The 72,089-nt window shown below is 44.6% G+C and overlaps 2 protein-coding genes, 2 long non-coding RNA genes and 1 pseudogene across 4 annotated transcripts; 3 read left to right on the top strand and 2 right to left on the bottom strand.

The window, feature by feature from the left end:
* The first annotated feature begins 1,291 nt into the window (after positions 1 to 1,291).
* On the top strand, positions 1,292 to 3,505 carry LOC121293395 (gastrula zinc finger protein XlCGF49.1-like). Its single transcript, XM_041216429.1, has 2 exons — positions 1,292 to 1,371; positions 2,815 to 3,505. The coding sequence occupies exons 1-2, from the start codon at positions 1,292 to 1,294 to the stop codon at positions 3,503 to 3,505; spliced, it is 771 nt and encodes a 256-aa protein (XP_041072363.1).
* Positions 3,506 to 3,517: 12 nt separating this feature from the next.
* On the top strand, positions 3,518 to 25,494 carry LOC121292958. The gene is made up of 5 exons (XR_005946390.1): positions 3,518 to 3,593; positions 7,719 to 7,954; positions 14,297 to 15,689; positions 18,824 to 18,941; positions 24,598 to 25,494. It is a non-coding gene; the product is annotated as an uncharacterized LOC121292958 (long non-coding RNA).
* Positions 25,495 to 25,947: 453 nt separating this feature from the next.
* On the top strand, positions 25,948 to 30,592 carry LOC121292961. The gene is made up of 2 exons (XR_005946395.1): positions 25,948 to 26,237; positions 29,300 to 30,592. It is a non-coding gene; the product is annotated as an uncharacterized LOC121292961 (long non-coding RNA).
* A 3,289-nt stretch (positions 30,593 to 33,881) lies between these two features.
* On the bottom strand, positions 33,882 to 36,530 carry LOC121292947 (gastrula zinc finger protein XlCGF7.1-like). The gene is made up of 2 exons (XM_041215454.1): positions 36,196 to 36,530; positions 33,882 to 35,772 (listed from the first exon to the last, which is right to left on the bottom strand). Exon 2 carries the CDS (start codon positions 35,412 to 35,414, stop codon positions 34,572 to 34,574), a length of 843 nt encoding a protein of 280 aa, XP_041071388.1. The 5' UTR covers positions 35,415 to 35,772; positions 36,196 to 36,530; the 3' UTR covers positions 33,882 to 34,571.
* Positions 36,531 to 68,398: 31,868 nt separating this feature from the next.
* Positions 68,399 to 72,089, bottom strand: part of LOC121292936 — a 9,266-nt pseudogene continuing 5,575 nt past the window's right edge.

Raw genomic sequence — 72,089 nt, forward strand, 5'->3', positions numbered from 1 at the left:
TAGCAAGTCTATTGCCTATTCCCAGTTATCCTTTGAGAAGGTAATGGTGGACCACCTTCTTCTCGACCCACTGTCTAGTGATGGTGCTCCCACAAGGCCATGAGGTAAATTCCTGAGTTCCACCATTTTCACTCAGCAATGAAGAAGCAGTGAGAATATGCCCAAGGCAGGATGGTGTGTGACTGAGATGGAAACTGGGGGATGAGGGTGTTCCTCTGCTGCTTCTCTTCTATGTGGTGTAACCTTTGGTTTAGGAGGTTCTGTCAAAGTTCTGGTTATGTTGCTAATATATAAAATCCTTCGTCTTCACCCTGTCGCATCTCCCTCATGCAGGCACATAGACCAGATGACAGGTTCCCCTCCCGTGCACTTGCTGGCTGCGTCAATTGGTATTAAAATCATACTTTTGGCTCTAATCATGTTTGGAGCACAGAAAATGATTTTGTTTTCAACAACATCATAGTGGAATGCAACGGTTCAAGAAAGCAGCTCACCACCACATTGTTAAGGGCAACGAGGGATGGGCCAGCCAGCGAATCCCACATCCGATGCGTGAATATAAAAGCTATAATGGCGCTTCGGTTACCCAGCATTCACCGAGAGGCAGAATATACTCCATCCTCACTGAGGAAGATCACTGCGCATGCGCGGTTGCGCTGCTGGGAGGAGAGTAGTTGATGTGTCGCATCAGCCAGGAGAGGAGAAGAAGTTGGGTTTGCGGCTGGGTAAGGGCCAATGGGAGCCGACAAATGAACGGTGAGGCTTCATAAACATTTACTGCAGGCCTCAAACCGTAAAGATTAAGTTTCCGATCCCGCGTTTGGACCGAATTGGCGACCGCGGCGTTAATCCCGACAGCAGAACCTGATTCACGGCCACCATCTTGTGAGTGCACAATGCGCTGTAGTGCGCATGTGCGGCCGCCATCATTATAGGGGGCAATGAGCTGTAGTGCGCATGTGCGACCGCCATTTTTATGGGGCAATGTGCTGTGGTGCGCATGTGCGGCTTCCATCTTTATAGGGGCAAAGTGCTGCAGTGTGCATGTGCGACCGCCATTTTTATAGGGGGCAATGAGCAGTGGTTGTGACCAAAGGTGGAGCAATGGAAATTGGAAATTGTCAGGAAAACGGAATTAGAGGAAATGAAGATATCTCCGAGGATTGTGAGACTGGAGGAGATTGCAGAGATAGGGAGGAGTGAGACCATGGAGAGATTTGAAAGGATGAGAAATTTGAAATTTAGTTCCGTCCTTATCCGAAGCCTTTGTAGGTCAGTGAGCACAGGGGTGATGGGTGAACAAGACTTGGTGCGAATAAGCACACGGGCAGCAGAGAATTGGATGACTTCAAGATTACAGGAAGATGGAATGTGGGAGGTCGGCCAGGAGTGTGTTAGGATAGTAAAGTCTAGAGGTAACAAAGGAATGGATGAGAGTTTCAGCAGCAGATGAGCTGAGACTGGGGTGGAGTCGGGCGATGTTACTGAGGTGGAAATAGGCGGTCTTGGTGATGATGTGGATATGTGGTTGGAAGCTCATCTTGGGGTGAAATATTTCACCATGTTTGTGAACAGTCTGGTTCAGTCTCAGACAGTTGCCAGGGAGAGGGATGGAGCTGGTGCCTAGGGAGTGGAGTTTGTAGTGGGGACTGAAGGCAATGGCTTCAATCTTCCCAATATTTAAATGAAGGAAATTTCTGCTCATCCAGTACTGGATGTCAGACAAGTTAGGATGGTTTGTGACTTGGAGGTGAACTTGGAGATGATGGTATTCACAGACTCCTGCTACCCTGGTCCTTCTAGAGGGTGGACGTTTGTAATTTTTGTGGCTCTGCCAAATTTCTGGTTGAGTTGTAAAAATATGAAATATCTCTCCACTTCTCACCACTCACACCTTACTATGTTTCTCTCTCTCCCTCTCTCATCCAGTGGATGCCAGAGTCTAGTCTGGGCCCACATGTCTTCCTTGATGGACATTAGTGAACCAGTTGAGTGTTTATGACAATCCGGCAGTTTTCATGGTCACTTTTTCCTCGTGCCGTCCCCACAAATTCCCAGATTCATTCAGCTCAATTTCACAACCTGCCTTTGTGTTTTTGTGGGTTCTCTCTCACTTCCCTTTTTCTGTTTTAAATCAGTTTCGCAGGAGATTAGAAGGGGAGGATTTACAGTCGGGAATCTCAGACCAAACATCACATCAGGATCTGATGGAGTCACCCAGCTTAAAGTATCCTGAATATCATTGGATTTTGAACATGGAAGGACAAAGCAATGTTCACACTGTGGAGAAACCTTGGAAATGTGGGGATTGTGGGAAAGGATTCAATTACCTGTCTGTGCCGGAAACTCATCGAAGCAGCCACACTGGGGAGAGACCATTCACCTGCTCTGAATGTGGGAAGGAATTCACCAATTCAACCACCCTGCTGACACACCAGCGAGTTCACACTGGCGAGAGGCCATTCACCTGCTCCATATGTGGGAAGGGATTCACTACCTCATCCCATCTGCTGAAACACCAGCGGGTTCACACTGGGGAGAGACCTTTTAAATGTCCAGACTGTGGGAAATGTTATAAATGTTCGGGGAATCTGATGTCCCATCAACATGTTCACACTGACGAGAGACCGTTCAGGTGCTCTCAGTGCGGGACTGGGTTCAGGTGGTCATCTCACCTCACTGACCACCAACGAGTTCACAGTGGGGAGAGGCCATTCACCTGCTCTGAGTGTGGGAAGGGATTCACTCAGTTATCCCATTCACCTGCTCTGAGTGTGGGAAGGGATTCTCTCAGTTATCCCACCTGCTGAGACACCAGCATGTTCACACTGGGGAGAGACCGTTCACCTGCTCCGAGTGTGGGAAGGGATTCACTGATTCATCCAGCCTCCTGAGACACCAGCAAGTTCACACTGAAGAGAGGCCTTTCAAATGCCCAGACTGTGGAAAGTGTTTTAAAAGTTCCAGGAATCTGATGTACCATCAACGTGTTCACACTGACGAGAGACCTTTCAGTTGCTCTCACTGTGGGACTGGATTCAGGCAATCATCTCATCTCACTGGACACTGGCGACTTCACACTGAGGAGAGGCCATTCATCTGTTCTGAGTGTGGGAAGGGCTTCACCACCTCATCCACCCTGCTGATACACCAGCGAGGTCACACAGACAAGAGACCTTTTAAATGCCCAGACTGTGGGAAGTGCTATATAGGTTCGGGGAATCTGATGCTCCATCAACGTGTTCACACTGATGAGAAACCGTTCAGGTGCTCTCAGTGTGGGACTGGGTTCAGGTGGTCATCTCACCTCACTGACCACCAGCGAATTCACACTGGAGAGAGGCCATTCACCTGCTCTGAGTGTGGGAAGCGATTCATTCAGTCATCCAGCCTGCTGAGACACCAGCGAGTTCATACTGGGGAGAGACCGTTCACCTGCTCCGAGTGTGGGAAGGGATTCACTCGGTCATCCCACCTGCTGAGACATCAGCGAGTTCACAAGTAACTACAGTGATTGGGTTTTGCTGTTAATCACATCCAGGACTGAACCATGTTCATTGACGTCTCTTTCTGCTGATGTCAGTAAACTCCAGGTCAGTTAGAGGAGTTTATTTTCTGGATAAAAGTCAAATAAATCAGCTTTGTGTGAAAGACTGTGTGTCAAGTCTTTTTCATGTCTCTAACACAAGTTAGTTCCTTTTGAAGGGCTCTCCCTCTCCCCCATCTCCTCCATCCTCACCTCCAACAACAAGTGTGAGGAGCTCATGGAACTTCTTTGTCACTAAGACTGAGACAATTTGATCAGCTGCTTCCCTCCCTTCCACTAGCCCACCTGGGCAATCTGTCCCTATAGTTGCCCCTTGTCTGAGCCCTGAACTGACATCTTTCTCTAGTTTCTCTCCCATTTTCCCTCACATCCTCTCTGCTCAGCTTGTCCAAAGAAAAAAATACTGATCGCTCACCTTCGCCATGTCAGCCAATATTGTTAACGATTCTCTCTCTGTTCTGATACTGTCCCTTTTCACATTGAGGACACACTCCATCGTGTTGTGTGGCACTACCACCATGCTAAATGGGATAGATTTCCAACAGATGTAGCAACTCAAGACTGGGCAACGATGAGGTGCTGTGGGCCATCAGCTGCAGCAGAATTGTACCCATCTGCAATCTGTAACCTCATCACTCGGCATTCCTCCACTCTGCCATTGCCACCCAGCCAGGAGATCAACCCTGGTTCAACGAAGAGTGCAGGAGGGCATGCCAGGAGCAGCACCAGACACGTCTAAAAATGAGATGTCAACCTGGTGAAACTGCAACACACGATCCCTGCAAGTGTCAAACAAGTTACTAGTTTCTTGCAAACTGTGTGCACAAGAGCAGGGAGGATAAGCAAACTGACCATGGCACCGTGATACAGGGAGCCATTCAATTGGGGAATGTGAAATAGGAAGTTAGTAGTGGTAGGGGACAGTATAATAAGGGGGGTAGATCCTGTTCACTGCAGCCATGAGCAGGAGTGCCGAAGGTTGTGTTGCCTGCCCAGTGCCAGGGTTAAGGACATCTCCACAGGGTTGGAGAGGAACTTGGAGTGGGAGGGGAGGGATCCAGTTGTCGTCATCTACGTTGGTACCAACAACATTGATAGGACTAGAAAGGAGGTCCTGCTGAAAGAATTTGAACAGTTAGGAGCTAAATTAAAAAGCAGAACCTCCAAGGTAATAATTTCGGTAATACTACCTGAGCCACAGGCAAACTCATAGAGTAAATAAAGGCAAGGGGTTTAATGAATGGCTCAAAGATTGGTGTGGGAGGAATGGGTTTCAGTTCATGGCATCAGAACTGGGGTAGAAGGGAGCTCTTCTGGTGGGCAGACTCACTTGAACCATGCTGGGACCAGTGTCCTGGTGAATTTAATAACTAGGGCTGTAGAGAGGGCTTTAAATTAGATGGTGGGCGGTGGGGTGGTGCAGAGTTTTCTGGAGAGGGCATGCATAGGCTAACAAAGCAAAAGGATATGGCAGCATTGCAGGGCAGCTTTTTAGGTATTGATACCAGAGTCTGACAGGAAGGGACAGTGTAAAAACAGAATAAAACAGCAGCAAGTATAGTCATGGGGGGAAAATGGTAAAAATGCAAAATTAATGGCTCTTAAATGCACATAATATTCGGAACAAAATAAATGAATTAACGGCACAAATAGAGGTTAATGGGTATGATCTTATAAGCATTATGGAGATGTGGTTACAAAGAGATAAAAGCTGGGAACTAAATATTCATGGGTATGTGACTTTTCGAAAGGACAGGCAGGAAGGAAAGGATGGTGTGTTAGCTTAATCAGTATGAGGTGGAATAAGTACAATAGCAAGTAAAGATCTTGGATTGGAAGATGTAGACTCCATTAGGATGGAGGTGATAAATAACAAGGGGAAGAAGACACTGGTGGGAATAGTTTATAAGCCCCCTAACAGTAGCTACACTGTAGGACAGAGAATAAATCAGGAGATAATGAGGGCAAAAAAAGAGGCAGTATATTAATCATGGGTGACTTTAATCTTCATGTAGATTGGGACAATCAAATTGGCAGAGGTAGCTACGAGCAAGAATTTATAGCATGAAATCGGGGCAGTTTTCTAGAATGATACGTTGGATCCAACCTGTAGTCTGGCTATTTTGGATCTGGTAATGTGTAATGAGGCAGGCTTAATAAATGATCTCAGAGTAAAAGATCCCCTAGGAAACAGTGACCATAACATGGTAGAATTTGGCATTCAGTTTGAGAGTGAGAAACTTGGGTTGGAAACAACTATGCTAAACTTAAATACAAAGGAATGAGGGCAGAGTTGGCTGGAGTGGACTGGGAAAGGAGCTTAGCAGAAAAGACAGTTCATGAACAACGGCAGGCGTTTAAGAAATAGTTCATGACTCTCAGCTAAGATATATCCCAGTGAGAAAGAAGGATTGTAGGAAGGGGCTAAACCAACCATGGTTAACCAAGGAAGTTAAGGGTAATACCAAACTGAAAACAAATTACAATGTGGCAAAGATTAGTGGTAATCCAGAGGAATGAGAAATTTTTAATCTGTGGAATTCTTTACCACAGAGGGCTGCAGAAGCTGGTTATGAAAAAAGGGTTTGGCTCTATGCACTAACTCATAATCATCAGCTATCTCTACTGCTTGCCTTACAGTTTGAACCCTTTGTTCCTTCACATGGGTTCCTGCTACCAAAGGGATTGAATCATTAAATTCTTCCAAAAGAATCACATCTGGAAGAGCTGCATATGTTGTCTCTATTTTTAATGCCTGTATCCACTGGTCAAAATTACTTTGTTTTACTCTCTCGAACTCAATCAGTTTGCCTGGGCTATTTTCTCATATTACTAAATTTCTGCCTATATGCTTCAGGAACCAACTCAAATGCACTCAAAATAGCCTATTTGACCATATCATAATTCACTGATACTCTTTCAGACATCAAAGCGTATACCTCATGCACTCTACCCACCAACTTAGGCTGTAGTGATAATGTCCAGTACTTCTGTGGCCATTTCATTTGTCTAGCTATCTTCTCAAATGAAATAAGGAATGCTTCAATATCTTTTTCCTCAAACTTTGGGAGAGCTTGTACAAATATAATCATGTCCCCATTGGGTTCTACTCTGGAGATAAGTCCTTCCTCACCTCCTGGCATCTTTTTTTCCAACAATATTATAGATATTAATAGCTTCACGACAACAGTGCCAATTATCCACAGTCACACTCTCCTTCCAGTCTTATGTCCATTGTCCAGCCTTGAAATTGTTCATATTTTCACATTGGATTTCAATTTGAAGAAAGCAGAGCTGTCATAAGCTTATATTCTTCAGTAGATGTAATGTAACCCTTTATTTTGGAAGAATAAAACTGATAGAGAACGATTGACATCTGAAGATTTGGTTCACTGACACGCTAGCAAGGATACCTTGTAAATTAAGTCCGTATCACTCTCTGTAGGCAATTGGTTGGCGTGTTTGCTTGTTCATTGAATGGTTGATGGTTCGTGACCATCTTGGGTTGAAGTGTTTACTGTTTTCTCACCATCAGCATTCGTTGTCACACAGTTCTGGGTTGTCATTGGGGACTTGAGCTGCAAGATAATATCCCCAAAATGGTGCCAGATCTACTGTTACCCTGTGAGTTCCCACACAAGCAGTTTTTTTGAAATTACTTTCTTCTTTCAAATATAATAAGAAATGATTTGGGACTACTATGTACCGATATCTAACCCATTGGAAATCTATGAAATTATTAGATCCAAACAAACACAAATTATCCTCCCTACCTCAGCTTCACAGTGAGTAAGACAGGGAAAAGCAGCAATATTCTGGCCCCGCGCTCTCCAATCACCCGCTGCCAGCAGAAAGCAGTGACTGCAGCTTCAGTCAGTGGGTTACTGCTCATCCCTGGGACACAAGACACTCCAACCCGGACCAAACCTCCCAATACACTGAACACAGGCTCAGGAACACACAGGTAGATTATATCCCCGTCACCAAATCTCCCAGCAGCATTTACAGAATACCCAAGTGACTGAGTCATAAATATAAGTCACACCAACTTTCTCAATATTTTCACTGTAAAATTCCTTCATTTTATTGAAAAGCTGACTTGTGAATCTGAAAATGAGCACCATGGGATTTGTGTTACCAAGTGAATTGTTTTCTATTGTTTGTCCATCAGGTTTGCAATTCGATTTGTGTTGGATATTGAAGCGAATCTGATTTCAAAATGAGGACATTAAATCCAGGAATTAATCCTGAGGAAAATGGATCACACTGTTTGGAAGGATGTGGAGCTGAGAAGCGGAAGCTGTGAATGAAGTTATTGATGATTGAATGGATAGCATTGGGTACTTGTTTAACATCATGGCCGTGTGGTTAAGTAGATGGTTTTAAAATTCATTGGGGTTTCATCAGGTAAGTTCAAGTCTTACCGACTGTGATTTACATTATTGCTGATTTCAACCAGGTATCTGCAGAACTAACTGTTGGGTCAATGGAAGAAAAGACAAACAAAAATCCTTATTTGCTCTGAAGAAAAGTCATATGCACTCGAGATGTTAGCTCCCTTTCTTTCTCCACAGGTGCTACAAGACTTGTTGAGTGTTTCCAGTATTTTCTGTTTCTATTTCAAATTTCCAGAATTCACAGTATTTAGTCTTTATCCAAACATTCTTGTGATTTTTGGACTCTCAGGGAATGAAGGGTCCTTGGAATCGGGTGGGAAATTGGTGTTGAGGCTGGAGATCTGCCATGATCTTATTAAGTGACGGAGGAGGCTTGTGGGGCCTTTTATCTACCTTCTTGCAGTGCACCTGCTGAACAATATAAGCTTATGACAGCTCTGCTTTCTTCACATTGAAACCCAGTGTGAAAATATGAACAATTTCAAAGCTGGACAACGTATACAAGACTGGAAGGAGAGTGTGAGTGTGGATAATCGGCACTGAGCACATTCCTGTAATCAGTATCTGGGAGAATCAGGAAGATGAGATCCTGGTATCTCTTTACCCTGTTGCCTGCAAATCCATCGCCTTGTTTCTTACATTCCCACAAACTGACAGTGTCTGCATCAAGCAGCTAATTGACTTGAGAGCTGGAGGTGAGGCGGGGACAGAGGCAGAAAGAGATGCGACACGAAAGTGCTTTGAATTTGATGTGTGTCAGTGGTGAATGTCTGCCTTGTAAGTTCCACGGAATGAGGGGTTTTTTTTGTTTGAAAGCAGCAAGATTTTAAATGACTACAGCACTGAGCATGGGGTGCAAATCCACGACCCTGAAATTCAGCATTTCATGGTCTATCGACTGAGCTAACTGGGAATGCGAGAATAAAACTCCCATATCCCAACACATATGGAGACAAATATTGTTTTCCACCTGGAGCCTCAGCTTGTTTTGAATTTCATAGTGTCGAAGTAATCGACATACAAAAGCCCAAGGTTGCAATGCATTCCTCTCAATCATCAATAAAATCATTCACATCTTCCACTTCTTAGCTGCACCTCCTTCCAAACATTGCAAACTCTTTCCTGCATCGTTCATCCTGATATTTTTTCTCTGCAACATTTTAATGTGAATCTGCACAATTAATGTGAATAAAGTTTGTGATGGTAAAAATGTGTTCACTCCTCGGGGAACTGAATCACATTTACACACACACAGGAACACACACAGACATGTACACCGAGAGTGACAGAGGACAAGGGTTTGTTTCTAAGGAGAGACAAATACCCAGAAAGCAAACATAACATTAAGTTTTATTCCAGTTCCAACCGCAGGTTTTGTGAATATTTTCGGGAATGAACAGAAATAGGAAAACTGCCGAGTGTTTGGATGGGTTTTATTCAATTTAAATTATATTTAATGCTGTAGACACAGAGTTAAAACCAGGAATAATGAGAAGCGGGAAACCCCAATGGATTTAGGCTCCATCACCTAAGCCAATTGGCCACGGCAACTGGTCCTGTCCATAGGTTAATGTCGATGGCATAAAATCATAAATGTCTGCAGCAGAGGAGGATGATATTCGGCCCATCGTGTCCCTGCTGGCCGATGGCAAAGGAATTCAGCTAATTTGATAAGCCCGCCTTTTCTCCACTGCAGTTTATATTTGTATTGTCTCTCCACATTCTTCCTGTTAAAATGAAGCATGACAGGCATCTATTTTGACAGTGAGCTGGCACTTTTTGCATCATTCGCCTTTGTAGTTGCATGTTCAGTGAATGTAATATCTCTCAGTCACATTACATTTCCTCTTCACCATTTCACAAAATAAACATTCAGCAAAGTGAGAAAATCTTTCAGCTGGCAGCGGGTGATTGGAGAGTGCGGGGCCGGAATATTGTTACTTTTCTGCTTTTCCCTGTCTCACTCACTGTGGAGCTGAGGAAGAGAGAATAATTGATGGGTTTGTTTGAATCCAATAACTTCACAGGTTCATTGTCTTTTATTGTGTTTGAAATGAACATTCATAACAAAAACATTGGTGTGGGTTCTCACTGGGTAAGGGTAAAGTTTGCAACGTTTGTGGGATTTTTTTTGCAGCTCAAGTGGCCAATGACAGCCCGGAATTGAGTAACAATGAAGGCAGATGGGGAGAAAACAGTGAAAGGTTCGCCCCTGGATGGTCTCGAACCACCAACCTTTCAATGAACAGCCGAACACACTGACCAATTGCGCCACAGAGACTCACACAAGCTTCACCTGCAAGGTATCCTAAACCAGGGTATCAGCGAGATAAAGCTTCAGATTGCTGCTGCCAGAATGACCATTGGTCTCTTTCAGTTTTATTCTTCCAAAGTAAAGTGTGGAGCATTCATTGTGGATACATGGAAACAATCTGATCCCACCCACTGCAGACACATCCATGTCACCGGGAACCAGCTCTCCTACAACCGATGCCATCTCCCTTCGAGCCTTTCGCTGTCTTGACTGTTACCAAGTATTCTGATTGTCCCAAAGCCGATATTACTTTGAATTCCTGATGTTCAGTAACGAGAATCCTCTCAATGTCTCAGATCAGTTAATTTCATTGATAACATCAGAGTCAATGTTCCAGTGTCTTAAAGAAGGGAAAGGTGCCTTGACTTTCTCTGGTCAGTCGGACAGTTCACCCTTCATTCTCCCCTGATTCCGGTTCCCAAAGAGTTTCTGAAGATTCGCAAAGCTGGGGACTGAGTTTTCTGTTTTGGTTCCCAGTCCATTTTCCCAGCTGTCAACTGACATTATTTTCCAAATATTGAGAAGAGAACAGCAAAGTGGCCTTGGGACCACAATCAGATCAGCCATGATCTTACTGAATGGCAGGAGCAGGGTCAAAGGGCTGAATGGCCTCCTCCTGATCCTCATTCCTCTCTTCCTGCGACACAGCCCGAACCAACTCCTGACTTTAGCAAACTGCCTTCGGAATTAATTACCAGTTAAATTAAATAAAAACCATCCAACCATGTCCATGTTTCTTGTTCATCTGCAAACATTCACTAAATTTGCAGTCTGAAATGGAACAATAATTGGCCAAGTTGGTGACATCCTTGTTTTCTGTGTGTTTGACACTCCTTCGGCTCTGTCACTCTCGGTGTATATGTCTGTGTGTGTCAATGTGCTTCAGTTCCCCGAGGGGCTGAACACATTTTCACCATCATGAACTTTATTCATAATAGCTGTGCAGTTTCATATTAAAATGCAACAGAGAAAAGTATCAAGATGGAAGATGGAAGAGGAGTTTGCAATGTTTGGAAGGAGGTGTAGCTAAGAAGTGGAAGGTGTGAATGATGTTATTGGTGATTGAGAGGAATGTATTGCAACCTTGGGGCTTTTGTCGTTCGATTACCTTCTACAATTTGAAATTCAGAACAAGCTGAGGCTTGAGGTCGAAAACAGCCGTGATCTCCATGGATGTGGTGATGTGGAATACTTCACTCTTCTTACATGCCTGGCGAGTTCAATCGACTCTTAATGTCCAGGTCTGTTGGGTTTGCGACCTATGCTCGGTGAAATTCCCTTTTTAAACTTAACTACTTTCAAGGGTGAACCCCAGCTCTCCATTCCTCCAGCAGTAACACCACTCAAACTGATTATTTCTCCACCCCGCTTTGCTAATATCACAGCCGCTGGTTTCTGAGTGAAAACTGCTCTCGGCTTCACTGGAAGTCAGAGTATTTAATTCTGAACATTTGGTGCTTTCACCACTGCAGCCTAGGTTTAATTCCCGTACAGGGAAAACCTTTCCCTTCCCACTATGTGAACTGACACAATGAACAGGAATTCCTTATTCAATGAAATCAGGTCTGGCAGCGCCTGTGGATTGAGAAACTGAATTAATCTTCCAGCTGGATGATCTTTCATCAAAGCTGGAAAAGTCAGAGATGTAACATGTGGAAAACAAGTCCAGAGGCGGAGGGAGGGGAGTGAAAGGACAAAAGGGAAGGACTGTGATAGGTTACAAGGCTTGAGAGAGAAACCGACTAAACGGATGATGGTGCAAAATGTGGGTGTATATACAGTACCATAAAAGCAGAGCCAAAAACAACATATAGAGACCATTCAGCCAGGTCAGAGGAACATAGGCCATTCAGCCCTTTGACCCTGCTCCACCATTCAATCAGATCAAGGCTGATCTGGTTGTGGTCTCAACTCCACTTTCCTGCTGTCTGTCCATCCCCCACAACGGCCTCATAGCCCCCCTCCCCCTGCCCCCCCCCCCCACCCCACCCCCACATATCCCTTCATTCCCTTGTCTATCAAAAATCTGTCCAAATCAGCCTTGAATAAATTCAATGAGCCAGCCTCCACTTCTTTCTAGGGAAAATTCCTCAGGCTAACGACCCTCTGAAAAAACAAAAAAATAATCTCCTCATCTCTGTCTGAAAAGGGAGACCTCTTACTCTTCTGGAACTAACTCACCGGGTCCCTCTCCCCCACCTTTTCCCTGGACGAGCTGCTGTTTTTGGTCCAATTCCCTTTTGAGTTCCACGACTGAATCTGCCATCCCCACCCTCTCTATCTAACCCAGCCGCCAGATCCATCCCTCCCAAGTCGCCATGTGGAAATGCATGGTGACCCTGCACTGAAGAACAGGTCCCAGACATACTCAGCTACTTGACAACAGAACAACATGAAGTGATTATTGTGGAAAATTGAATAAGACAACATTTTAAATCATCAAGACATTGACACACACTCCATAGAGAAACTGACTTTCAAACTATCAGGATAGAATTAAACACGCTGGTACCGATCAGGAGTAAAATTAAAGTGAAGAGGGAAATAGAATCTGGATTTAGAAAATATCCATAAGGTGGATGCAGGTGAACAGAGAGCTGGAGAATCTTTAAAGTTCGTGCATGAACTTTTATTTGAACCAGGTGTATTTACGACATGTCAATAATTTAGATTGTGAGAGATGATCGCAGGTGGGGAGGATGAATCTCAGTCGATAGTTATCACATTTAGTGGATAAAGTTTTCACATTTATTCTTGATGACAGCTCAAGGGTTTGTGTTGCTGATTCTGATAATTCTAGTAGCATTAGTATGTTATCCACGGTTTTCCATCAAAAAATTAGGAAAACAAGCTCGTAGCTGAGAAATATTGAGGTTAGTCAGAAATCAGTTGCGAGAAGTCAATAAGGATATTCCCTTCTCAAGGTGGGGAGATCTGTAAGAAATCACTGTCACCTTATAAAATCTTCAGAAATGTATTGAATATTATAGGAATGGCTCTCCTCCCGTCCCCCTCCCCCCTCTCCCTCTCTCTCAGGAACAAAGATTACTGGCTTGAAAAACAAAGGACAACACACCCAGTGTTACCTCAGGGATGGGCTCAGGAGTTGGGGGACGGAATTTGTACTGGTGACTGAAGACAATGGTTTTGATTTTCTCAATTCTTAAAAGGAGCAAATTTCTACTCATCCAGTACTAGATGCAGGATTAGCAGTTTGATAATTTAGTAATAGTGGAGGAATGGAGAGGGATGGTGGTGAGGTAGAGCTGGGTGTTGTCAGTGTCCATGTGAAAACTAACACGGTGCTTTTGGATGATGTTACCTAGTGGTAGCATGTAGATGAAAAATAGGAGGGATCAAGGACAGATCCTCTTTTTAGGATGGATGATGACAGTGGATTTAAAGGTGAGAGGGACAGTACCAGTAGAGAGAAAAAAATATGAACAATGTCAACCAACATGGAGAAGTTGAATGGTCAGCAGTTCAGTGGGAATAGGGTCACTGGAGCAGAAGGCAAGTCTCATGGGCAAGGTGAGCACTGAGAGGCTATGAAGGGAAATAGGAAACTGGAGAAAGATCTGAGTTCAGAGCTCGGACATGGGGGATCTTTAGAGACAGTTGACCTGGTGGGCTAGGGGAAGGGAAGCAGCTGATCGGATTGTCTCAATCTTAGTGACAAAGAAGCTCCATGAGCTCCTTACGCTCGCTGTTGGAGGTGAGAATGGAACAGACAGGGGAGAGGGAGAGCATTTCAAAAGGAACTGACTTCTGTAGAGATATGAAAAAGACTCAACACAGTGTTTTACTCAAAGCTGATTTATTTGACTTTAATCCAGAATTTTAACCCCTATAACTGGGCTGGAGTTTATTATCAGCAGAAACAGACCATTGAACATGGTTCAGTCCCAAATGTGTTTAACAGCTAAATCCAATCACTGTAGTTACTTGTCAACTTAGTTAATGTTTTGAATCCATGTGACTTTTCTGAAGACGAGAATATACGGACTTGAAACTTTAACTTTGTTTCTCTGTTCACAGATGCAGCCAGACCAGCTGAATCTTTCCACACTGTTTTTATTTCGGATTTCCAGCATCTGCAGTATTTTTCCTTTATACTTGTGAACTGGTTGGTGTCTTTGCAGCGTGGATGAACGACCAAATGACTTGCCACACTCAGAATATGAGAACAGCCTCTCCCCTGTGTAAATTCACTAGTGTAGAGTGAGGTCAGATGATTTCCTGAATCCAGACCCACAATGAGAGCACCTTAATGGTCATTTGTGAGTGTGAACACATTGATGCGACAACAGTTCTCTGAAACATTTCTAACACTGGCTGCAATCTGGGCATTTAAAAGGCCACATCAGTGTGAACTTGCTGGTGTGTCTGCAGATGGGACAACTGAGTGAATATCTTTCCACACTTGGAGCAGGTGAATGGTCTCTCCCCAGTGTGACTGCACTTGTCGAATATGGTCCCTTGACTGCCTGCACCCAATCCCACAGTAAACCATCTGAATGGTCTCTGGTCAGTGTGGGCACTTTGGTGGGACATCAATTCCCCACAGCTTTGAAAGCACTTCTCACACTCTGGGCATTACAAACGTCTCTCGTCAGTGTGAATGCGCTGGTATCTCAGCGGGTGGAATGATGTCCTGAACCTCTTACCACACTGTGAGCAGATGAACAGCCTCTCCCCAGTGTGAATTCACTGTTTCAGCAGGTCAGTCCAGGATAGAAATTGAGAAGAAGACAAACATTTCTCTTGGTTTGAGTTTGCTGAATGTAAATCCTCCCCTTCTAACCCCCTGTAAAAGGAGTTTCCAAACACTCGGTGTGAACTCAGCTCCGGGAGTTTCTAATCCGGGTGTGGAGTCCTACACCGGGTGTTTGTGAACCCTCCCAGTCCACCCTCAGCTCCATTCCTCTCCTGCACTCGGCCCTTTCTCACCCGCTGGACTGTCACCCGACAGTTTCCATCCAGGTTAAAAGCAAAAAACTGCGGATGCTGGAAATCCAAAACAAAAACAAAAATCCCCAGAAAAACTCAGCATGACTCTCATGCGGACTCGGAACGTTAACTATGCTCCTCTCCGCAGATGCTGCCAGAGTTTTTCCAGGTGTTTTTGTTTTGAGTTTCCATCCAGGTCCCGCACCATCACTGCGCATGCTCCACACACCCGGCTCCGCCCCTTCATTCATTCCGATTGGCTGGAGGACCAGTCGGTCCCGCACCATCAGTCACCCCCGCCCCCTCTTCCTATTGGCCCAGAGCTGCTGTCAGTCATTATGAGTTGGAGCATGCGCGGTCCGTGGAGGCAGACGGGGAGACAGCTCGAGCGAACGGATTTAAAATGAGGATTTTAGAAAGAACGAGTGCGGACCCAGAGCCGAAAACAAACCCATGAACAGAGAGAAGGCTGGTGGGTGAGGTAGGAAGCTTTGTAAACTCACAGTGTCGGCCCCAAACCCTCAGTAAGGAGCCATCGGTCTCACGTTTTCTCGCTGCTGCGGGAGAAAGGCCCGAATTAACGACTGCCATCTTTATAGGGTCAATGAAGTGATAGCGCATGCGCGACCGCCATCTTTATAGCGACAAGTGCAGCAATGCGCATGCGCCCAACATCCCAAGAAAGGGGCAATGTGCTACAGGGCGTATGTGCATATTGCACAAGGTGACAACTCGGCCTGAGGGAGACATTCATAAAATGTGCGTTCACCGGGACTTTTAGATCAGCAACAATAGAATTGTAAACCCATAGTCACTCAGTAGTACAGAATTTAAGCATTGCTTAAAAAAGAGACATGCTGTTGAAGGTTTTCATGTTGCACTCATCCGACAGATGCAAGAAAGCCAAATGTCAAAATGAAGAACAATTTATGCTGCACGAGGAAAGGGTGATGACTGGTTTGGCCAGTCAGCTCTGATTGGTTAAGGCGTTGCCATGGAGAATACATCAGGGAGCTATCATTCCCCTGTGCTTTTGTTTAATTCAACCAAAGGCCCCAAGCCTGGACATGTTCCTTCTGTCTGCAGAATGTATGAATATATGTAACTTCTAGCAAGGGTAAGTGAGACACATTACGAGGCCGACTGGCTGAAATTTGGTGTTCTTGCGTCTTTCCTGATGTGTACAAGATAAAAAGTTTTGATAGAATGTCTTTTTTTAATCAATGCTCAATTGTCTTAAAGGGGGAAAATGTGGTAGACAGATGGAGAGATGTAGGGAGAGATTTTCAGAGTTTGGGGTCGAGGGAACTGAAGGCACAGACACTAATGGTGGAGCGATTAAAATAGGGAATATACAAGACCAGAATTAGAGCAGTGCACATATCTCAGAGGGTTGTGGGGCTGGAGGAGATTACAGAGATAGGGAGGGGTGAGGCCATGGAGGGATTTGAAAACAAGGATGAGAATTTAAAAGTCAAGTTGTTACTTCACCAGGAGCCAAGGCAGGTCAGGAAGCAGAGGGTGTAAGGGCAATGGGCCTCACTGCCAGTGAAGACACCAACAGCAATGGTGCCAAGTTTACGGAGCATTGAATGTGGGAGACCAGCCAGGAGTGTGTTGGAATAATCAAGTCTGGAGGTAACAACGGCAGTGATGAGGGTTTCAGCAGCAGATTCACTGAGACAGGGTGAGGTCGGGTGATGTTACGGAGGTGGAAACAGGCGATCTTAGTGATGGCACAGATATGAGGTCAGAAACTCATCTCGAGATCAAATGTGACACCGAGGCTGTGAACAGAGTGGTTTAATCTCAGACTGTTCTCAGGGAGAGGGATGGAGTTGGTATCTGGGAAATGGAGATTAGAGCAGGGACCGAAAACAGTGTCTTCAGCCTTCTCAGTGTTTAATTGGAGTTAATTAGTCATCAGGAAGAGAAGCAGGAACCAGAATGGGCCACGAGACTGATCCCAGGTTTAACTTAGTTAGACAGGGAGAGAAGGAAGGAAACCCTGGGAGGTTTGAAGAAACCATCTTCACGATCACTCATTAAATCTCCACGCTGAGTTTTGAACACAAGGTGAATGTCTGCTATTCTGTATGGTCGGTCAGGGGCTTTCAGATTAATGTTTTGTCATGAGTAATGACTGAAATAAATGATCAAACATAGTGTTATCTTCAGTTGTACTAATTTGTTAAAAAGATACTGAAAGAGTTGTCCAAAACTCTCACTGGATTTCAGCACAGGGAGGAGGGAGAGTGTGTGGGACATGGATTAGACTCTTTGGCGGAACAAGAGAGGAAAAATGTTCCATAGGATCTAGAATTGTTTGTTCTGAGTTTCTATCCTGTCCTGACAGTGATGGCTTTTGTAAATCATTTTACAGAGAATTAGAAGGGGAGGATTTACAGACAGGAAACTAAAACCAAACATCACATCAAGATCTGACAGAGTCACTTGATTCTTGAGGAGCTGAATATCATTGGCCTTTGAATGTGGAGGGAGAAATGTTTGTCTATTCTGTCTGTGGGAAAGGATTTCAAGCATCAGTGTGACTGGAAAAGCACCGAGACACACACAGACCCAAGTGAGAGTGTTCCAGTGAACTGACTGTGGCAAGAGCTTTAGCCTGAAAGAACAAATCACAGCATTCACAGTGGGGAGAAACTGTACATGTTCTCTGTGTGGATGAGGCTTCAGCTGGTCATCCAACCTGGAGAGACACAGGCACACATGCATCATGGAGAAACCGTGGAAACGTGAGGACTGTGGGAAAGAATTCAATTACCCATCCCAACTGGAAATTCATCGACGCAGTCACACTGGGGAGAGGCCATTCACCTGTCCTGTATGTGGGAAAGGATTCACTGGGTCCTCTGAGCTGCTGAAGCAGCAGCAAATTCACACTGAGGAGAGGCCATTCAGCTGTACTTCCTGTGGAAAGAGGTTCAGGTATTGCTTCCACCTCAAAGTACACCAGCGAGTTCATACTGTGGAAAGGCCATTTACTTGCACTGAGTGTGGGAAGGGATTCACTCAGTCAGCCTACCTGTTGAGACATCAGCGGGTTCACACTGGGGAGAGGCCGTTCACTTGCCCTGAACGTGGGAAAAGATTCACTGGGTCTTCTGATCTCCTGAAGCACCAGCTAATTCACACCGGAGAGAGGCCATTCACCTGCTCCGAGGGTGGGAAGAAATTCACTCAGTCATCCTACCTACAGGCACATCAGCGAGTTCACAAGTGACTGCAGGGGTTGGATTCTGCTGTGATTGCTGCTGTTAATCACATCCAGGACTGAATCATATTCATTCTGACAATATTAGGCTTGTTTCTGCTGACGTTTACAATCCCTGTAACTGGGCTGGAGTTTAATATTCTGGATCTATAGCTGATTGTGTTCTAGGGGCTGCAGTGTCCCTTTAAGAACCGCTGTCTCTGATCTTTCCCCATAATTCAGGAACTCTCATCAGAAATTACTTTACAACAAAATCCTTCAATTCATTTTAATGAGCGGTTCCACTGATTAACATCTCCAATTAGAAAGTGCTGATTAATCCTTGCTGACAATTCTTACTGACTTGTACATTACTCAGTGACATCTCCATTATCCATCAGAAAGAAGGGGAATGGGAATTGGTGGAGAATCGAGAGTTCCCGAATGTTACCCCTCCCGCCTGGTACAGAAATTCCCTCGGCACGGGAATGGAGACAAGTTCAATCCAAGTAATGGACTGTAAGTAATCACTGTCTAATAACCTCATAAAAGCCTTCAGAACTTTATGGAATATTACAGAATCAGGTCACTCTCTCTCTTACGAAGAAAGCTTCCATAGCAGCTTGCTGGCTGACAAACATAGGGCAGGCCTGTTATCTCTGCCAAGGACATGTCTGTAGCACAGGCCCTGAAACAAGACATTTCTAACCCTGATACGATTGGAATTCATGGCCCATCCATAAACCAACTGCCTGTGTAAAGGTTAAAACAGGCTCTCGAGAGCACAGTGATTTTGACATGATCCACACTGGCTTCAGCCCAATACCCATACTCTGGCTCACACCAGTTAACCATTCAGAGGAGACTGTCACCACCAGCTACAGAGACCAGCAACACTCTGTATCATCCGTCCGTTTGTCCTCCGGTACCGGTAAACCGTTCTCACCTGTCACAGGTCGTGTGTTCTCCTGTCTATTTAGCTTACACATCAGATTTAAACTGTTGCTTCTCAATAAATCACTTTAAAATCACTTCTGAACTCGATCCCTTTTCGGGTCATCTGTGACTCATGGAGGTAAATCTTACAAGTGGTGTTAGGAATGGGATCACAGTGATCGAGATCATAAGTTTGAGAAGCAACAGTCTTAGGAACTTCTTCATTCATGTTTAACTAAGCGAAGCCAGGAGTGTACAATGGCATTGACACATTATAGTGACTGATAGATAGTCTGATAGAGAAAACAGGTGGGCCGGGGGTGAGAAATATCCTGGGGATTGGAGAAGAGTGTGACGGGATTACTAGTATATCCTCGACAGGATTTCTAAAGAGGGTCAGAAAGGACACATTAAGTCGAAAAAGGTCCAGAATCAGTTAGAAAATATCCACAAGGTGGATGCAGGTGAACAGAGAGCTGAGAATCTTTAAAGTCCATGTGTGAACTTTTGTTTGAACCAGATGTATTCACCACATGCTAATAACTTAGATTGTGTGAGATGATGGGTAGGTGGGGAGTATGAATCTCAGTCGATCGTTATCACATTTTAGTGGAAAAGTTTTGACGTTTATTCTTGGTGGCAGCTCAAGGGTTTGTGTTGCTGATTCTGATCATTCTAGTAGCTTTAGTGTGTTCTCTATGGTTTGTCATCAAGAAATTAGGAAAACAAGCTCAGAGCTTAGAAATAGTGAGGCTAGTCAGAAATCAGTTGCGAGAAGTTAATAAGGATATTCCCTTCTCAAGCTGGGGAGATCTGTGAGAAATCACTGTCTAATATCCTCATAAAATCTCTTGAAATGTATTAAATATTATAGGAATGGCTCTCCCTTCTCCACCGCCCCTCTCTGTCTCTGCTACATACTCCACTCCCAAGCCACCGACTCCATTGCTCCCCCTGTCAACTGTCTGAGGCTGAACCAGTCTGTTTACAGGAACAGAGGAGCAGGAGTAGGCCATTCAGCCCATCGAATCTGCTTCACCATTCAATAAGTTGAATGTCTTTTCCCCACATTATCCCCATATCCCTGTATGTAATTGGTCAATCTGCAATTCATTTGTTTGTTACCTCTAGAATTAACTCTCCTTACACACTCCCAGCCGGCCTCCCACATTCAGCCTCCCTGTAATCCAGAACTCTGCTTACTTGCAGCAAGTCTTGTTCATCCATCACTCCTGTACTCACCAACTTACAAAGACTCGGGGTTAAGGAGAATCTCAATTTTAAATTTCTCATCCTTGTTTTCAAATCCCTCCATGGTCTCTCCCTCCCTACCTCTGTAACCTCCTCCAGCCTCACAACCCTCTGAGATACCTATGGTTCTCTAACTTCGGCCTCCTCAGCATTCCTGATTTTAACTGCTCCACCTTTGGTGTCACCCCCTTCAGCTGCCAAGGCCACAAGCTCTGGAATTTCCCCCCTAAACATCTCCACCTCTCTTTCCTCCTTTAAGATATCCCTTAAAACCTAATTCTTTTAGTAAACTCTTGCGCACCTGCCCTGATATCTCTTCATGTGGCTCAGTGTGAAATGTTGCTTTCTAACACTCCTGTGAAACACATTGGAATGTTCTATTACACAATAGAACTAATTAATTAACGTTTCAGGGCAGGCAGTGTGTGATGGTCAATCTAAGCTAAGAAGTGAAAGAGAAATGGAATCTAGCACAGGAAAAACAATTCTTGATTATGAAGATATAGTGGGAAGATAAAGCTGGTAAGCCAGCAGCACACGGTCGGGGGTTGGGCAGCGGTGGATACCTCATTTAGACACAGTCGGAGATTTACCAGAATGGTTCAAGGGATGAGGGATTTTAGTTATAAGGTTAGTTTGGAGAAACAGGAGTTGTTCTCCTTGGAGCAAAGTAGATTGATGGGAGATTTGATAGAGGTGTACATGTTTATGGTTGGTTTAAAAAAATAATGTTCACATTATCTGATCGTAAAAGGATTACAGACAGAAGGAAGAGAAATCCTAAACAGAGCTAAACTCCGATTGTTAGAGACGGAAGGAGTTAGAAAATGGCAGAGTGTTATTCAGGGAGGGCAGAGGTGAAACAGAGAAATAGATGGACATGGATTGAGATCTACAGTAAAGGAGTCACACCAGCCGCAGAGCCATGGAACCTCTCACAGATAACAGAGCATAGCAATAAAAGGTCCAAATTGTAGGTGAATGGTCAGAACTGCTCAGCTCTGAAACAACTTCTGTTTTCAATTTTAAATTCTCCTGCCGGAGCCTGCAGCTGGAAAGATATCAGAGGCACTGGAGTCAGAGAAAAATCTCCCAGTTGAGGAAATACCTGGGGAGCGGGGTGATGTCACCGTGTAATTGTCGATGTGTGATGATGTCACCAGTGTAATTGTCAATGTGTAATGATGTCACACATGGACACAGAACATCTGGGTCTGTGCAAACCAGTGATCACTACACATTATGAAGGATTTAAGGGTCCATGAGAGGCTGCAGAGGAGATTTACCAGAATGGTTCAAGGGATGAGGGATTTTAGCTGTAAGGTTAGTTTGGAGAAACAGGAGTTGTTCTCCTTGGAGCAAAGTAGATTGAGGGAGATTTGATACAGATGTACATGCTTATGATTGGTTTAAAAAATGATATTCATATTATCTGATTGTAAAAGGATTACAGAACACAGATTTAAGATTTGGGGCAAGATCTGCAATGGGGATGTGAGGAATAAATTTTACACAGCGAGTGGTAATGTCCAGGAACTCAATGCTTACACTTACAGGCCAACAATCTCCAAGTTCCGATGAATTGAGTGACTCTGTCAGATCTTGGTTTGAGTTTCCTATCTGCAAATCCTTCTCACTTAATATCCTGTAAAAAGCAGATTATATAAAAAATACATCACTGTCAGCCCAGGACAGAAATTGAGAAGAGACAAACATTTCTCCTGGTTTGAGTTTGCTGTGTGTAACTGCTCCCCTTCTAACCCCCTGTAAAAGGAGTTTCCAAAATCCATCCCTGTCAGTTCAGGGAGAAATGCGCAACCTTCTCTCCTCCTGCCTCCTGGACCAAATCACCGCGCATGCACCCTGCTGCATAATCATTTCCCCCGGCCGAGCAGGGAAGAAACCCAGACGTTGCTGGTCTGTTCGCTGCAAACGCGGGACCGTTAGTTTCTTATTAAGGGTCTGCACCTATAATAATTATTATATTATATATATATAATAATTAATTAGTCCAGCCCAGCCAGAAAAGCGCACATCCCGTGAATGAATTTTAAAAATCCCAGTAATGAACCGAGTGAACCTTCTCTGAATTGTCTCCAACTCTAACCCTCCTCATAAATATCCCATAACTATATTATCACTTGGTGCAAATGGTAGCAGATGATCTTTCGAATTCTCCATCCATTTGCTAACAGAATATCCCCCTCCCTTCCCCAAATAAAGATTAACTGCGACAAAAAACAGAAAATACTGGAAAAACCCAGCAGGTCTGGCAGAATCTGTGGAGAGAGAACCACTTTTTCTGTTTTTGTTTCAGATTTCCAGCATCCACAGTATTTTGCTTTTATCTAAAGATTAACTGAGACTGGGTCCCTAATGGCGGCCGGATTACCCACAGCCCCATGCGCCGCAGAAACCGCCCTATCTGCCGCGGGTTGTCCGGGTGGATTGCGCATGCTCGGAGTCTCCTGCTCTCTTTACTTGAGGTTGGTGCCGTTGAGAAGCCGGAAGCGGCGGACGGTGAGAGTGGAGAATGTTCATTGGTTCAGATTCGGCTCTGGGGCCGCACTTGGGATTTGTAAACCCCGCCCTCCCAACACTGACCTCTCACCTGACAGCTCACAATGCCCGGCTGATAGGATGAGGGGGTGGGACTGGAGGACCGAGCCGGAGCGGCTGGTCCTCCAGCCAATCGGAGTGAATGAGGGGTGGGTTTGGGAGTGAAGCATGCGCAGTGTGAGTAATGGTGATGGGGAGACGCTCCTTTGTCAGGTCCTCAATGGGAAAGGGAGTGACCGGCGGGGCGGAGGGAGCGATGGATCCGGCGGGTGGACCGGGGAGGCTCCGGAAACATGTTGTGTAAGTAAAAAACCTGGAAAAGGACTTCCGGTCCCCGGGGGACCTCCCGCCGTTTGCTCCGAGCGAGGCCGCAGCTTCCTCCCAGTGACAGACCCGGACGCAAATCTGGAGCAATTACAATTTCAAGTCAGGAATCTGGAAATAGAGGAAGTGAAGATATCTGGGAGGGTTGTGAGGCTGGAGCAGATTACAGAGATAGGGAGGGGGAGACCATGGAGGGATCTGAAAGGATCAGAAGCTTAAAATTTAGGTCCTTCAGTGAGCACAGGGGTGATGGGTGAACAAGACTTGGTGCGAGTAAGCACACGGGCAGCACAGTTTTGGATGACCTCAAGATTACAGGGAGGGTGAATGTGGGAGGCCGGCCGGGAGTGCGTTAGGATCGTTAAGTCTACAGGTAACAAAGGAATGGATGAGAGTTTCAGCAGCAGATGAGCTGAGACTGGGCTGGAGTCGGGCGATGTTACTGAGGTGGAAATAGGACGGTCTTGGTGATGATGTGGATATGTGGTTGGAAGCTCATCTTGGGGTGAAATTTTTCACCATGTTTGTGAACAGTCTGGTTCAGTCTCAGACAGTTGTCAGGGAAAGGAATGGAGCTGGTGCCTAGGGAGTGGAGTTTGTAGCGGGGACTGAGGACAATGGCTTCAATCTGCCCAATATTTAAATGGACGAAATTTCTTGCTCATTTAGTACTGGATGTCAGACAAGTCAGGACAGTGTGTGACTTGGAGGTGATGGTGTTCACATACACCTGCTACCCTGGTCCTTCTAGGTGGTGGAGATTGAGGGTTTCGGAAGTTCTGTCAAAGTTCTGGTCAAGTTCCAGATATATAAAATCCCTCTGCTTTACCTGGTACCTCTCCCGCCTCTATCTCTCTCTCTCTTTCTTTCTTCCCATAGAAGCCAGGGTTTTGCTTATACCCAGACTGGGTGGCAGGTTCCCTTCCCTGAAGGACATTAGTGAACGAGTTGGGTTTTTATGACAATCCATCAGCTTTACCAGTCTATTTTTCCTCGTGCCGGCCCCAAAAATTATCTGATTCATTCAGCACAATTTCACAACCTGCCTTTGTGTTTTTGTGGGTTCTCTCTCACTCTTTTTTTCTGTTTTAAATCAATTTCACAGGGTGTTAGAAAGCGAGGATTTGCAGTTGGGAAACTCAATCCAAACATCATATCAGGATCTGATGCAGTCGCCCAATTTATCGTAACCTGAATGTCGTTGGATTTTGAACATGGAAGGAAAAAGCACCGTTCACAGTGGGGAGAAATCGTACACGTGTTCTGTGTGTGGACGAGGCTTCAGCCGATCATCTGGCCCAGTCAGAACATAAATGCAGTTACAATGAGGAGAAACCATGGAAATGTGGAGACTGTGGAAAAGGATTCAATTACCCATCTGACCTGGAAACACATCGGCGCAGTCACACTGGGGAGAGACCGTTCACCTGCCCTGAGTGTGGGAAGGGATTCACTACCTCCTCCCACCTGCTGACACACCAGCGAGTTCACACTGGGGAGAGGCCATTCACCTGCCCTGACTGTGGGAAGGGATTCATTGATTCATCCAACCTGCGGAATCACCTGGAAATTCACACTAGCCAGAGGCTGTTCACCTGCTCCAAGTGTGGAAAGAGATTCATTCAGTCATCCCACTTGCTGAAACATCAGCGAACTCACAGTGGGGAGAGACCTTTTAAATGTCCAGATTGCGGAAGTGCTATAAAAGCTCCAGAGACCTGATGTCCCATCAGCGAGTTCACACTGACGAGAGACCTTTTAAATGTCCAGACTGCGGGAAGTGTTTTAAAAGTTCTGGGGAAGTGATGTTCCATCAACGTGTTCACACTGATGAGAGACCATTCAGGTGTTCTCACTGTGGGGCTGGGTTCAGGCTATCATCTAACCTCACTGTACACCAGCGAGTTCACACTGGGGAGAGGCCGTTCACCTGTTCTGAGTGTGGGAAGAGATTCACTCAGTCATTCCACCTGCTGACACATCAGCGAGTTCACACCGGGGAGAGACCATTCACCTGCTTCGAGTGTGGGAAGGGATTCACTCAGTCATCCTACCTGCTGACACATCAGCGAGTTCACACTGGGGAGAGACCGTTCACCTGCTCCAAATGTGGGAAGAGATTCACTCAGTCATCCCACCTGCTGACACACCAGCGAGTTCACAAGTAACTACAGTGGTTGGATTTTGCTGTTAATCACATCCAGGACTGAATCATGTTCACTGGGGTCTGTTTCTGCTGATAAACTCTAGCCCAGTTATCGTGGTTAATATTGTGAATATAAGTCAAATAACTCAGCTCTGTATCAAACGTGCTGTATTGAACATATTAATTAAGAGCAGGAGTAGGCCAATCAATAAGATCATGGCTGATCTGATTGTGGCTTCAACTCCACAAGGAGCCTACCCCCAATAACCTTTACTCCCATAGCAGTAACTAGAAAGTGCTGTGTAAGCAGGCTAAGTTCTTGTTTTCTTGCAGCTTAGACAGGGTAAATTCACTCTGTTGTGAGAGCTGAGTAGTTAATTCGCTAACTGGTTGAATCTGGTTATTCTAGCCCCTGTTCAGTTGGCTATAAATACAGGCCTCTTCAGAGCAGCTAAGGCAAACGAGTGCATACTTGGAGTTTGGTGAGGGGGGGAGTTCGGTGAAGTGGAGGGAGGAGATGCTCATTTCCTTTTTTTTATCTTTCTCACACTGTTGGAATTGGTTCTTGCTCTACTACAGGGAAAGGAGCTAGCTGTTTGGTGAGTAACTGGTGTGTGGTTAAGGCATATTCTATTCTTAAGGTTTAAAATAGTATTCAAATTGGAGGTAAAGTTAATATATAAAAAAGCAATATAAATAGGTGATTAATATAATTGAGTAATTATTTAAAACACATTAAGGATGGCAGGACAGGTGATGTGTCAATCACAGAATCACAGAATTATTACGGCACCGAAGCCGCAGATGCTACAAACCTTCCTCAAGCCTGAAAAATATCCATTGGCCATTACCCTTTGTTTCCTATTACTCATCCAATTTTGTATCCACGTTGCCACTGTCCCTTTTATTCCATGAGCAATAAGCTTTCTTATAAGTCTGTTGTGTGGCACTGCATCAAATGCCTTTTGAAAGTCCATGTGCACCACATCAACAGCATTAACCTCATCAACCCTCCCTGTTACCTCTTCAAAACACTCCAGCAAGTTAGTTAAACATGATTTCTCCTTTTGAAATCCATGCTGGCTCTGCCTAATCAGCCCATATTTTTCCATCTGACCGCTAATTCTATCCCGTATAATTATCCCGAGAAGCTTCCCAACCCCTGAAGTGAAACTGATTGGTCTGTAATTGCTGGGCTTATCCTTACAGCCTTTTTTGAACAAGGACATAACGTTTGCAATTCTCCATCCGCTGGAACCTCCTCCGAGCCTGCGGAAGACTGAAAAATTATGGCCAATACCCTTGTAATTTCCGCTCTTACTTCCTTCAATATCTTTGGTTGCATCTCATCCGGTCCCGGTGCCTTAACAACCTTAAATACCGACAGTTTATCCAACACTTCCTCCTCATTAATTTTGAATCCTTTTAGTGACAAGGTTTCCTCCTCTGTCACCGGGGCCTTGGTAGCATCTGCTTCCTTGGTAAAGACAGATGCAAAGTGTTCATTTAACCCCTCAGCCATGCCTATTGCCTCCCTGTGCAAATCCCCTTTTTAGTCCCTGATCAGTCCTATTTTCCTTTGACCATCCTCTTACTATTTTTGTTTCAATAGGAGACATTGGGATTCCCCATTATGTTGGCTGCCAGTCTTTTCTCATGATCCCTATTTGCTTTCTCTCCTCCCCCCCGAACCTTCTGTATTCAGCTTTGTTCTCAATTGTATTTTCTACCTGACACCTGTCATAAGCACACTTTTTTCTACTTAATCTTGATTTCTATCTCCTTTATCCTCCAGCCAGCTCTGGATTTGATTGCCCTACCTTTCCCTTTGGAGGAATTATACCTTGACTGTGCCCGAACCATTTCTTCAGCTGTTTTTCCCCACCCACATTTGGTTCTAGTTTATCCAGCCTAGCTCTGTTCTTGCCCCATTGAAGTCTGCTCTCCCCCAGTTAATTATTCTCACCCTGGATTGCACATTGTCCTTTTCTAACATCATCCTAAACCTTATGATACAATGATCACTGTCTCCTAAATGTTCCCCCACTGACACTTGATCTACTTGGCCCACCTCTTTTCCAAGAATCAGGTCCAACAGTGCATCCTTTCTTGTTGTACTGGACACACACTGCTGTAGAAAATTCTCCTGAACACAATATAGGAACTCTTGCCCCTCTCCTCCCTTTACACTACCATTGTCCCAGTCTACATTCGGGTAACTAAAGTCCCCCATTATAATTGCTCTATGATGTCTGCATCTCTAATTTCCCTGAAGATTTGTTCCTCTGCATCCTTCCCGATGGTCTATAGACACCAAAGAATGTAATTGCACCCTTTTTGTTCCTTAGCTGTAACTAAATTGATTCTGTCCTTGAACCCTCTGGGACATCCTCTTTCTCCAGCATTGCAATACTCTCCTTAACCAATACTGCCACCCCTCCTCCTTTTCTATCTTTTCTGAACACCTTGTACCTAGGAATATCTTGCTCTTCCTTGAGCCAGGTCTGTTGTTGCCACAACATTATATTTCCATGCATCTGCACTTGTAACTCCCCAATCTTATTTACAATATTCCATGCATTCACATACATGCACACTAACCCTGATTTAGTCTTTATGATGTTCTCCCTTGCTCCGACTCCAACTATTAACTTATTATTCTATTTTCTCGTGCTATCGGTCTCTCCCCATATTTTGTGCACCCTGGTATTCCTCTCTAACGCTCTCTCCTGGTTCCCACACCCCTGCCAATTTAGTTTAAAGCCCCTCCCAATGGCACGAGCAAAACACCCTGCCAGGAACTCAGTCCCGGCTCTGTTCACTTGCAGTCTGTCCAGCTTGTACAGGTGCCATCTTCACCAGAGCCAATCCCAGTGCCCTAGGAATCTAAAGCCCTCCCTCCTGCACTATCTTTCCAGCCACACATTCATCTGTCTTATCTTCCTATTTCTGTACTTACTTGCACATGACACTAGGAATAATCCAGAGATTACTACATTTGAAGTCCAGCTTGTTCATTTTTGACCTAATTTTCTACCCTCCATAAATTGAGTTCATCCAAAACTGCTGCCCATGTCTTAACTCATGGCAAGTCCCAATCCTCTGTCTCCCACGTACTTGCTGACCCATATTGGCTCCGAGTCAAGAAGTGTCTTTATTTTAAAGTTCTCATCCTTGTGTTCAAATCCCTACATGCCCTCACCCTCCCTATCTCTGTGACCTCCTCGAACCCCACAAGCTTCTGTGATATCTGTGCCCCTCTAATTCTGGCCCCTTGTACATTCCCAATCAGAATCCCTCCACCATTGGTGACCGTGGTTTCATTGCCGAGGCCCCAAGCTCTGGAATTCCCTCCCTGAACCTCACTGCCTCTACCTCACTTTCCTCCTTTAAGACTCTTCTTAAAACCCACCTCTTTGACCAAGCTTTTGGCCATCTGACCTAATGTCTCCTTATGTGGGTCAGTGCCATATTTTGTTACATAATTCTCCTGTGGGATGTTTATGTTGAACTGATGAATAAATGTAAGTTGTTGTTATAGTCGTCCATACATAGAAAGAGACAAACCCCTGATATTTTTTTCTCTGTAATATTTTATTACGAAGCTACACAACTGATGTGAATAAAGTTTGTGATGGTAAAAATATGTTCACCCCCTCAGGGAACTGAACGACATTGACACACACAGAGGAACACGTACAGACATATGCCCCGAGAGTGACAGAGGCCTAAGGAGAGACAAACACCCAGAAAGCAAGGATGTCACCAACCAGGCCAATTATTGTTCCATTTCAGACTGCAAATTTAGAGAATGTTTGGGATGAATGGAAATAAGAAACACGGGGAATTTGGATGGTTTTTATTCCATTTAACCGATAACTAATTCTGTGATTGGTTATAATCAGGAATGATGAGAAGTGGAGTTGACAGATTTCCAACCTGCGTGAGGAGAACCCACTGGATTTCAAACCCATCACCTTAACCACTCGGCCACAACTACTCGGGAAGGATGATAGAATGGATACGGAGTGTTACAGAGAAAAACAGTATTCGGTCCATCCAGTCTGTGCCCTTCCCCCACCCTTTCCTGGTCACCTGTAATTTACTGTCTCTGTCTCTCCTCATTCTCCCAACCAGAATGAAACACTGCACAGCTCAGCTGCCCCTTGCCCACATGAAGAACTTTCTGGAACAACCTAGCAGAGCAAACCACCCAAAACTTTAGCAGTGGTGGGATTCAAACCCACAGCTCCAAAGAGACAAGATCCTAACTCCAGTACCACACACTGCTCAACCACATGACCACATTCACATCTGGAACATTCAAAATGACTAATAAAGTCATGAAAGATGTTTTGTTGTTGTTTGTTATGTTATTTGGTAGAATTAGAGTGAAGTGTGGGATTAAGCCAGAGCCTAAGTCACCCACTTAAAGGACTGGAAGAGGGAGAATATTGTCACGTATGTAGTGTTGTGATGTGGTAGATTTTGTTAAAAAAAGCTAACATTTCTTTTAAATGGGCGCAAAGAACCTTAAAAATAGCTGCCAAAGGTCAGCTGACCTTTTCCAACTGCAATATTTGCCAAGCTTCTAGGAGGCTTCAAGTAAATTGGAAATGGACCTACCCAGATATGTGACGACATCTGAAATCCAAGGCGCATTTTCACAAGGGTAAACTCATTGACAGTGATTTCCCTGGAAGTGTGAATAGCTCTTTCCCATCTCACCAAACCTCTCAGAGTGGGAGTCATTCAAGTTCATAAACAGATTAACAGTTTTCTTTATTAACACTGTCATTTTTTTTCTTTAAGTCTTTTGGTGACATTGTTACTAAATTTGGAATCCACTGTCCCTCTTTGCTCTTCCTTGGCAATGTAAACCAATTTAGATTTGTTTCCAGTCTTGTCATTTCCAAAGGGTCCCGTCCATATTCAATAAAATGTTTGTTGATGACTTCCTGTTCTTTCTTCCTTCTCATGTCACGATGCGAGTCTAGTTCTTAACCTGTTACTTGTCTCTCCCATGTATCAGATTTTGTGATATTTATATCATATTGCATAGACAACATTGCTGTTCACATGTGATTCTGTCGTTTAAAGGGGTGTTTTCCTTGTGTTGAATTTTTGTCTTGTTTTCAGGACTTTGAAGTGCTTGAATGTTATACAGTTTCTATTCCCACAATTTGGTGTGGTTTGTGTGCTCGCCTTGCTGCTAACGAAAAGATCCTTTCGGTTTTTATTCCTTCTAAAGGCTGTTATTATATTGGTTTAATGAGGCGATTCCTTCATTTAAGTTTTCAAAATTATTTTTAATTACTTTCTTTACATGTAGGGTCTTATTGCAATATCCCATAATAAGTGTTATTTTCGGGGCCTGATCTATTTAATCTTGGAAGGTTGTCTAATTTTTTTCCAAAGATTGGATTTGCTATGTTTAAGGAACCTTTTTGCGTATCCCCTCTGCCACAACGCAGTGAATAAGGTATTGACTACACTGTTAAATCTACCTGTTCTGTACAAATGCCATGGAATCGCATCAGGTGTGAATTCACTAATCCATGGAAGGTGTGTTTAACATGGTGTCTTTTGGTATGTAATAGGGTGCGCGTGTCTGTTGGTTTGAAGAAAACCTCTGTTGCTAATGTGTTTTGTGTTATCTTCTTGTGTTAGTTTGAACTCTGTGGTATCTAAGAAATTCATTTTATTTCTGTATTTATTGTTTCAATCTGGTTAGGGACCAGTAACTTTTTGTTTAAAGTAGACAATATTTGAAATCTCAAGTACTGACTAAGAGAATAAAATTACAAGCTTCCACGGTTTTAAACAAACAAGTTAAACTTTATTATACAAAGTCAGAAAAGTAAAACAATTGACAATACCTATCTCATATTCTAATATTCAGAATTAACATGAGAAAAATATGAAGTAACAGGCAGCATAATGCACTGCACATTAAATGACAGACAGTCAAGACAGATCCCACAGATTTCTCAGCAACCCACCCAGATGTCTGTGTTCACTGTGAGTCAGACAATCTCGTGAAAACTCCATCTCCCTCACAAGGGTCTCCACTTTCAAGAATCCAGACTCTCACATCCCTCAAAGCTGCTCTGACTCGGATTGCCTCAATAACTGCACACCTCCCAATGGTTCAATCTCTTCTCCTGAGCCCGTGCTGTCTGTCCCACTCTGGACACGTGCTGGAACTCCTAGTCCTCAGTCTCCAGCCAGAAAACATCACAGAGATACAGGTAAGTTCACGTTTCTTAACATTGTTGTAACTTTGATTTTGATAGTCAGATAGTGATTGTTTGTACAGATTCCTCCAGTTCTGTCTCCGTGTGTGACCAAACTCCTCACGTATTATCTAGAAATCTGTAATAACATAATGGTAGCTTGGAACATTCTTTGAAAACACTCTCTTCCCATTCCCCCACACATTTATATATTAACATGGGGGGAGGGGCAGGGGTGTGCAAATTTTTTGCCAGTGGCTATATCTTTAATTTGAAGATTGTATTCTCCATCTGAATTCAAAGTTGTTTTTTGTTAGTCCCAGATATAATAATCAGATTATGGCTTTGCCTGGTCTATGAGATTGTGGAACTTTATTCAAGATGTACTGAGATGAGGAGAAATTTCTTCACCCAGAGAGTGGGTGAATTTCATTACCACAGAAAGCAGTTGAGGCCAAAGCATTGTATGTTTTCCAGAAGGAGTTAGATATAGCTCTTGGGACGAAAGGGATCGAAGGATATGGGGAAAAAGCAGGAGCAGGCTATTGAGTTAGATGATCAGCCATGATCACAATGAATGGTGGAGCAGGCTCAAAGGGCTGAATGGCCTACTCCTGCTCCTATTTTCTCTGTTTTAGATGGCTAGAATCCCTCTGTTTCTATGTTGCTGCCCAAACTCTCAACATCCATTGTGAAGAGTAGGCTGTCGGGAGGGTACAGTGAGGGAGTTTACTGAATGGTAAGTATCCTTAATGTAATTGGGGTAATATTGAGCTGGGGTGGGGGTATTCTAAATGAATCAATGTCTTCTGCCATTCTATATGATTCTCTGTCACAGTCTGTAATAGAAATTTGGAGGATTTCTCATGATACCATCCAGGTGTCCAGCTGTTTAAGTATTTTGTAAAATGTCCTTGGGTGTGGCTGCTGTCCCTTCAGGTATTCCATCTGTTTTCGATTCATGTAGTTGGAATATTTAAGTTCTGTTAGTCTGTCCTTAACTTCTTTTTGTCTCTGTTAATACATGGACTTAGTTCACTTGGTGCAGTAATCTGTCTTGTTAAGTTGTCTGTTCGCTTCAATAAGGTTTTGTTGTCTGTCCATATCTATGTTACTGCCTTTGTCTGCTGGTTTTATGGCAATATCTGTATTGACTTTTAATTCTCTGATCGCTTGTCTTTCTATCCTCATGAGGTTTTGTTTATCCTTTACATCAGGGATTCTCTCGATACCTGAGTTGCTTCGATGAAGTCAGATATTTCAGTGTTCATTTCATTCTCTGGAGAAATCCAATCTGATCTGTGCGATGAACTTGGCCTATCTGAAATTGAGTAATCAGAAAAGTCGTCTTGTTTGATTTTTCTATGGAATTTCTCTCAGTTTGTTTGGATTTGTGCATTGTATTATTTCACACTGCTAAAAAATATAGCCTCTGTTTCGGAACTTCTCTGGTATCATTGTGGGTTTAAATGATTTGGTAATGTGAAGAATTGTTTGATTCAGATTAAGGCACTCCTTTTCTATGGCTTGGACACTATCTGGTTTAAATATTTCATCCACCGTGATTGGTTTTGTGCAGTTAAGTTTCCAGAATCTGTTTCTCTGGCTTGTGCTGGGGTGTCTTGTCATTGTTAAAATCCCCTCTTTCTTGGGTAGGTCTCCACCCAGGTGTTGGGTTGGTATTGGCATTTGCATTTCTCTGTCACTCTGTACCCGGAGTCTTGACCCACACAGGACCAGTTTGTTGTTTCTGTTTCTCAGTCACTCTGTACCCAAAGTCCTGACCCACACAGGACCAGTTTGTTGTTTGTGTTTCTCTGTCACCCTGTATCTGGAGTCTTGACCCACACAGGACCAGTTTGTTGTTTGTGCTTCTCTGTCACTCTGTACCCGGAGTGTTGACCCACACAGGACCAGTTTATTGTTTGTGTTTCTCTGTCACTCTGTACCCGGAGTCTTGACCCACACAGGACCAGTTTGTTGTTTGTGTTTCTCTATAGCCCTGAACCACACAGACCAGTTTGTTGTTGGTGTTGGGGTCTTCATGGCCTCGCATGGCTCGTTTTTGCTTTTCCAGGGATCAAAACCATGAGACACGAACTCTTCGCCAGTCGCATTGTGGTCTGTGAGAGGGGAAACTCACCAGTCCCTTGTTGGGGGTTTGCTGTTTGGGATCAATCACTGTTGGGTGACGTGTTATGTCCAGCGACCTCATGGATCCCACTGAGACACCCGGGATGGTGCCATCAGAACCTTGTCCTTGTGGCTGGGGTGGATTTCCTGCAAGATGAGGGACTCCATGGTTTGGACCAAGCTCACGGCTGGTCCGACATGCATTTCCCACATTACACAGGGACTACACTTCAAAAAGACTTCACTGCCTGTAAAGCACTTTGGAAAATCCTGAAGCTGTGAAAGGTGCTATATAAATGCACATCTTCCTTTAACAAAGGAGAGAAGGACCAAGGCCAGAAAAGTCATTAACAGAATATCAATCAGTCTCCTCTTTTCTTAGAGAAATCATGGACTCGAGCACTGTGTATTTGACACTAAGCTGATTTATTTAACCTTTATCCAGAATATTAAACTCCAGCCCAGTTACTGGGATTATTAACATCAGCAAAAACAAACCCCAAATGTCAGAATAAACATGGTTCACTCCTGGATGTGATTAACAGCAGAATCCAACCCCTGCAGTCACTTGTGAATACACTGATGTGTCTGCAGGGTGGATGAATGACTGAATCCCTTCCCACACACGGAGCAGGTGAACGGCCTCTCTCCAGTGTGAACTCGCTGGTGTTTCAGCCGGAGGGATGGGTGAATGAATCCCATCCCACACATGGAACACGTGAATGGCCTTTCTCCAGTGTGAACTCGCTGGTGTGTCAGCAGATCCACTTTGCTTTTATAGCTTTTCACACAGTCAGAACATCTAAAAGGTCTCTTTTCAGAGTGAACACGCTGATGTGAAGTGAGCTGGGTTAGTTGAGTGAATCCATTCCCACACTTGGAGCAGGTGAATGGTTTCTCCCCAGTGTGAATTCTCTGGTGTATCAATAGAATCTTTTTGCTTTTAAAGCAATTTTCACAGTCAGAACATTTAAAAGGTCTCTTGTCAGAGTGAACAAGTTGATGTGAAGTGAGGGTACTTAACTGAGTGAATCCCTTCCCACACCTGGAGCAGGTGAATGGCCTCTCTCCAGTGTGAACTCTCTGGTGTCGCAGCAGGTTGGATAACTGAGCGAATCCCTTCCCGCAGTCAAAGCAGGTGAATGGCCTCTCCCCAGTGTGAACTCGCTGGTGTATTAGCAGATTCTTTTTGCTTTTAAAGCTCTTCTCACAGTCACAACATTTAAAAGGTCTCATGTCTGAATGAACAAGTTGGTGTGAAGTGAGGTTAGTTAGTCGAGCGAATCCCTTCCCACAATCGCAACAGATAAACGGTCTCTCCCCAGTGTGAATGCGTCCATGAGTTTCCAGCTCAGAGGGGGATCTGAATCTCTTCCCACAATCCCCGCAGTTCCACGGTTTCTCCATGGTGTCGATGTTCCTGTGCCTCTCCGGGTTGGATAATCAGTTGAATTCTTGTCCACACACAGTACACTTGCACAGTTTCTCCCTGCTGTGCATGGTGAAATCTTTGTTTCAGGTGGTGTAACAGGTTAAAGCTCCTTCTACAGTCAGTTCACTGGAACACACTCAGTGTGTGTCTCGGTTCTTTTCCAGTCACACTAATGTTTCAAATCTTTACCCACAGACAGAACAGACAAATATATCTGCTTTCACAGTCAATGTCCAATGATATTTAGGTCTTGATGAATCGAGTGACGCGGTCAGATCTTGACGTGATGTTTGGTTTGAGTTTCCCATCTGCAAATCATCTCCCTCTTCTCCCCTGTAAAAAGAGTTTACAAAAACCATCACTGTAAGTACAGGATAGAAATTCAAAACAGATAATTCAAGTTTCTTTGGGACATTCTTTCCCCAAACATGTGGTCTAATCAAACTAAAAGAAGCTCAAATCAGCAACAAAGTCCCAATAAAAGCAAAGGAAACGTTCCGAACTAAAGCAGAATGTTTTTTCCAGTGTCTGTGAGACACTCTGTACCCTGAGGTGCCCACTGGTTATGGGAGGTACCAAGCGTACCGATGGACACCGCATGTTCCCTCTCCAGGGACACCCAGGCACGGACAAGACCACGGAAGAGACATCGGCAGCCAGTGTGACCACCCCCATGTGTGTCACCCATTCTGGATCTACAAATTCATGTTTTAACCTGGCCCATGAACAGTTTCAAGAGAAGATTCTCTGACTTACCCACTCCCCCTCCACACTGGTCAGACGAAGATTCAAAGAATGGGACAGCAGTGTCAACAAAGGTTGAGGATCATCCTCTTCAGGTAACTATACAGGGGCTGCAACCTCTCACTCTGAATGTATACAAGGCCCGTGGATTCCTCGACGCTTCAAACATCACCTGCAGCCTGAAAGTGGGTAAAGCTGCTGGAATACCTGTTGCAGAGGATATAAACTTTCCGGGCACTTGGACCCGGTTGGAAACAGGTACGCTGAAGCCCCGCCCACTGTGTCGTCATCAAGCCCTGCGCCCATGCGCCCTGCTCCCCTCTGAAACAAGATGGCGGCCTTCAATCTGGGTCAAGTCTCGGTTAAAAGCCCCGGAGCTGCAAACCCAGGACCTGCGGGTCTCTGTTCGGGGTTTGAGGCCTTCACCGGATGTTTAAAAACATTCCCGACCAACCGCCGGCTCCATTGCTCCCGTCGCGTATCCACATCCTCACCGGCTGCGGAGGACACCATGTGGGTCTCCTCTACATTGGAGAGACCAAACGTAAACTGGGGCGGACCGCTTTGCAGAACACCTGCGGTCTGTCCGCAAGAATGACCCAACCTCCCTGTCGCTTGCCATTTTAACACTCCACCCTGCTCTCTTGCCCACATGTCCTGTCCTTGCTTGCTGCATTGTTCCAATGAAGCCCAACGCAAACTGGTGGAACAACACCTCATCTTCCGACTAGGGACTTTACAGCCTTCCGGACTGAATATTGAATTCAACAACTTTAGGTCGTGAGCTCCCTCCCCATCCCCACCCCCTTTCTGTTTCCCCCTTCCTTTTTTTTTTCCAATAATTATAAAGATTTTCCTTTTCCCACCTATTTCCATTATTTAAAGAAAAACCCCACTAGAGCTTACACCTTGAGTGCCCTACCATCCATTCTTAATTAGCACATTCATTTAGAAGATCTCACCAACTTTAACTTTAACACCTATGTGTTCTATTGTACTATTGTCGTTGCCAGGGAGCTTCTCTACCCGTCGCCATCACTGACACTGCGCATGCTCCAGACACTGTCCGGCACTGCGCCTGCGCACCGCTCGCTTGCAGTCTGGATCGGTCACATTCACCATCGCGGGGAATGCCGGGAAATGGCATCGCCATTGCCTGCCCAATGAGAAATGGTCATTTTGTGCTGCGATGTGGAGATTGGGGCAGTAAATTAAAATTTGGGGCACTCAATAAAATTTGCAATCAAATTATACATTAACCTGATTGTATAGACCAACTATACACCCAAAAGAAGGGAAGTGGGAATTGTCCATTTAAGTGCCATTGATACTTAATGAGGACATTATTCTCTGTGTCTTTAATGAGCATTAACATGCAAAGGGAGAAATGAATGACCTTTAAACACCTCGTCCACTTAGCACAGAACTGTCTGAAACTCATATTAGAAACCACATGAAACAATATAATGACAAATATTAAACTATTTACAAAATAATTTTAAAAATATATATGGGGGTGGGGGGTGGGGGGGGGCGTTGGCATCGTGCCGATGTCACAAAACCAGTAATCCAGAAGGCCAGATAATACTCTAGGGACTTGGGTTCAAGTCCCACCACAGCAGCTGGTTCAATTTAAATTCAATTAATAAATCTGGAATTTAAAGCTAGCCTCAGTAACAGTGACAATGAAACCATTGTCGGTTATCATTTAAAAAAAACCATCTGTTTCACTAATGCCTTTTCGAGAAGGAAATCTGCCATCCTTACATGGTCTGGCCTACATGTGACTCCAGATCCACCGAAATATGTTTGACTCTGAATGGCCCTCTGAATGGTGTGGCAAGCCATTTGCTTCAAGGGCAGTTGGGGATGGGCAACAAATGCTGGCCTTGCCCAAATGCCATGAAAGACTTTCTTTAACACCCCCGCCACTGAATGGCTACAATTTCAGAAGGAAGTGAAGACAGAAGGTCCAGAAAATATGCAAGACAACGGTTCACCTTCCAAGGAAAACAAACCCAACTTCACCCAACCTAATTGAAGTTCCTCATCTCTCATAAATCTTTTCTGCACACTTTCTAATGCCTCACATTCTTCCTGTGGTGAGGTGCTCAGAATTGGACCCAATCCTGTGCCTGGTGCCAAACCAGTGTTTTATTGAAGTTTATTCTAACTTGGTTGTTTTTATACTTAATTCCTCTATTCATAAAGCCCATGATTCTACGTGATTTATTCACTGCTTTCTCAGCCTGCCCTGTTACCTTCAATGATTTGTGCACATAAAGCCCCAGGTTCAACTGCTCCTGCACCATTTTACATTTGTATCCTTTATTTTCTATTGTCTATCCTCGTTATTCCTCCCAAAATGAATCACTTCACACCTCTCTGAATTAAATTTTATTTGCCACTTGTCTGCCCATTCCACCGTCTTCTCTATGTCCTCTTAAAGTTTCTCACTATCCTCCTCACTGTGAACACAACTTGAAAATTTGGTTTTGTTTTCAAATTTTGAAATTTTGCCCTGCAGACACAAGTCTAGGTCATTAACATATATCAAGAAATCAGTGGTCTTAACACTGACTCCTTGTGATCCCACTGTCTACTTTTCCTCAATCTGAAAAAACAATCATTCTCCATGCGTGTTGTTTCCTGCTGCTCAGTCAATGCTGCCTCTGCCCCATGGTCTTTAACTTTATTGACAAGCCTGTTACTTGGTACTGTATCAAATGCCTTTTAGAAATTCATGTGCACATCAATTATGTTACCCTCATCAACACTCTCTGTTGCCTCATTAATAAAACTCAAGCAATTTAGTTCAACACGATTTGTCCTGAACCAATCCGTGCTGGCTTTAATTAATCCACAAATAACTTAATTTTGGCCTGAATTGCTGCTTCCAAATGCTTTCCCAAGTCTCAGTTAAACTGACTGATCTGTCTAAGTTAAACTGACTGAAGGGGTGATCCTTCCATTTAAGATTAGTAAGGATTTAATATTGGTGAGAGGAAGTGTGAGGAAAAAGCGAGAATTGATGAAATTGTAACAACATTTGAAGACACTGATAAATAGCTCAATAATTAATCAGATTTCAAGACATAAAGTACTGATAAAAAATCTAAAGTATGATTAAATGAATTGAATCATTAATAAGTGTCAATCAGAATGCTTGGAATGGAGAAACGAACAGTACTGAATGCTTAAAATATGAAATGAAAACAGTAAAAACTGGAAACACTCAGCAGGTCTGGAAGAATCTCTGGAGAGAGAAACAGAATTGACGTTTCAGGTCTGAGCAAGTGAAAGTGGGGAGGTGGGAAGAACTGAAGGAAAGGTCTCTGAAAGGCTGCAGGGCGAGAGAGATTAGGTTTCATGATGCAAGGTCAAAGGGAGTGGTAATGAGATAAGTGAAAACACAAAAGATGTGTCGTTTTGAGGCGTGAATGGTACCATCACAACCGTCTGATTGCAAAGTAAAGAAAATAAGAGAAATGAGAAAGGAAAACAAGGATGCAAAGAAACAAGAAACAAAATGGGGGCAGAGATTATTATAGGAAATTGTTGAACTCAATTTTGGTTCTCCAAGTCTGTAAAGTGCCTCTTTTGATCTGTAATGAACTCTTACATTTCTACCCATGCGCTGTTCAGATGAAAGGTCACAGAGTTGTCACATTAACTCTGTTTCTCTGTCCACAGATGCAGATCTGCTGAGGATTTCCAGCATTCTCAGTTTCATGACGGGATTGTAGACTCTGAGAGTTTGTAAAGGTAGAGATTGTCCCAAATTAATTTGTCACATCGACAACAAATGTCTGGGCCTCATGACACTCCAGTCTCACTACTTTACTTTATATTTGGGTCTGGGGGGAGAATGTTCACCATTTTGTATTCAGTCTAGGGGGAGAACTTTCACTGTTTTATATTCGGGTCCTGTGAGCATCAAAAGAAGAAGCTTGAGGACAGTCACCGCATTTTTGGTCTGACTTTATACAAAATAAACTATCCTGGTGTGAGGAGCAAACATTATCAGATTTGCTGCAGTCAGTGAAGGTGAGTTTGAAGCTAAATCCTGCAATTCTGTAAATTTAAACTAAAAGCAGAAAGCTGCTGATGGGGGGCTGGGGTGGTGGTGGGAGGAGGTGTCCGGAGAAAATCTGACACACACTGCACAGGGTGAGCAGGGGAAAGGGGAGGAATTACTTGGTTACACAGGGACCCAGGGACAATAGCAGAAGGTGGGAGTCACTGGGAATGGAGCAATGGAATAGACACATCAGAGAATCATAGAATGTTGCAGCACAAAAGGGGGCAACTTGGTTGGTCGTGTTTGTGTTAGCCCCCTGAAGGAACAATTTACCTAATGTCACGTCCCTGCCTTTGCCCCATAGCCCTGCAATTAAACAAGATTAAACAAGTCTTAAACAAAACTTGTATGAAACAAGATGTTTACTCAAAGGGGGAGCAGAAAGAAAGAAAAGCAACCTGTTGTCATGGTGAATGGGGGTGGCGGGGGGAGGTGGGGGGGGTAGTTGGGGAGGGGATGTGCAGGATAATGTACCTGTGCAGGTTAGTGAGGATCCCCAAAGTCCATCGGCTGTCTGCATGCTGTGTTTATAGGGCCCTGGGGGAGGGGAGGAAGAGTCCATTTTGGACACAACACAGAGCGGGAGGTCACCCCTCCCCCACTCTCCTGGTGACACAAACGACTCACCTTGGACTGTCCCACACCTGGGCCGGGCGGGGTCAAGGTGCAGGAAGCTGCAAGCTGGTAGGTTGAGCTGTGAACTGGGCAGAGTTGGGGATTTGAGTGACAGGTCTGGGGCTAGATCAGAGCAGGCACAGTCACTGATCCCCCTTTTCCTCGTGGATGTTTCACTGGAGTCATGTTGGTGAGTGTTTCTAAACTCTGTCTCACTATCCCGGGAATGGAGGTGGATTGGAGGTTGCTGTGAGTGTTGGGTTATATTGTTTCTCCTCATTCTTCCCGCTTCTCCCACTCCTAGTTCCAGGCTGCAGGCTCCGGTGATTTTGGATGCGGTGAGTTTGTTAGTCTTGGCAACAAAAGCAGAAAATGCTGGAAAAACTCAACAAGTCTATCAGCATCTGTGGAGAGAAAGACAGAGTTAACGTTTCGTGTCCGTATGACTTCTTCAGAGCTGGGCTTTATTTTGTTAGTTTCGGCATTGGTGTGGGTGCGCAAGCGCAGAAACGCGGCTTAATTCTTCTGTAATAATGGCGGGTCATCCTACCCAGAATGCACTCCGGGATCGAATACGGTCTATCTCCATCAGCAGGGACCCAACCCTCCTTCATTTCACCATTTTGAATTTAATTTTCCGTTTCTCCGTGTAGTCTGCAAGTCTGTTTAAGTATTCCTGTAATTTGCTGCAGTTCTTCACTCCTTACCTCTCACTGTGCCATTGTTGCCACCCGCAGATTGCGACAAACGATCTTCGATAAGAAAATAAGCAACTTTTAGATAGAGCAGTTTCTGGGCCCATAGCATTGTGGGAACTTTGGCCGCCATTATTCATCGGTTTTGTGCAGTCTGAAGGCAGGTCAGTGACCTGAGCCCCAAGCTCTGTTTCTTAATCGGCTTATGCTGCCTGACAAGCTGGATATTTCAAATCTTTTATATTTTCATTTCAGATCCAACATTGCAGAGTTTTGCTTTCGTTTCATTGTTTTATAGGACTGAGTTTTTAAACACAGGCAGACCAATTCGGATAAAATCAAAATATTGGGGATGCTGGAAGTCTGAAATCAAAACAGAAAATGCTGGAAAAAAAACTCACCTGGTCTGACAGCGGCTGTGGAGAGAGAAACAACCGAGGTTTTTTGTTAACTCCATTCTTGGGATTTGGGCGTCACTAACAAGACCAGCAGATATTGTCAATCCCCAGTTGTCTGTTGGTCAGGTGTTGGTGGGCCTTCTTCCTGAACCACTGCAGTCACTGTGGTGAAGGTGCTCCCACAATGCTGTTTGGTAAGGAGTTACAGGATTTCCACTCAGTGATGATATATATCCAAATCATCAAGGACAAGTTGTCTTTATGTAGCACCCTGGATAGAACAAAACCTTCCAATGTGTTTAACAGGAATATTATGTTGCAATATTTAACACTAAGTCACATAAGCAGACATCAGAGCAGATGATCAGAGGCTAGGTCAAATAAGTAGGTTATAAGGAGAGTCTTAAAGGATGAGAGGGAGGCAGAGAGGTCTAAGGAGAATATTTCAGAGTTTATGGCCTGGGCAGCTGAAGGCTTGGTCACCAATGGTGGATCAGTTGAGATCAGGGATCTTCAGAAGGCCTGAATTAAATGACTCCAGATATCTGGGAGGGATGTAGATTGGAGGATATTATAGAGATAGTGAGGGTGAGGTCACGGTAGGATTTGAGAACAAGGATGAGAATTTGAACATTGCGGTGCTGCCTAACGAGAAGCCGATGTAGCTCAGTGAGCACAGGGATTTTGAATGAACGAGTCTTAGTGCGAGTAAGGATAAGGGAAGCAGAGTTTTAAATGACTCCATCTTTATGTGGGTAGCTAGTAATAGTCCAGTTTAGCGGGAACAAAGGAAAGCATGAGTTTCAGCAACAGATGAGCTGAGGCAGGTGTGAAGTTTGGCAAAGTTACTGAGGTGCAAATAGGCAGGTCTTGGTGATATGTAGTTAGAGGCTCAGCTTGGGGTGAAATATGACACCAAGATAGTGAATAGTCTGAAACAAAAATAAAAATACTTGGAAAAGCTCAGCAGGTCTGGCAGCATCTGCGGAGAGGATTACTGTTAACGTTTCGAGTTCATATGACTCTTCAACAGAATTAAGTAAAAATAGAAAAGAGGTGAAATATAAGCTGGTTTAAGCTGGGGAGGGGGTAGTGGGACAGGTAGATCTGGATAGAGGGCCAGTGATAGGTGGAGATAGCCAAAATATGTCAAAGAAAAAAGGACAAAGAGGAGTTGAAGGTGGTGATATTACCTAAGGAATGTGCTAATTAAGGGTAGAAAACAGGACAAGCAAGGTACAGAAAGCCCTAGTTGGGGTGGGGTGGGGTGAAGGGATCGAAATAGGCTAAAAGGTAGAGATAAAACAATGGATGGAAATACATTTCAAAATAGTGGAAATAGGTGGGAAAAGAAAAATCTATATAAATTATTGGAAAATATAAGAGGGATCGGAAAGGGGGTGAGGATGGAGGAGTGATTGTTGAATAGTCTGGTTCGGTCTCAAAGTTGTCAGAGAGATGGATGGCATTGACGGTGAGGGAGTGGAGATTGTGGCTGGGACTGAAGACAATGGCTTCAGTCTTCCCAATATTTAAATGGAAAATATTTCCGTGCATCCAGTACTGAATGTCAGTCAAGTTACGACAGTTTGTGACTTGGAGGTGATTATGTTCACAGACAACTGCTACCCTGGTCCTTCTAGCTGGTAGATGTTGCGAGTTTGGGAGATTCTGCCAAAGCTCTGGTAGAGTTGCAGCTGTGTAACATCCCTCTCCTTCACGCCCTGGCTCTCCCATCTCCCTCTCTTTCCTCCCCTTGATTTTGGAGTTTTGTGTAGGCCCTGTCCAGTCAGTGGATTCCCTTTCCTAATAGGCATTAATGAATCCATCGTGTCTGAAAGCTTTCATTGTCACTTTTTCCTCGTGTCTGTCCCAAAAATTACCAGATTCATTCACTCAATTTCGTAACCTGCCTTTGTGTTTTTGTGGGTTCTCTCTCACTCCCTTTTGCCTGTTTTAAACTACTTTCACAGGGCTTGCAGTCCGGACTCTCAAACCCAACATCACATCAGGATCTGACAGTGTCGCCCAATTTATCGAATTTTGAACATGGAAGTTAAAAGCCTTGTTCACGGTGGGGAGAAACCGTATACATGCTCTGTGTGTGGACGAGGCTTCAGTTGAACAAATGACCTGTCGAACCACAGCCATAGTCACACTGGAGAGAATCCATGGAAATGTGGGAACTGTGGGAAGGGATTCAATTACCCTTCCCAGCTGGAAATTCATCGGCACACTTACACTGGAGAGAGGCCTTTCACCTGCTCTGAGTGTGAGAAGGGATTCACTCAGTCATCCCATCTGCAGACACACCAGCGAGTTCACACTGGGGAGAGGCCATTTACCTGGACTGTGTATAAATAGGGATTTGCTGATTCATCCAACCTACTGAAACACCAGCGAGTTCACAGTCAGGGGTGGCTGTTCACCTGCTTTGAGTGTGGGAAAGGATTCATTCGGTCATCCCAACTGCTGAGACACCAGTGAGTTCACATCAGAGAGAGGCCGTACACCTTCTCTGACTGTGGGAGGGGATTCATTCGGTCAGCCCACCCGCTGAGACACCAGCGAGTTCACAAGTAACTGCTTGGGTTGGATTTAGTTCCTAAAGATATTGTTGTCTGAAGCATATTCATTGGAGTGTATTTCTGCTGATGTTAATAAACTCCAGCCCAGTTATAGATTCTGGATAAAATTCAAATAAATCAGCTTTGCATTAAACACAGTGTGTTGAGTCTTTTTAATATCTTTAACACAAGTTTGTTTCTTTTGAAGGGTTCTCCCTCTCACTTGTCTCCTCCATCCTCACCTCCAGCAACAATGTGAGGATCTCATAGAGCTTCTTTGTTTCTAAGATTGAGACAATCTGATCAGCTGCCTCTGCTGCTTCCCTCCCTTCCACTGGCCCAATGGGACAAACTATGTCTGAAGATCCCACTTGCCCAAGCACCGAACACACGTTTTTCATGAGTTTCTCTCCCGTCTCCCCTCATGCCCTCTCAGTGCTCTCTCTGTGCACCACCTGCTCCATCAACCCTATTTCCACTAAACTATTGGCCACACAACCTTCCCATGCCTACTGACATTCACAATAGTTCTCTCTTTTCAAGTACTGTCCCGCTCTCCTTTAAATCTTCCATCATTACCACTGTCCTTAAAATAGCAAACTCTTCACTTCTCCATTTTTGCATGCTGCGGCCCCATTCCCTGCCGCACTTTCCTTTGAAAAATACTTAAACGTTTTACAATCTCCCAAATCCGTGTCCATCTTTCTCTGAACTCCAGGTTTGGATCTCTCCAATCAGGTTTCTGCCCCGCCACAGTTCCCGAACAGTTATTTTGAAAGGTTTATGACTGTGACAAAGGTAAATTTTCCATTCAGGTCTTTCTCGACCTGTCTGCGGTGGGCCCCTCTGTCACTGGCCCTGGATACCATCTATTGTTCTGAACGATGACAGCATTAATCTTCTCCCTAACCTGTCCAAATCCTTCTGCCGGTTCACTTATTGAAACTAGGTAACCTTCTTGTTCTAATGGTGTTATTTCCTGTCTGCTCATTTATGCCTTGAAGTCAGCCCTTGTATTGTGTGTACATTGTTTCATCATGTTCGCACATTTCAGTAACAAATGTTGAAATGTCTGCTCTATACCCACAGGGTTTCATCTGTTCAAAGTCACAAACAGAAAGGTCCAGTTTTCTCCTGGAGTTTGAGAGAAATTAGCTTTCAGAATGATGCAGAGTTTCAGCCAATGAGGGAGATCCGGGTTCAGCCCCGCCCCTCATTCACTCCGATTGGTTGGAGGACCAGCCTCTCCAACTCGGTGCTCCTGGCCTATTTCCTCTTCCTATTGGCCCGCAGCTGCCATCAATCAGCCGGGCATTGTGAGCTGTCAGGGGAGAGGTCAGTGTCGGGGGCGGGGTTTCCAAAACCGAGTGCGGCCCCAGAGCTGAATCTGAACCAATCAACATTCTCCACTGTCACTATCCGCCGCTTCCGGCTTCTCTCCGGCACCAACCTCAAGCAAAGAGAGCAGGAGACTCCGAGCATGCGCCATCCACCCGGACAACCCGCATCAGATAGGGCGGTTTCTGAGACGCACTGGATTATGGGTAATCTGGCCACCATTAGATACAACGTCGCAGTTAATCTTTGTCTGAACCTGGGGAATTGAGGGTGGGGTTTCTCTTAGCATAGGGGCTGAAGAATAATAAATACCATGTTCGAGTTCCAAAGCTTCAGACTAGGTTTGATATGGGGCAAAAAGGGAATTTACACAAGGGGGCAGACATATAGCTGAGGTATTAAATGAATACTTTGCACCTGTCTTTAGCAAGGAAGAAGATGCTACCCAGACCATGGTAAAACTCCGAAGTAATTCGGACACTAGATGGGTTTAAAATCGGGAGAGAGGATGTATTGAATTGTTATCTGTACTTAAAGTTGTTAAGTTGCCAGGACCAGATGAGATGCATCCCAGGATACTGCAAGATGTAAATTGAAATTGTGGAGGCACTGGACATAATTTTTCAATCCTCCGTAGACTCAGGGGTAGTTCCCGAGGACTAAAGATTGCAAACTTTATACTCTTGATCAAAAAAGGGCTTAAAGATATGCCCAGCGACTACAGACCAATCAGGTTAACTTTTAGAAACAATAATTCTGGACAAGTTAATCATCACATGGACAAATACAGGTTGATTATGGAAAGCCAGCATTGACTTCTTAAAGGAAAATCATGCTTAACTAATTTGATGGAGTTTCTTGAAGAGGTAACAGAGAAGATTCATGAGGGCAATGCTGTCACTATGGACTTCCAAAAGGCATTTGTTGAAGTACTGCACAAGAGATTTGTGGAATAGTTAAAGCTCAGGTTACAAAAGGGACAGGAGCAACATGGATATGGATTTGGCTGCATAACAGGAAACAGAGAGTAGCAGTTAATGGATATTTTTTGCACTGGCGGAAGGTTTGTAATGGAGTTCCACAGGGGTCTGTTATGGGACCATTGCTTTTCCTGACATACATTAATGATCTAGACCTTAGTGTAAAAGCAACATTTCAAAATCTGTGGATAATACAAATCTCAGAAGCAACACAAACTGTGAGGAGGATATTGTAGAACTTCAAAAGTTCATAGACAAGTTGGTCGAATGGGCGGAGAGGTGGCAGCTGAAGTTCAATCCAGCGAAATGTGAGACAATAAGTTTTGGCAGGAAGAGACAGTATATATTAGTGGGTACAACTCTAAAGGGGGTGCAGAAGCTGAGGGACCTGGGTTTATATGTGCCTAAGTCATTGTGGCAGGGCAGGTTGAGAGAATGGTTAAGAAATGATACAGTATTCTGGATTTTATGAACAGGGGCACAGAGTACAAGAGCAAGGAGGTTATGCTGAGCTTGTATAAGACACTAGTTAGACCTCAGCTGGATTATTGCTTACAGTTCTCGGCACTGAACTTTAGGAAGGATGTGAAGGCATTGCAGAGAGTATAGAAGAGGTTTATGTGAATGGTTCCAGGGTTGAGAAACTTGAGTTATGAAGATAGATTGGAAAGCTTAGCATGGTGGCATGAGAGAAAAGATGCTGAGAGGAGATTTGATGGAGGCATTCAGAATCATGAGGCGTCTGGACAGAGTCTATAGGAAGAAACTGTTATGACTCGTGAAAGGATCAAGAACAAGAGGGCACAGATTTAAAGAAGTTATTCAAAGAAGCAAACGTGATATGTGGAGAAACTTCTTATGCAGCATTTCAATTAAATTTTGGAATGGAGAGGTTGAGAGTGTGGCAGAGGCAGGTTCAACTGAAGCATTCAGGAAGGAATTAGACTGTTATCAGAAATGGGAGGACGTAAAGGGTAAGGTGGGAGAATGGGACTAGGTGAGTTGCTCTTTGGGAGAGCCAGTGCAAACACGATGGACCAAATGGCCTCCTTCTGCATCATACTAAATGTGTGATGTGGTAAAAATTGTTGGTTAATCCTGACAGTCAATCTCTATCTCTATGTCTGTAAGAGACCAATAGACCATTGTTCTCCCAGTTTACATTCTAACAAGAAGTTCCAAATGTTTGCAGCACTGTGATCTTGTTGTGTGGTCAATAACATAGTCAGTCTTCTCTGTTAATCTTGTGCAGAAGGGCTGATGTAGGTAGAATAACTTGGCCTGCAAGATTGTGTCATAGTTCGGTGAGACCTGATCGCTTACTGAGCGAGTGAGCCTGTATAAATGTAACTAAGGTAAACACACCTAGTCACAGTCCAGTGAGTTCTGATCATTGACTGAGTGAACAAGTCTGTATAACTTAGTGATTTTCTGCTAACATAGGGATTGCAAAATAAGAATGATTAATATCCAACTCCTACCATCTGCATCCTGCAAGAATGGAGCTGTTGGCCAATGTTCAGTAATTAATCTGTTTCAGTAAAGTCTGTCATACATTAACACAACATTGTTCTGCTTTGCTCTATTTTTTAACATGAATTAGCAAACATTTTTTACCTCTATGAGTTTGGGTTGTGAACTGGAATGTCTTCACTCTTCTCTGTTGATCTTATCCAGAAGGGCTATTCTGGAAAGAAGGGCTTGGTCTGTAAGATACGGTCACTGTGAGAGTGAAAATGGAACATTTTTATATCAAAGTTCAGTGACATCTGATCACTTACCAAGTGAGTCAGTCTGTGAAAATGTAACTCAGGTAATCACAGCTCCTGTAGGTGATTCTCTGGTTACAATGAGATTGATAAGAAAGGAATCAGGAGCTTGCAGTCCCACCCAGCAGGGCACCAGTGGAAAGGCATTGGAGGAGGATGGTTTGGTCAATGGTGTCAAAGACTGCGGACAGGCTGAGAAGGACTGTGAGGGAGAGTTTATCTTTGTCACATTCACATCAGATGTAATCTGTGACTTTGAGAAGAACTGTTTCGATACTGGGACAGGGGCAGGAATCTTATTGCATGGATTGAAACATGGAGTTCCAAGAATGATGGGCATGGATTTGGAAGGTGACAAGGGTTTGGGAGAGGGAAGGATGGAAAGAAATGGAAAGGTGGTTTGCAAGAACATTGGGGTCAAGGGTTGGTTTTATTGAGGAGAGAGCGATGATGGCAGATTTGAAGGAGAGGGAGAGTTCTTCAAAGGAATTAACGTGTGTTTGAGATATTAAAGAGACTCAACACAGTGTGTTTAACACAAAACTGTTAATTTAATTTTTATTCAGAGTGAGAACCACGATGACAGGGCTGGAGTTTATTAACATCAGCAGAAACAGGCCTGAATGAACATGGCTCAGTCTGGATGTGATTAACAGCAAAATCCAATCATTGCAGTTATATGTGAACTCACTGGTGTTTCAGCCGGTTAGCAGACTGAGTAAATCCCTTCCCACACTTGCAGCAGGTGAATGGCCTCTCCCCAGTGTGAACTTGCTGGTGCGTCAGCAGGTGAGATGACTGAGTGAATCCCTTCCCACATGTGGTGCAGGTGAAGTGCCTCTCCCCTGTGTGAGTGCGCTTGTGTGTCTGCAGGTGGGATGATTGAGTGAATCTCTTCCCACACTCGAACAGGTGAACGGCCTCTCCCCAGTGTGAGTTCGCTGGTGTAAAATGAGTTGAGATGATCGCCTGAACCCAGCCCCACAGTGAGAGCACCTGAATGGTCTCTCATCAGTATGAACAAGTTGATGGGACATCAGTTCCCACAGAACTTTTAAAACACTTCTCACAGTCTGGGCATTTAAACGCTCTCTCATCAGTGTGAATTCGTTGATGTGTTTGTAGGTGGGATGACTGAGTAAATCTCTTCCCACACTCAGAGCAGGTGAACAACTTCTCCCCAGTGTGAACCTGCTGGTGTCTCACCAGGTTGTTCGAATGGGCGAATCCTTTCCCACACCCGGAGCAGCTGAATGGCCTCCCCTCAGTGTGAGTTTGTTCATGTCTCAGCAGGCTGGATAACTGAGTGAATCCCTTCCCACACTCTGTACAGGTGAAAGGTCTCTCCCCAGTGTGAATTCGCTGGTGCCTCAGCAGGGTGGATGAATCAGTGAATCCCTTCCCACACTCCGTACAGGTGAATGGCCTCACCCCAGTGTGAGTGTGCTGGTGTATGGTGAGTTCAGATGCTCGCCTGAACCCAGTCCTACAGTGAGAACACCTGAACGGTCTCTCGTCAGTGTGAACACGCTGGTGTGCCAGCAGGTTGGATGAGTCAGTGAATCCTCTCCCACACTCGGAGCAGATGAACGGCTTTTCCCCAGAGTGAACCCGCTGGTGTATCACCAGGCTGGATGACTGAGTGAATCCTTTCCCACACTTGGAGCAAGTGAGCGGTCTCTCACTTGTGTGAACTCTCTGGTGCCTCAGCAGATTGGATGAATTAATGAATCCCTTCCCACACTCAGGGCAGGTGAATGGTCTCTCCCCAGTGTGAACTCGTTGGTGTGTAAGCAGGTTGGATGAATTAACAAATTTCTTCCCACAATCTGAGCAGGTGAACAGCCTCTTCCTGGTGTGACTGTCCCGCTGAGTTTCCAGCTGAACTGTATCAGAGAATCCCTTCCTACAATCTGCACATTTCCATGGCCTCTCCCCATTTTGACTGCATTTATGTTTTGATGGGTCTGATGATCGGCTGAAGCCTCGTCCACACACAGAACACGTGTATGGTTTCTCCCCACTGTGAAAGGTGCTTTTTCCGTCCATGTCCATAAACCGATGATATTCAGAACTCGATAAATTGGGCGACTCTATCAGATCCTGTTGTGATGTTTGGTTTGAGTTTTCCGACTCCAAATCCTCCCCTCCTAATCCCCTGTGAAATTGATTTAAAACAGGAAAAAGGGAGTGAGAGAGATCCCACAGAAACACAAAGGCAGGATGACATCTCCTCAGGGGCACAGGTTTCTGCCCTGGGTCTTTATAGGACTGAAAAGACCCACAGATCTTTGGACATAGGGGGCAGGACGTGCCACGAGGTAGCAGAATTCGGGAAACAGGATTTGCTTCCTTTTCTTTCTTTCTCTGTCGCCGCTCTGCCTCGTCAATAAGACATTGGGACTCAAAGGGTATTGCAACTTGAGTACAAATTGTCTCCATTCTGAACAATGGGAAACAAGCTCCACCCAGTCATTCAAAACCTTGCCCCCTACAAATATGGCGGCCCCTCATGCGCCCTGCAGCATATTGCCCCCAATAAAGATGGCGGCCGATAACCGGGCCCGATTTATGGGGTTTGCGGCCCCCGCTCCGTGCAAGCGGGCGACCGCAAAGTTCAATCTTGGGGTTTTCTGATTGCACAACAAGTTTACCAATCCGCTCCACCCACCCGCCCAATCGATCGCTCCCTCCGCCCAACCATTCACTTCCTTACCGATTACGGGTCCGAGAAAACGCGTCTCTCCATCGCCATTACTCACAATGCGCATGCTTCATTCCCAGCTCGGTCCCGCCCCTCATTCACTCCGATTGGTTGGAGGACCAGCCGCTCCCGCTCGTTCCTCCGTTTCCGCCCCCGCTTCCTATTGGTCCGGATCTGCCGTCAATCAGCCGGGCTGATTGTGACAGTTTCAGATGGTGAGAGCGGCCACAGACTCAGCCTGACTTGCTGATTCTTGGCAGCATTTTCTGTTTGGGAATTAGAGCGAGAGATGGATTTACAAAGGGAGGCAGAGAGCAAACGGAATTATAGACCAGTCAGACTGACGTCGGTAGTGGGGAAAATTCTAGAGTCCATTATAAAAGATTTAATAGCTGAGTAGGTGGGAAACAGTGGCAGAATCGGACAGAGTCAGCATGGATTTCTGAAAGGGACTGACAAATCGACTGGAATTTTTCGAGGATGTAACGAGTAGAGCTGATGAGGGGGAGCCAGTGGATGTGGTTTATTTGGACTTTCAGAAGGCTTTCAACAAAGTCCCACATAAGAGATTGGCGTGTAAAATTAAAGCGCATGGGATTGGGGATGGTGTATTGAGATGGATAGAAAACTGGTTGGCAGACAGGGAACAAAGAGTAGGAATAAACGGGTCTTTTTCTGAATGGCAGGCAGTGACTAGTGGGGTACAGCAGGGATCAGTGCTGGGACCCAGTTATTCACAATATATATTAATGATTTATATGAGGGAACTAAATGTAATATCTCCAAATTTGCAGATGACACAAAGCTGGGTGGGAGGATGAGCTGTGAGGAGGATGCAGAGATGCTTCAGTGTGATTTGGACCAGCTGAGTGAGTGGGCAAGTGCATGGCAGATGCAGTATAATGTGGATAAATGTGAGGTTCTCCACTTTGGTAGCAAAAACAGGAAGGCAGATTATTATCTGAATGGCTATAAACTGAGAGAGGGGAATGTGCAACGAGACCTGGGTGTCCTTGTACACCAGTCGCTGAAAGTAAGCATGCAGGTGCAGCAGGCGGTAAAGAAGGCAAATGGTTTGTTGGCCATCATAGTCAGAGGCTTCGAGTACAGGAACAGGGATGTCTTGCTGCAATTGTACAAGGCCTTGGTGAGACCACACCTGGAATATTGTGTGCAGTTTTGGTCTCCTCATCTGAGGAAGGATGTACTTGCTATCGAGGGAGTGCAGCAAAGGTTTACCTCACTGAATCCTGGGATGGCGAGACTGACATATGAGGAGAGATTGAGTCGGTTAGGATTATATTCGCTGGAGTTCAGAAGAATGAGGGGGGATCTCATGGAAACCTATAAAATTCTAACAGGACTAGACAGGGCAGATGCAGGAAGGATGTTCCCAATGGTGGGGGAGTCCAGAACCAGGGGTCACAGTCCGAGGATATGGGGTAGACCATTTAGGACTGAGATGAGGAGAAATTTCTTCACCCAGAGAGTGGTGAGCCTGTGGAATTCGTTACCACAGAAAGTAGTTGAGACCAAAACATTGTATGTTTTCAAGGAGTTAGATATAGCTCTTGGGGCGAAAGAGATCAAAGGGTGTGGGGAGAAAGCCAGAGCAGGCTATTGAGTTGGATGATCAGCCATGAACATAATGAATGGTGGAGCAGGCTCAAAGGGCCGAATGGTCTACTCCTGCTCCTAGTTTTTATGTTTCTATGTCAGTTCCCCTCTGTCCAGGGGGATTCACACTCATTTCCCTAGTGCACTGACTATCACGTTTACTTTACATGAGAAAGTCCCCAGTTCAATCCCAGCTGGATGCTTTGTGTTTACAATTGTTACTGAGGAGGAATTAACAGTGAGTTTAGTTCATGTCGAACAGACGGACAGTTATTGTCTCATTCTTTAAAAGCCCCTTCTTCACCTTTAAACAGGGAACGATAATTCAGAGAAAAATGATCCACTGTGACCCTGAAACAAGATACAGTCGATACTGGAAATCCGAGCTCAAAACAGAAAATGTTGGAAACACTCAGCAGGTCAAACAGCTTCTGTGGAGAGGGAAACAAACTGAATGTTTCAGGTCGGTGATCTATCAACCAAACTGGTAGGACTTAAAGATAGGGGACAGCGTCTCGGGAGACGGGGGCCGCGTGTCAGGAGACGGGGCATGTATACTGTACACATTGTTCACCTTCATAATTCACAATATTCCTGATGTTCTTGAGCTGCCTCACTTTCTTTCCCATTCACTCCATTTGCTGAAGTAATGGACTTGCTGCCATCTCGAACAAAACTGTTTTCACCACTAAGGCTCCGCTGGTATTTAATAGTCTTCATGACATCATCGCACTGGGACTGGATGACATCATCGCACTGGGACTGGATGACATCATAAGAGTCCATTGTTTCTTAATGATCCACATCAATAACAAGAGGAAATATTAATAAACCTGAGCACATTATCTAGGCTGACACTCCAGGTGACATTGAGGGACTGCTGCACTGTCAGATACAGCATCCTTCACATGGAACTTGTGGAGGCTCAGGTCAGAATCTTCAAATCCTCCTTATATCGTAGTGGTGCAAAAGGACTGACGGATTGTAAATGTTACACCCCTGTTCAAAAACACAGCAATTCCAGGACAATCAGCTTCACATCTGTGGTGGGGAAAGGTTGGAGCCAATAATCCAGGACAAAATCAACTTGGACTTGGAATTTGGGTTATTACTTCCAACATTTTCTGTTTTTAATACCGATACTTCTCTGGATCCCAAGGTGAAAAGAGGCTCTCTGGGACATGTGGGGAGCTGGGAGTTGTCCATGAGGGTAACCAGTGGTGTGAGAACTGAAAGAACCTAGAGTGAGAAAGGTGAAAAGATCCAAAAATGGAGCAGTCGCTAACAGGATATCAATTAGTCTCCTCTTATCCTGGAGCAATCAAGGACTCGACATACTGTGTGCTTGAAACAAAGGTGATTATTAAATAGACATCAAGATGTTAAACTCCAGCCCAGTTACTGGGATTCTTAACATCAGTAGAAATAAACCCCAGCTGTCAGAATGAACATGGTTCAGTTCTGGATGTGATTAACAGGGACAGTAAAGGCCGGATCGAGCAAATCAAGGGGAACAGAGGGTAAATAGAAATTATTTCCACTGGTTAGGCAGTCTAGGAATAGGTGGTATAGTCTAAAAATTAGGACCAGACCCTTCAGGAGCGTAATTACATCTGATACATGACACAGAAAGAGGCCATTCAGCCCAACTCCATGCTGGTGTTTATGCTCCATCAGAACCTCCACCGATCATTCCTCGTCAAAATGGATCATTGGAACCATCTATTCCCTTCTCTTGTGCTTGCCTAGTTTCCTCTTAAATAATATTAGATGTCATTCCATGATTAGACAACACCTACTCAACAATCCTGACTGTGCTGAGAATTACACGAACAACCAATTTAAGATTATCAGTGGGTCTCACACTGTGGCTGACTTACACATGCTAGAAACTACATTTTTCACATACAGGGCCCTGTCCTTTGCACAAATAAATGAACACATCCACGTATTGCACTCTTTTCAACGAAACAAAAGCTTTACAATTCACTTTTACCACTCCCAGTGGTAGCAAGTTCCACTTTCTCAACACCCTTTGGGTAAAGAAGTTTCTTCTGAATTCTCAATTTGATTTATTGGTGACTATCCAATATTTATGGTCTCTAGTTATGCTCTTCACCACAAGAGGAAACATTCTCTCTCTATCTGCCTGATCAAGACCTCTCAGACACTGAATTGTAGAGTTCATGCCAAAGATCAATTTGGGATTGAAGTAAAATATCAGAATTTTGTTGTAAACTAATTTCTGATGAGAGTTCCTGAATTATGGGGAAAAGTCAGAGACAGCTGTTCATAAATGGACACTGCAGCCCCGAGAACACAATCAGCTATAGGTCCAGAATATTAAACTTCAGACCTGTTACAGGGATTATTAACATCAGCAGAACCAAACCACAACTGTCAGAAGGAATATGGTTCAGCCTTGGGTGTGATTAACAGCAGCAACAATAGAATCCAACCCCTGCAGTCACTTGTGAATTCACTGGTGTCTGAGCAGGTGGGATGACCAAGTGAATCCCTTCCTGCACTTGGATCAGATGAACGGCCTCTCCCCAATGTGAACTCGCTGGTGTCTCAGTAGGTTGGATGACTGAGTGAATCCCTTCCCACACTTGGAGCAGGTGAATGGCCTCTCTCCTGTGTGAATTCGCTGGTGTTCACTGAGGTGGAATGAAGACCTGAATCTCTTTCCACAGGAAGTACAGTGGAACGGCCTCTCCTCAGTGTGAATTCGCTGGTGTGTCAGCAGGTTGGATGATTGAGTGAATTTCCTCCCACACTCGGAGCAGGTGAATGGCCTCTCCCCAGTGTGAACTCGCTGGTGTGTCTGTAGGTTGGATGATTTAATGAATCCCTTCCCACACTCGGAGCAGGTGAAGGGCCTCTCCCCAGTGTGAACTTGCTGGTGTACTTTGAAGTTGACAGAAGACTTGAATCTTTTTCCACAGGAAGTACAGCTAAACAGCCTCTCCTCAGTGTGAATTCGCTAGTGCTTCAGCAGGTCAGAGGACACAGTGAATCCTTTCCCACATACTGTGCAGGTGAAATGCCTCTCTCCGATGTGAACTTGCTGGTGTGTCAGCAAATTTGATGACTGAGTGAATCCCTTCCCACACTTAGAGCAGGTGAATGGTCTCTCTCCAGTGTGAACTCACTGGTGTTTCAGCAGGGTGGATAACTGAGTAAACCCCTTCCCACAATTGGAGCAGGTGAATGGTCTTTCCCCTGTGTGAATTCGCTAGTGTGTCAACAGGTTTGATGACTGAGTGAATCCTTTCCAACACTCGGAGCAGGTGAACGGCCTTTCCCCAGTGTGACTGCGTCAATGGTTTTCCAGTCGGGATGGACGATTGAATCCTTTCCCACAGTCCCCACATTTCCACGGTTTCTCCATGGTGCCTGTGTCCCTCTGTCTCTCCAAATTTGATGATCAGTTGGAGCCTCATCCACACACAGAACAAATGTCTGCTTTCTTCCCACTCTGAATGGTGCAATGATTCTTCAGGTTGTGTCATTGGTTAAAGCTCTTTCCACAGTCAGTGCACTGGAACACTCTGACTCGGGTGTGTCTGTGTTTCGGTGCTTTTCCAGTCACACTGATGTTTGAAATCTTTTCCCACAGTCAGAACAGACAAACATTTCCTCTTCCACAGTCAAAGATCCATGATATTTAGGTCCTGATGAATGGAGTGACTCTGTCAGATCTTGATGTGATGTTTGGTTTGAGTTTCCTGTGTGTAAATGATCTCCCTCTTGCACCCTGTAAAAGAAGTTTACAAAAACCATCACGGCAAGTACAGGATAGAAATTCAAAACAGACAATGCGAGTTTCTTTTGCACATTCTTTCCCCAAACATATGGTCAATCAAACTGAAAGAAGCCCAAATCAGCAAATAATTACTAAAAAAAGCAAAGGGAACCTTCCTAACTAAACCACAATGTTTTTTCCAGTGTCTATGAGGCACTCTGTACCCTGAGATGCCTACCGGCTGTGGGAGGTATCAGGCGTACTGGTGGACACTGCACGTTCCCTCATCAGGGACACCCAGGCACGGACAAGACTACGAAGAGAGGCTGGCAGCCAATGTGACCAGACCCACGTGTGTCACCCATCCTGGATCTACAAATTCCTCTCTTAACCAGGCCCATGAAGAATTACACCCCACCATCACACTGGCCAAAGATGAGGAGTGTGGGGCTGAAGTGTCACCAAAAGTTGAGGATGAGCTCCTTCAGGTAACTCTGCAGGGGCTGCAACCTCTCACCCTGGCCCATGGACTCTTCTCGGCTGCAAACATCACCTGCAGCCTGGGACTGGGTGAAGCTGCTTCAAAACCTGTTTCACTTCACATTGACCCGGAAACTAGGACCCGGTTGGGAACCGGTACCCTGAAGCCCCGCCCACTCACTGTGACATCACCAACGTGACCGCACATGCGCCCTACCCCCTGCTGAAACAGGATGGCGGCCGTTAACCTGAGCCTGGTTTTATTATTTTTTTATTCGTTCCTGGGATGTGGGCGTCACCGGCCGGGCCAGAATTTATTACCCATCCCTCGATGCCCTAGTTCAGGGGTCATTTCAGAGTCAATCATGTTGTTGTGGCCTCGAGAAAAAGATCCAGAGATGCCAACCCGGGACCTGCAGGTTTGTATTCGGGTTTTAAATCCTTCACCAGGTGTTTATAAACCCTCCCCGTCCATCTCCCGGCTCCATCGCTCCCGCCGCGTTTCCACATCCTCACCGGCTTGCACATTTGCAATGTGAGCGAAGATTCTCACCCCATCGACATCACTGACACTGCGCATGCTCCAAATACTGTCCATCACTGCGCCTGCGCACCACTCCCCAGCGATGTGAATAGGGGTCATTCACCACCGCGGCGAATACTGGGTAAAGACACCGCCATTGAATGGCCAATCCGAAATGGTCATTTTATTGCGGTGATGAGATTGGGGCAGTGGCCACTCAATAAAATTAGCAATCAAATTGTTCAGAAATTTAAATGTATACAGCATCCATTATCCACCCAGAAGAAGGGGAGTAGGAATTGACTATCTGAGTGTCCTCAATAGATACTTAAAGAGGGGGACATCATTCTCTGTGTCTTTACTGAACAACGACATGCAAAGGGCGAAATGAACGACCTTTAAACACCACGTCCACTTGGCACAGATCTGTCTGAAACTCATTATAGAAGCTATATGAAGCAAAATATTGACAAATATTAAACCACTTACAAAATAATATTTAAATATATGTTGTGGGAGATGGTGGTATCATGGAAACGTCACTAAACTGGTAATCGACAAGACCAGCCTGCAGACTTTGTTTCAAGTCCCACCGCGGCAGTTGGTGGAATTTAAATTCAATTAATAAATCTGGAATTGAAAGCTAGCCTCAGTTCTCAAAAATCCTTCAGGGAAGGAAATCTGCCATCCTTACTTGGTGTGGCCCACATGTGACTCCAGATCTACCGAAATGTGGTTACTCTGAATGGCCCTCTGAAATGGTGTGGCAAGCCACTTGCTTCAAGGGCAGTTGGGGATGGGCAACAAATGCTGGCCTTGCCCACATTCCATGAAAGAAAGTTTTTAACAACCCTGGCACTGAATGGCTGCAATTTCAGAAGGAATTGAAGTCAGAGGGCCCAGGAGAGATGCAAGAGAACGGTTCCCCTTCCAAGGAAAACAAACCCAACTTCACCTAACTGAAGTTCATCATCTCTCGTGAATCTTTTCTGCACATTCTGTAATGCCTCACATTCATCCTGAAGTGAGGTGCTCAGAATTGGACACAATACTGCAGTTGGGACTAAGCCAGTGTTTATTCAGGTTTATTCTAACTTGTTGATTTTCTACTTTATTCCCCATTCCACATGCTTTATTCACTGCTTTTTTAGTCTGCCCTGCCATCTTCAATGATGTATGCACATATAGCCCCAGATTACGCTACTCCTGCACCCTTTTACAATTGTACCCTTTATTTTATTTTGTCTCTCCTCGTTCTCCCTACCAAAATAAATCACTTCACACCTCTCTGAATTATATTTTACTGGCCACATGTCTACCCATTCCTTCATCCTGTCTATGTCTTCTTGAGGTTTATCACTATGCTTCTCACTGTAAATGCCACTTGAAAATTTGGCTTTGTTTTCAAATTTTGCCCTGCACACACAAGTCTATGTCATTAATATATATCAAGAAAACAGTGGTCTTAACACCTACTCCTTGTGATCCCACTCTATATTTTTCTTCAATCTGAAAAAACAACCGTTCACCATGCGTGTTGTTTCCTGTCACGCAGCTAATGCTGCCTCTGCCCCATGGGCTTTAACTTTGCTGACAAGCCTGTTACTTGGCGCTGTATCAAATACCGTTTAGCAGTTCATGTTCACATCAACCGTGTTACCCTCATCAACATTCTCTGTTGTGAGGAAAATGAGAAAAGTGATGAAATTGTAATAATATTTAAAGACACTGATAACTGATAAGTAGCTCAATAATTAATCAGATTTCAAGACAAAAAGTACAGATAACAAATTAATTTATCAGTAACTGAATTGAGTTATTAATAATATCAGGTAGAGTGCTTGGAATGGAAAAACGAACAATACTGCGATGCTTAAAATATGAAATGAAAGCAGTAAAAACTGGAAACACTCCAGCAGGTCTGGAAGAATCTGTGGAGAGAGAAACAGAATTGACGTTTCAGGTCTGTGACCCAGTGAAATGGGGGAGGTGGGAAGAGGAACAGAAGGAAAGGTCTATGAAAGGCTGCAGGGCGGTACAGATTAACTGACAAAAGGTTTCATGATGTAAGGTCAAAAGGAGTGGTAATGGCCCCATTAAAAAAACAAAAGACGTGTCTAGATTGGGTGTGAATGGCACGATAACAACAGTCTGAAAACAATGTGGAGAAAATGATAGAGAAATGAGAAAGGAAAACAAAGACTTAAAGAAACAAGAAACAAATGGAGGCAGAGATTATGAGAGAAAATTGTTGAAGTCAATTTGATTCCCGAAGTCTGTAAAGTGTCTCTTTTTGACCTGGCAATGAACTGTTACATTTCTATATATTCTCAGTTCAGATGAAAGGTCACAAAGCTGTCACATTAACTCTGTTTCTCTCTCCACAGATGAAGGCCTGACCTGCTGAGGAATTCCAGCATTTTCAGATTCATGTCAGGATTGTAAACTGTGAGAATTTTTAAAGATATTGTCCCGAATTAATTTACCTCATCGACAACAAACGTCTCGGCCTCATGAAACTCCAGTCTCATTGTTTTATATTCGGGTCTGGGGGATAATGTTCACTGTTTTATATTCGGTCTGGGGGATAATGTTCACTGTTTTATATTCGGGTCTGGGGGATAATGTTCACTGTTTTATATTCGGGTCTGGGGGATAATGTTCACTGTTTTATATTCAGGTCTGGGGGATAATGTTCACTGTTTTATATTCGGGTCTGGGGGATAATGTTCACTGTTTTATATTTGGGTCTAGGGGATAACGTTCACTGTTTTATATTCGGGTCTGGGGGATAATGTTCACTGTTTTATATTCGGGTCTGGGGGATAATGTTCACTGTTTTATATTCGGGTCTGGGGGATAATGTTCACTGTTTTATATTCGGGTCTGGGGGATAATGTTCACTGTTTTATATTGGGGTCTGGGGGATAATGTTCACTGTTTTATATTCGGGTCTGGGGGATAATGTTCACTGTTTTATATTCGGGCCTGGGGGATAATGTTCACTGTTTTATATTCGGGTCTGGGGGATAATGTTCACTGTTTTATATTCGGGCCTGGGGGATAATGTTCACTGTTTTATATTCGGGTCTGGGGGATAATGTTCACTGTTTTATATTGGGGTCTGGGGGATAATGTTCACTGTTTTATATTCGGGTCTGGGGGATAATGTTCACTGTTTTATATTGGGGTCTGGGGGATAATGTTCACTGTTTTATATTCGGGTCTGGGGTATAATGTTCACTGTTTTATATTCGGGTCTGGGGGATAATGTTCACTGTTTTATATTGGGGTCTGGGGGATAATGTTCACTGTTTTATATTCGGGTCTGGGGGATAATGTTCACTGTTTTATATTCGGGTCTGGGGGATAATGTTCACTGTTTTATATTCGGGTCTGGGGGATAATGTTCACTGTTTTATATTGGGGTCTGGGGGATAATGTTCACTGTTTTATATTTGGGTCTGTGGAATAATGTTCACTGTTTTATATTCGGGTCTGGGGGATAATGTTCACTGTTTTATATTCGGGTCTGGGGATAATGTTCACTGTTTTATATTCGGGTCTGGGGATAATGTTCACTGTTTTATATTCAGATCTGGGATAATGTTCACTGTTTTATATTTGGGTCTGGGGGATAATGTTCACTGTTTTATATTCGGGTCTGGGGATAATGTTCATTGTTTTATATTCGGGTCTGGGGGATAATGTTCACTGTTTTATATTCGGGTCTGGGGGATAATGTTCACTGTTTTATATTCGGGTCTGGGGGATAATGTTCACTGTTTTATATTCGGGTCTGGTGCGGATTAAAATGAGGAGCCTCTTCAATTGAAGACAGTAACTGCATTTTTGGTATGACTTTAAACAAAATGAACAATCCAGGTGTGAGGGACAAACATTTTCCAATTTAGAGCAGTCAGTTAAGGCGAGCTTGAATCTAAATCTAAATTTAAATGAACACTAGACAAGCAGGAAGCTGCTGATGGTTAAAGGGGCCGGGATGGTGTTGGGGGGAGGTGTCTGGAGGAAGTCTGACACATACACTGCACAGGGTGAGCAGGGGAAAGGGAGGAATTACTTGATTAAACAGGGAGCCAGGGACAATAGCAGAAGGCGGGAATCACTGGGAATGGAACAGTGGGATAAAGACACCTTAGAGAATTATTGAATAGTTACAGCACAGATGGAGGCCGTTTGGCCCGTCCTGTCTGTGTTGTTCCACTGAAGGAACAATTTTCCTAGTGCCACCTCAGGGCTGTGGGCCAAGTGCTGGAAAATAAGATTGTAATAGATAGGTGTTGATGGCCGGCACGGACACGATGGGATGAAGGGCCTGTTTCTGTGCCGTACAACTCTGATTCTATGACTTCCCTCCCTTTGCCCCGTAGCCCTGGGATTAAACAAGTCTTAAACAAGACTTGTATGAAACAAGGTGTTTAGGTGATGGGGGAGCAGCAATAAAGAAAAACAACCTTTTCACACAGTGAATCGGGGGCGGGGTGCAGGATAATGTAACTGTGCAGGTCAGTGACGATCCCCAAAGCCCATCAGCCGTCTGCATGCTGTATATAGAGGGCCCTGGGGGAGGGGAGAATGGAACCATTTGGGACACTGCACAATGTGAGAGGTCACCGCTCCCCCCACTCCCCTGGCTACAGAAATGACTCACCTTGGACTGTCCCACACCTGGACTGGGCGAGGTTAAGGTGCAGGAAGCTGCAAGTTGGTAGGTTGAGCTGTGAACTGGGTGGAGTTGGGTTTGAATGACGGGTCTGGGGCTATATCAATATGTGTTCATACTGACAACAGACTGCTCAGATGCTCTCTCTGTTGGACTGGGTTCAGGCAATCACGTAATGTCACTGTGCACCAGCGATTTCACACTGGGGAGAGGCCATTCACCTGCTCCAAGTGTGGAAGTCGATTCGCTAGTTCTTCCACCCTGCTGAAACACCTGTTTAGACTGTGACAAGAGCTTTAAAAACCCACATTCATTGATGGTTCACTAGTGCATTCATTCCGGTTCCACTCCATTCATCTGCTCTCACTGTGGATAGAGGTTCAGGTGATTGTCCATCCTGCTGCAACACCAGTGAGTTCACAATGGGGAGAGGTCATTCACCTGCTCCATGTGTGAGGAGGGATTCTCACTGATGGAAGATCTTTTAAATGTGTAGATTGCAGAAAGAGTTATAAAAGTTCTGTGGTGCTGATGTTCCATCAACGTGTTCACACTGACCAGAGCCTGTTTAAGTGCTCTCTCTGTGGGACTGGGTTCAAGTGATCAATGTGAACTCAGTGTTCACCAGTGCACTCACACTGTGGAGGAGACCATTCATCTGTTCTGTTTGGGAGAGATTCACTCCGTCATCCCACCTCCATACCCATTAGTTCTGAAGAGGAGTCATACTGACTTGAAACGTTAACTCTGTTTGTCTCTCCACAGATGCTGCCAGACCTGCTAAGCTTTTCCAGCATTTTCTGTTTCTAATTTTAGATTTCCAACATAAGCAGTATTTTGCTTTCATCTATACATATCGACTTGTTTACATGGGTCAGAAAGCTTTTCAAAGTTCTGACCATGAGCCGAGATTTAAAAGCAAAATGGGTGCTGAGACAGAAACACATTCACATTGGGGCGAGGCTATTCACCTGCTATGTGTGTGGGAGGAGATTCACTCAGTCATCTCACCTATTGACACCCCAGTGAGTTCACAAGCGACTGCAGGAATTGAATTCTGCTGTTATTGCTGTTGTTAACCACATCCAGGACTGAACCATTCTGACAGTTAGAGTTTGTTTCTGTTGATGTTCATAATCCTTGTAACTGAACTGAAGTTTAATATTCTGGATAAATGTGAAATAAATCAGGTTTATTTTAAACACGTTGTGGATTTTTGCCTTTCCCACCTGGGTGTTTAACATCACCTGGCTGGAGCTCAGGAAGGACAATCTGGGTCGTGGATCATACAGCAGGAACAGAACTTCAGCCTGGACACAGTCCCTCAGGGTCACACTGAGAGGGACAGCACTTTGTTCTTTCTCATCTCTCTTCACCGACAGCAAAGCCCCCATGCGGGTTAATCCTGAGGTGTGTAACAAATGTGTCCCAGCCGCTCTCTTCCATGGTTCAGAGCTCCTAGACACGGATCAGAAGGCTCCTTTACAACTGTGTTTAGAGTCAGGAGGAACAACGGTGTTGTCAGATCAGAGATTGGTGTAAAACTGTGATCTGTTTCTGACTGAAGGGGAAAATCAGGTTTAAATTTCCAGTCTGAAAATGACTGTGCTAATTATTCTGTGAAGATTTACTGTGTTTGTGACAGACCAAAATCGATTACTTTAAGGCAGAATTAAACCCATTTGAAATAAATTTGCAAAATTCTGTATTACAATAGCAGGTAGTGATTTCAGAGGTACCTGTTAACTGCTGGGAGAATTATACAACAGATAAAGAAAGACCTGCAGCACATTTCCTGGAGTTCCCTGTTTTATTGATGTGTGTTAGACACCAGGATAACTAAAAATACTCAACCCTGAACATCCATGTGGTTGCGATCCTCAAAGTTATTCTGGGATCACTCCCGCTGCGTAGCTCCAGCACTGACCCTGCTGCAGGTTGGAGGCTGGGGAGTGGGCCCTCCAGGAGTGGATTGGGAGAAAGCAGTGTTTCAGTATCCTGACTAATATACAGTGAGGAACCAGAGGAATCCTTACTTTAGCTTTAGCTGAGGGCTTTAGCTCTCAGTGTAGGTCTAGGGGTGAATGATTCCCGACTCCCTGAACTGCCGGACACTGAACCCAGTTTGGAACAAGATGAATTCAGTGTCCAGGAGAACTGGGACCAATATCACCCACAATTGAGGGAGAGAAAAGCAGCCATTAGAGAAGAGATCTTTGGGAAAGAAGATGGTGAATAATTGTGGGAATAACAGCAAAGCTTTCCCAGCTCCATCAGGAGTGGGAAGATGGTTAAAGGTAGTTTTGAGCCACTGAAAGACAGTTGAGGACAGATTGAATCAGATTGCCAGGCTATGACTGAGCTGTTAAATGACTGTTTCACATCAGTCTGCACTCCTGTGGATGATGCTCAGATTCCAGCTGTGGGTTGTGCTGTCGACAATAACATCATCAATATTAAAATAGAAAGGGATTGTCACCCTGGAGAAAATAGGAAATCTCAAACTAGATGGTGCTCCAGGTCCAGATGATATCCACCCAAGGGGGTTTAAAGAGATGTGACGGGTGCCCTGTGAACCTCTTGTCCGTATCTTCAACAGCTCAATAGAGTCAGCGATTGTTCCCTGAGATCGGAAAGTAGCTCATGGTGTTCGCACTTTCCAAATCGGGGACAAATCAGAGTCAGGAAATGACAGGCCCATCAGTGTGGCCACGATCACAGGGAAGATGCTTGAAGGTTTCTGATTCTGTTTCTGATCACTGGGGGAGAGAAGGATCCATTAGAGATCCTCAATATGGATTCTGGAAAAGAATGTCACACCTTAGAAAACCTGTTTGTGTTTTGTGAAGAGGTTGCTGTGCTGGTGGATGAGGGGAGTCAGGTTGACATTGTCTATCTCAGGGTGTAATCCAACACCAGCATCTTGTATTGACACAGAGGGTTGTGAGGCTGGAAGAAGTTACAGAGATACTGAGGATCTGTTTGACATTGTCTATCTCAGGGGTGTCAAATCCTTTTCCATGGTGGCTCTGATCCAATATCCTGGCACTGGGCGAGGGCCACATTCAGCAGAAGTTATTAAAATGAAACAAGATACTGATAAACTTTATCAGTATTCACTGACATCTCGATTTTATTTACTGCTCCTGCTGCTCCAGATACCTGGCACCTCTTCACTTGACCCATCACATCAACACTTGGAGCAAATGACTGGGCTGAGGCCTGTCTTGGATAAAAACATGAGGACCACTTGTCAGCACAGAATTAGAGAAATTTACAGCACAGAGGAGGCCATTCAGCCCATCATGTTTGTACTGGTTGAAAATGAGTCCAATCCCACTTTCCAGCTCTTGGTCTGTAGTCTTGTAGATTACAGCATGACTGGTGCATATCCCAGTCCTTTTTAAATGTGAGTATTTCTGCCTCTACCGTCCTTTCAGATAGTGAGTTAAAGTTCCCCACCACCCTCTAAGTGAAAACATTACTCAACTCCCCTCTAATCTTCCCACCAATTACTTTAAATCTCAGCCCCCTGGTTACTGACCTCTCTGTTAATGAAATAGGTCCTTCCTATCCAATCTATCTGGGACCCTCATCATTTTATACACATCAATTAAATGTCCCCTTAGCATCCTCTATTCCAAAGAAAACAACACCCACCTTTCCAAATCTTCCTCAGGGTTAAAATCACCAGTCCTGGCATCATCCAGATAAATCTTTTCTGTGCCCTCACCAGTGTGATCACATCCTTCCTGTAAAGTGCTGAATAGAACTGGACTGTGCTCTAACTAGTGTTTTTTATATTTCTAGAATAACCACACTCTCACCTTCCATTCACTTCAATGTGAGGGAAACTCAGCTGGAACCTGTCAGCATTTGAAAGATATTTACAAATTTTCGAGGGTTCCTTACAGTTGGGGTCTTCCTCTGTTCTGTCCACTCGAGGTGTTAGATAACAGGCTTTCTCCTGTGAATATCGAGCTGGAGTTTTGGGCCATGAGATGTTTCCTTGTTCATCTTGTTGACTCTAAATATTGAATTGTGTAGTTTCAGACACCAGGTAATCAAGCTGACAACAGATTGTCTCACACTGACTTTGTTAACAGCACTGCAATCATACAGATAGAGTATAGTTCCCCAATCCAGAATAGGGATAATCACAGTGCTGGAAGCCATTCGGCCCATCGAGTCTGCACTGGCTCTTTGAAAGAGCATACCACCTAGTCCCACTCCCCTGCCTTATCCCGTAACCTTACACATTCTCTCTTTTCAGGTAGCAACCCAGCTCCCTTCTGAATCCCTCAATCGAACCTTTCAGGAAGTTCGTACCAGACTCCAACTACCCCGTGGGTGAAAAAATGTTCCCTCACCTCACATTTAGGGAGGGAATTTAAAAGCTTCACATCAAGGCACAGCCACCAATGATGGAATAATTATAATCCTGGGTATTCAAGAGGGCAGAATGAGAGGAGCGCAGAGGGTCATGTGACTGGAGATTACAGAGATAGGGAGTGACGAGGCCATGGAGGGATTTGAAAATGAGGATACAAATTTTAAAATTGAGGCATTCCATGACCAGGAGCCAATGTCGGTCAACGAGCACAGGGGTGATGAGTGAATGGAACTTGTTGTGAGAAAACTCATGGACAGCAGAGCTTTGGATGATCTCACGTTTCCATATGGGGGTGGGGTGAATGTGAGTGGTTGGCCAGGAATGTATTGGAATCATCAAGTCTAAAGGTAACACGGACATGAATGAGGGCTGGAGCAGCAGATGCCAGAGAGTGGTTAATCAATGGAATTCATTGCCACAGAAGGCTGTGGAGGCCAGGTCATTGAGTGTATTTAAGACCGAGATAGATAGGTTCTTGATTGGTAAGAAGATCAAAGGTTACGGGGAGAAGGCAGGAGAATGGGGTTGAGAAACTTATCAGCCATTATTGAATGGCGGAGCAGACTTGATGGGCTGAATGGCCTAATTTCTGCTCCTATGTCTTATGGTCTTATGAGCTAGGGTGGGGTGGATACAGGCAACATTATGGAGATTGAAATATCTGGTATTAGTGATGGTGTGGATATGTGGTCAGAAACTCATCTTGGAGTCAAATATGAGACTAAGATTGCGAACAGTGCGTTTCAGCCTGTGACAGCTGCCAGGGAGAGGGATGGACTCGGTAGTTAGGGAATGGGATTTGTAGTGGTGACCGAAGATAATGACTTTGGTTTTCCCAATTTTTAATTGGAGGAAATTTCTGCGCATCCAACACTGGATGTGGGATAAGCAGTTTGATAATTTAGTAACAGTGGAGGAATGGAGAGGGATGGTGGTGAGGTAGAGCTGGGTGTTGTCAGTGTACATGTGAAAACTAACACGGTGCTTTTGGATGATGTCACCGAGTGGCAGCATGTAGATGAGAAATAGGAGGGGCCAAGGATAGATCCTTGGGGGACACCAAGTACAAGGACTTTGGAGAGGAAAGGGAGGTTGGAGATGGGGCGGTAGTTTACAATGACGATTGTGGAAAAAGTTTTTTTTCAGGATGGGTGATGATGGTGGATTTAAAGGTGAGGGGAACAGTACCAGGAGAGAGACAGAAACATTAGCTGATATTGTTGAGATGGAGAAGTTGGGTGGTCAACAGTTTAGTGTGAATAGGGTTAAGGGAACAGAGGTGGGTCTCATGGACAAGATGAGCACTGAGACAGCATGAAAGGAGATGGGAGAGAAATTGGGGAAAGATGTGGATTCTGGGCTCGGACAAGGGGGAGTTTTAGAGATAGTTTGTCCCGGTGGACTACTGGAAGGGAGGGAAGCAGCAGAGGCAGCTGATCAGATTGTCTCAATCTTAGTGACAAAGAAGCTCCATGAGCTCCTCACACTTGTTGTTGGAGGTGAGGATGGAGGAGACAGGGGAGAGGGAGAGCACTTCAAAAGGAACTAACTTGTGTTAGATTAACAAGATTCACCAGACAGTGCGTTTTACACAAAGCTGATTTATTTGACTTTTATCCAGAATATTAACACCTATAACTGGGCTGGAATTTACGAACATCAGCAGAAATACTCCCCAATGAAAATCGTTCAGTCCCGGGTGGAATTAACAGGAAAATCTCATCATTGTATTTACTTGTGATCTTAAAAAGACTCAATATTGTGTGTGTAATACAAAGCTGATTTATTTGACTTTTGTCCAGAACATTAATGCCTATAACTTGACATTAATGCCTATAACTTAACATCAGTGAAACAGACCCTAATGAACATCGTTCACTCCTGAATATAATTAACAGTAAAATCCAATCACTGTCTTTATGTGTGAACCCGCTGGTGTATCAGCAGGTTAGATGACTGAGTGAATCCCTTCCCACGCTGGGAGCGGGTGAACGGCCTCTCCTCAGTGTGAACTCGCTGGTGTGCAGTGAGGTGAGATGCTCATCTGAACCCAGTCCCACAGTGAGAGCACCTGAATGGTCTCTCATCAGTGTGAACACGTTGATGATGCATCAGTTCCCTGGAACTTTTGTAACACTTGCTGCAGTCTGGGCATGTAAACGGTCTCTCCCCAGTGTGAATTCGCTGGTGTCTCAGCAGGTTAGATGACTGAGTGAATCCCTTCCCACACTGGAAGTGGGTGAATGGTCTCTCCCCAGTGTGAACTCGCTGGTGTGTCAGCAGGTGCGATAACTGAGTGAATCCCTTCCCACAGTTAGAACAGGTGAACGGCCTCTCTCCAGTGTGAATTCACTGGTGTCTCAGCAGGTTAGATGAGTGAGTGAATCCCTTCCCACACTGGGAGCAGGTGAATGGTCTCTCCCCAGTGTGAATTCGCTGGTGTGTCAGCAGGTGCGATAACTGAGTGAATCCCTTCCCACAGTTAGAGCAGGTGAACGGCCTCTCTCCAGTGTGAACTCGCTGGTGTCCAGTGAGGTGAGATGCTCGCCTGAACCCAGTCCCACAGTGAGAGCACCTGAACGGTCTCTCGTCAGTGTGAACATGTTGATGGGACATCAGGTCCCGGGTACTTTTAAAGCATTTCCCAGTCTGGGCATTAAAAGGTCTTTCGTTGGTGTGAACTCGCTGGTGTTTCAGCAGGTTGGATGAGTGAGTGAATCCCTTCCCACACTCAGAACAGATGAACGGCCTCTCCCCCTTGTGAACCCGCTGGTGTTGTTGCAGCCCTGTCGATCGAGTGAATCCCTTCCCACACTCAGTACATGTGAACGGCCTCTTCCCAGTATGAACTCGCTGGTGTTGCAGCAGGTTGGATGACTGAGTGAATCCCTTTCCACACTCAGAGCAGGTGAATGGCCTCTCTCCACTGTGAACCCGCTGGTGTTTAAGCAGGTCAGACGACCGAGTGAAACCCTTCCCAAACTCCGAGCAGGTGAACTGTCTCTCCCCAGTGCGGACTCGTTGGTGTCTCAGCAGGTCAGATGACTGATTGAATCCCTTCCCACACTCAGAGCAGGTGAACAGTCTCTCCGAGGAGTGAACTCGTTGGTGTTGCAACAGGTCGGATGAGTGAATGAATCCCTTCCCACATTCGGAGCAGGTGAATGGTCTCTCTCCAGTGTGAATTCGCTGGTGTGTCAGCAGGTTGGACGATCGAGTGAATCCCTTCCCACACTCGGAGCAGGTGAATGGTCTCTCCCCAGTGTGAGTGCGCCAATGAGTTTCCAGCTCAGATGGGCATCTGAATCCCTCTTCACAGCCTCCACATTTCCATGGTTTCTCCCCACTTTGAACAGTGCTTTTTCCCTTCATGTTCAAAATCAGTTTACAATAAATTGGGCGACTCCTTCAGATCCAGATGTGATGTTTGGTTTCAGTTTCACGACTGCAAATCCTCCCCTTCTAATACCCTGTGAAATTGATTTAAAATAGAAAAAAGGAATGAGAGAGAACCCACAAAAACACAAAGGCAGGTTGTGAAATTGAGCTGAATGAATCTGGGAATTTGTGGGGCTGGCACGAGGAAAAAGTGACCATGAAAACTGCTGGATTGTCATAAAAACCCAACTGGTTCACTAATGTCCTTCAGGGAAGGGAACCTGCCACTTGGTCTGGGCCTACACAAGACACTGGCCTCCTTAAGATAACAGATAGGAACCGGAATAAACCGTACGGTTCATTGAGCTCCTCCACCATTCGAAATGAGCATGGCTGATCTTGGGCTTCAACTCCACTGTCTGAGAGAGAGAGAGAAAAGAAGAGAACGGGGTAGTAGGAGCGGGAGTAAAGAAGATGGACTTAATAGAGCTACATCTCACTACATAAGTGTGAGGTTATCCATTTTGGTCAGAAGAATAAAAAGGCGACTTATTATTTAAATGGAGAGAAACATCAGAATGCACCAGTGCAGAGGGATCTGGATGTCCTTGTGCATGAATCACTGAAAGCTGGTGTGCAGGTACTGCAGGCAATAAGGAAGGCAATTGGAATTTTGTCATTTATTGCTAAAGGAATAGAGTATAAAAATAGGGAAGTGTTGCTGCAACTGTACAAGGCATTGGTGAGACCGCACCTGGATTACTGTGCACAGTTTTGGTCCCCTTACTTGAGGAAGGATGTAGTTGCATTGGAGGAGGCTCAGAGGAGGTTCACTAGATTGATTCCAGAGATGTGGGGCTTGTTTAATGAGGAGAGATTGAGCAGTTTATGCCTATACTCGCTAGAGTTTAGAAGTATGAGAGGAGATCTAATTGAGTTATATAAGATGCTAAAGGAGACAGACAAAGTAGACGTGGAGCGGATGGGAAACAAAGCAGCAGGTTAACGTGTGGGGGGTGGATCCAACTTCATGGAAAATTATGAAAAAACTGAAAAGAAAGGAGAGCCCAGGAGAGGCTATTAAAGTCCTCAGAACACAAAATAGGACAGAGTGTTTGGAAAGGGCTAGGAATCTAACTTCAAGCACATCAGATAAAGGGACGACAATGAGAAAGGGGAAGGGAAATACAAGACTGAAGGAGTTGTTTCTGAATGCACGCAGTATACGAAATAAGGTAAATGAGCTTGTGGCGCAGATTGAAATTGGCAGGTATGATGTGGTGGGCATCACGGAGACATGGCTGCAAGGGGATCAGGACTGGGAGCTAAATATCCAAGGATATACATCCTATCGAAAAGATAGGCAGTTTGGCAGAGGGGTGGGGTTGCTTTGTTAGTAAGAAATGAAATTAAATTGATAGCAAGAAATGACGTAGGGTCAGAAGATGTAGAATCTGTGTGGGTAGAGTTGAGGAACCGCAAAGGTAAAAAAACCATAATGGGAGTTACGTACAGGCCTCCGAACTGTAGTCAGGATGTGGGGCACAAGATACACCAGGAGATAGAAAAGGCGTGTAATAAAGGCAAGGTTACAGTGATCATGGGGGAATTTCAATATGCAGGTAGACTGGGAAAATCAGGTTGGTAGTGGATCCCAAGGAAAGGAGTTTGTGGAATGTCTACGAGATGGCTTTTTGGAGCAGCTTGTGGTGGAGCCCACTAGGGAACAGGCAATTCTAGATTTAGTGATGTGTAATGAGGCAGATTTGATAAGGGAGCTTAAGGTGAAGGAACCCTTAGGAGGAAGTGACCATAATATGATAGAATTTACCCTGCAATTTGAGAGGAAAAAGCTGGAATCAGATGTAATGGTATAACAGTTGAATAAAGGCAACTACAGAGGCATGAGGGAGGAGCTGGCCAGAATTGACTGGGA

The sequence above is a fragment of the Carcharodon carcharias genome, chromosome 21, assembly GCF_017639515.1.
Source record: "Carcharodon carcharias isolate sCarCar2 chromosome 21, sCarCar2.pri, whole genome shotgun sequence".
NCBI lineage: Eukaryota > Metazoa > Chordata > Chondrichthyes > Lamniformes > Lamnidae > Carcharodon > Carcharodon carcharias.

What these genes read in the sequence shown, in the direction of transcription:
- LOC121293395 (XM_041216429.1), top strand. Translation starts at nt 1,292, where the DNA reads ATGGGTGAACAAGACTTGGTGCGAATAAGCACACGGGCAGCAGAGAAT. An exon ending in AGATTACAGGAAGATGGAAT is followed by an intron (nt 1,372 to 2,814) that starts GTGGGAGGTCGG and finishes CCTGCTGAGACA; the next exon opens with CCAGCATGTTCACACTGGGG.
- LOC121292947 (XM_041215454.1), bottom strand. Translation starts at nt 35,414, where the DNA reads ATGGAGAAACCGTGGAACTGCGGGGATTGTGGGAAGAGATTCAGATCC.